Genomic DNA, 71,800 nt, shown 5'->3' with positions numbered 1-71,800 from the left:
GGCTATCTGTGCAGCTGCACCTTGACACAAATATATCTGCACCCGAGATGAAGCAATTCCCCCAGAAATTACAGCAGGGGGATTGCATCTGAGGAGGGGGCCCTGGGGAGGGGCGGGGGCTTCGAGGGAGGGTGGGGGGAGGGAGGAAGGGGAGAAGAGTAGGCTTGAGCAGGCAGGGAGGAGCAGAGGGGGGCGGCTGGGAGGTTGGGTGCGGGGAGGAAGAGGTCAAGAGGACCGCGCCAGGGAGGGGCTTGGAGCATCTCCATATAAAATTTATACATTTTTTTTTCCATCTAAGCAGCTTTCAGGGAAATATTCTTTTCCTCCTGCATCATCTTCTTGACAGGGCAACACTCACCACCACTGGCACCCCCCATCCATCCCCCTCCCCTGCTGCCCTTACCATATTCTCCTCTGCCCGTAGAATTAAAAATAAAATATGTGGACAATAAAATAGATTTTACAATTAGTCGCCTAAATGGAGGAGTCTCCGCTGCCTTAAATTTTTTTCTTCTCAGATTGGGAGTGGGGGTGGTAGTGTGACTTAAATAAATAAATATGTAAGTAAATAAAAAAATTTTTGAAAAGTTGGAGTGTGCAGAGCTCCGACTGGGCACTTACTTGAAACACTTTTCCAACTTGTCACATAGCCCTGTGTGTGTGTGTGTATGTGTGCACACGCGCACACGCATGTGTATATACAAAAATGTGGGCGAATATGCCTGTGTGTTTGGGTGTGTTCTCACGTGTGTAGCACACACACACACACACACACACACACACACCCTGTTCTTTTCCCTTAGTCTGACAATACCATGGGCTCTCCCACTCTTCCATCCATGTCTGCCCAGCTCTGTGAGCTTGTGTATCTGGCCTCCCCACCTTTCCAGTTGGAAGAATTGGAGCCTCCAGCTTCTTAGGAGGTCTCCAGGAAGCCCCCGATCCCAGCCAGAGAAGCTTAAAGGAGAGACATCCCATTAAGCACAAGGTCCCATCTCCCGCCAGACACCTCCCCCCTCCTCCGAGCTCCTCCTTGGCTGGGCAAAGGTCCCCAAGGGCGCTGGCAGCGGGCTTGGCAGGAGGAGTCCACGGTGGGGGGAGGCCGTGAGGGCTGGGGGTCCTGCCCCCAAAGTGCTGGGTCTCAGGGGCACAGGGTGGGCTTGTTGGGGCAGGAGGGGCAACGGGAGGCCTTGCCTGTGTGTGCGTGTGAGGTGGGGGGTGTGGGGCTGTGAGAGGAGGAAGTGGGATGTGAGCACTTGCAGCCGTGCTCCCCTCCCTCCACAAACTGGCACCTGCCTGGAGTCTGACTGTTGAGCAGCTGCGAGACACAAGAGTCAGCCGACAGATGCCTTGGCCAGCCTTTGTCTGAGCAGAAGAGTCACTCCCTCCCCTTAAGCCCCTGCGGTGGCTGAGGCTGTGTGGCTTACCCATCTCACCCTCCAACTACATCTCCAACCTTGGAGAGCAACAGGGAACTTCATCCTGTCCCCCAGCTCCTAGGGGTTAGAGGAGTGATGGGGAAGATGCAGGAAAGTGAAGGTTTGGGGGAGCTATGCTTTCAACCCCCTTTCCTAAACTGTATGATTAACTCCCAGAATACACCTAAGTGGGGGCAGAGGGTGTGGGTGTTGACAATGGGTGGGGGGGCCTCGGTCATGTCAACCTCATGTGACTGGAAAAGGGTTGGGCTGGCAGACAGGATATCATGCTTCTCGTCTATCTCTGCCACTTCTCTGAGGCCAGTCAGTTTGCTCCTCTGGGCCGCGCTTTTCCCTTCTGTTAAATGGGGGGAGGCAATCGTTTAGATGACAGGTGTAATGTTAAATAACACGATGACTGATTTTTGGATGTGTATCAGTCCAATGGGGCTTCCAAGGTGGCGCTAGTGGTAAAGAACCTGCCTGCCAATGCAGGAGATGTAAGAGACGTGGGTTCAGTCCCGGAGTCGGGAAGATCCCCTGGAAGAGGGCACGGCAACCCACTCTAGTATTCTTGCCTGGAGAATCCCCTTGGACAGAGGAGCCTGGTAGGCTACAGTCCATAGGGTTGCAAAGAGTCAGACATGACTGAAGCTACTTAGCACACACTCATGCACCAGTCCAATGAGGCAAGAACCAACTGGTTGTGGCTGTATGTTACCTACTATTGATTTGTGCTGAGCCTTGGACAGCCCAAGGTCTGGTCTCCCTGCAGGAAATATTCTCTGTGAAGTAGGAAGCCTCTCCCAGGCTGGTGGGTTTCTCTGCACACACTTGCAAGCTGGCTCTGGAGACAGACGAGAGAATGGGAGCCTTCCAAGGGGAACTGCTGTGGATAACGAGGCTGGACCATGTTGCAGGCAGAACACTGATCCCATTCTCAATTTTTCTTCCATGGAAGACTGAGCCAGAGGGTCAAAAGGGCCAGGGAGCCTGGGAACTGCCCCTTTAAAGCAAATAAGAGAAGGAAAAACCCCCTAGGGAAGTAGAAGTCATGGATAGCTATTCTATTGTTCTCCATATTGGCAAGCTGATGTCTATACTGGGACATGAACCTCCGTCCACCCCTAAAGTGGAACTTTGGCCATCGTGGATCTCATATGGGGACGTGCACTGTCATGCTCATCTTTGTATAACACTGACTGCCATTGATCCTGATATTGGGGCATTGATTCTTCTTAACTGACGGAATCGGGGCATCGATCTCTACGTTGGGATGTTGCTTCCCTTACCCATCCCTATGGTGGGATATTGATTCTCCTCAACCAACTCTGTATTGGGACATTGATCCCCACATGGGACACTGATTACCTCAACCGAATCTTCATTGGAGTATTGATCCCTCCATTGGAATGTCAACTCCCTTTCCTACCCAATTCTGGATGGGGACATTGATCCCACACTGGGGCTGTTGGTTTATTCTTTTCATGCAGTATCTTGACATTGTCCATCACCCAATATTGAATGAAGACACAGATTTTAAAGTTTGCTTTTCTTTAAATGTATTTATTTGGTTTTGGCTGTGGCAGGTCCTTGTTGCTGTGCAGGGTTTTCTCTAGTTGTGGCAAGCGGGGGCTACACTAGTTGTGTTGTGGGAGCTTCTCATTGTGGTGGCTTCTCTTGCTGCAGACCAAGGCTCTAGGACATGCAGGCTTTAGTAGCTGCACCTCGAGGGCTCTTGAGCACAGGCTCAATAGTTGTGGCACACAGGCTCGATTGCTCAAGGCGTGTGGGGTCTTTCCAGACCAGGGATCAAACCCAAGTCTCCTGCATGGGCAGGTGGATTCTTTACCACTGAAGTCACCAGGGAAGCCCTGACACTGATGTTTCTTTTAGGGCTTTGGTCCATTCATTCCATCAACTATTCATTTGTTATATCTACTGTGCGTCAGTTTCTGTGCTAATAGCTGGGGTCTGTGTCTTTCTCTTTTCCTACCACCAGTTCCCAACATGAAGACCCTGATTGCCCTTCAAATCTTCATGGTTGAACGTTGGCCTATTTTCCCGCATCCATCACCCCTTCCTTCCGCAATGACTTCAGCTAAGGTCACTGGTCCGATGAAGACAGCCTAATGCGGTTGGGGGCCATATGTAGCATTTTGAAAAGAGCGTAGACTCTGGAGACATGAGTTGGAATCTTGGGCTTCACCATTTACCAGCCTCGGTTTCCTCATCTTTCAAGTGGGGATAAAGATGCAATCTTCTCGGGCTTCCTGTGCTGATGAAAAGAGAGAATGTGCATGGGAGCACTGGGTGGGACCTGCAGCATAGTCAGCACAGTGATTTTTAGTAAAGCTTTCCCTTCCCTGCCTTCCTTTCCCCTGGCCCAGGGAGGTGGTTCTTCAGTTGACAGACACGTCTATGTACCCCCTCCTCACATACTGGTGTTGAGGTTGAGACACTTCCTCTTCCCAAATCCATCACCAGCAGCATCTCTGATAAAATGTGCGTGTGCTCAGTCAGCCGTGTCCGACTCTTTTCTAACCCATGGACTAGAGCCCTCGGGGCTCCTCTGTTCATGCGATTTTTCCAGCAAGAATACTGGAGTGGGTTACCGTCGCCTCCTCCAGGTGATCTTCCCGACCCAGGGATCGAACCCCTGTCTCCTGTGTCTCCTGTATTGGCAGGTGGATTCTTGGAAGGAAGCCCCCTTCATAATACAGGCCCTCACAAAATTCCAGATGGAGTCTCATTTTGAAAAACCCATATTATATAGATGGGGAAGAGGAGCAACGTTGCCACCCCGAGTCTGTGTGTAATTACATATTTTGCCCGCGTGCTGGGCCTGGGATAAATCTGTATGGTAATGCAGGCCAGGGGCTTACCATGTAGGCACACATGCTAATTTTTAAACCACAAAATCACGGCTGTTTTCATTTTCATTTCTGACAACGCTGGAGGAGATTAGGTCCTATTAAGCACCATGGGGCCTGTCCTCCCCCTGGCCACCTGCGGGGTTCCTCATGGCTTTCATGGGCTGGTCGGGCCCGGTGCTGAGGCAAACACAGCCTTCCTAATTGTAGGGCACTGCTCTGCCCAGGGGGAGGGGGCCAGGTTGGCAGACTGAGGCTGTCTGTGCCCCTCACCCCGACGGGGGTTGGGGGCTAGGTCTCACTCTGCCTGGGGAGGGAGGACTCGGAGCTCACAGCCCCCATGGAGATGGAAATTCCAGGCTTCTCCTCGTGGGAAAGAGGGTCGGCCACTCTCCCCAAAGGCCCAGATTGTCCTCAGGACCCCGAAAGAGCAAGGGTGTGGGTCACTGAGCCCGTCAGTCCTAGCCCAGCCCCAACTTGATGTGTGACCTTGTACGAGTCACTTCCCTTCTACGGGCCTCATTTTCCATCTCTCCAACCTGTAAGAGTTGGAGAAGGCAATGGCACCCCACTCCAGTACTCTTGCCTGGAAAATCCCAAGGATGGAGGAGCCTGGTAGGCTGCAGTCCATGGGGTCGCTAAGAGTCGGACACGACTGAGAGACTTCACTGTCACTTTTCACTTTCATGCATTGGTGAAGGAAATGGCAACCCACTCCAGTGTTCTTGCATGGAGAATCCCAGGGATGGGGGAGCCTGGTGGGCTGCCGTCTATGGGATTGCATACAGTCGGACACGACTGAAGCGACTTAGCAGCAGCAGCAGCCCATAAGAATGCAATCAAGGTGGTTCCGGCTCTTCCTTCTGGTTCTGATGCTTTGTATTTGAACTTCCAGTTCCCCACTGAAGGGAAGCCAGCAGCTCTGGGTTGCCTACGGACCATGGGTTAAGCGATAAATGCTCATGGTCTCATTTTTAAAAAACACTTATTTTTATTTGGCTGCACTGGTCTTTGTTGTGGTGAGTGGGCTTCTCCAGGCACACAGGCTTCTCTGTAGTTGGGGCACACGGGCTTAGTTGTCCCACAGCATGAGAGATCTTCGTTCCCTGACCAGAGAGCAAACCCACGTCCCCTGCATTGCAAGTGAAAGTGAAAGTGCTAGTGGCTCAGTCGTGTCCGACTCTTTGAGACCCCGTGGACTGTAGCCCGCAGGCTCCTCTGTCTGTGGAATTCTCCAGGCAAGAATACTGGAGTGGGTTGCCATGCCCTTCCCCAGGGGATCTTCCCAACTCACAGATAGAACCTGGATCTCCCTCACTGCAAGCAGATTCTTTACTGTCCAAGCTAACAGGGAAGCCCCCTGCATTGCAAGGGGGACTGTTAACCACTGGACCACCAGGGAAGGCCTTATCATCTCATTTCCCTTTCCCTTTCCCTTGACTCCGTGAAGTAGCAGAATGTTCAATAGCAAATCCCATATTCACCACTCACTGGCCAGATGATTTCTCATTTTTGTAACAGAAGTGTAACTGGTAAAATTACCACCTGATAAGGTATTTATTTTTGAGGTCAAACGAGTTGCCAGAGTATACAAGACTTTTAAAACAATGCCAGACATGTGATCAAATATATGGTCATATATGTGCTGGATGTTAGTATTATGTTACAGATAAGGAGGGGGCTTCCCAGGTGGCTCAGTGGTAAAGAATCCACCTGCTGCTACAGGAGATGCAGGAGATGGGGGCTCAATCCCTGAGTCTGGAGGATCCCCTAGAGTAGGAAATGGCACACCATTCCGATAGTCTTGCCAGGAGAATTCCACGGACAGAGGAACCTGGCAGACCACAGTCCATGGGGTCTCAAAGAATTGGACACAACTGAGCACGTTAGAAAAAGATGACCTGTTCACTGGCGGCCACAGTGTTGGAACACAAACTGGAACCCAGGTCCCCTTAGCTCCCCAGTAGATGTTCTGTTTCATTCACTTCTTTCCCACCCAGAAGAGGGGACAGATTCTCTGTCTCCCGAAAGTTCCCATCCTGGGCAACTGGCAGCAGAGAGATGCTGAGAGAAGCAAGAAGGTCTGAATGGGGCTCCTGCTCGGCCGCTACCCCCAACCTTGACTCCCAGGGGTCCTTGGGCACAAGGGAAGCAGCCCAGGCTCGGCAGACGCTGGGGTCTGGCAGACCCTCTGCCTGTCTGCAGGGAGAGGAGGGCGGGGAGGGGTCTGGGGGGAGGAGCCGGCCCAGCCCCCTTCCATTCTCCCTCCATCTGCACCCAGAAGCAGCCGAGCGTGGCGCCTGGCCACCCCGCCCACCCCCGCCCCCTCTGCATTCTCCCTGCCTGGGCGAGGGCTGCCCTGTCTCTAGGGGGGGACCTTATCTGTGCTCAATTTCATGCCACTTAATTCCCAAGCCTGCCCGTGAAAATGGCAACAAATCGGCCCCAACTGCCCAAATGTCCCGTCCCATCTCGGACGTCTCTCCTGTATCCCCCTCCTCCATCTGACAGCCCCTCACCCATCAGGCTGGAGAGGGAGCATCCAGACACCAGCGAGCTGAGTGAGCCTCACTGCTGACTCAGATTCACCAGGGCTCTCCTCCCCAGGCCCCCACACACATCCCTTCTCCACCAGGGTCAAGCTCTAGACCCAGAAGCGACCCATCTCATGCCCCCTCAAGTGCATGATCAACGTCTGGGCATGGTTTTATTTCGAATTTTAGTGTTGCTGCATAATGCTTATTCTTTTCCTTATGTGTATGTTCTAAGAACAACGTGGTTTATTTATGAACAGGGTACACATTCACATGATTCAGGTTTCAAAGAGCGTATAAGGGAGTGTGAAATGGCCCCCTCCTATCCCCCAGGGCTCCCCCATCCCTAGTTTCCACCCCAAAGGCAACCAACATCCCCAATTCTTGGGTATCTTTTCAGAGATCTGTTATACAAAAATGAGCAGATACACATTCATAGTCTTTCCCACCTTGTCACCAATGGTGGTGTGTTGTTTACACCGGTCGGTACCCCATTGTCTCCTATACGTGATGACCAGAGTCTTCTTTCCTACCTTTAGCCCTCCACAAACGGGGCTATTTGAAGTTCTCCTCCTCTCTATCCACCTGCCCATCATAAATGTTTTGAAGCCATAGAGATCAGCATTCGATTCTACTTGTGCCAAATACTCTCTAGGTGACTTTGAGAACTTAATTTTTCCTTTGGGCCTCAATCTTCAAATCAGTAAAAGGGGAATATTAATATACACCCACCTCCCAAAATAATTGCAGTGGATGTGTAATTAATAAAGAAGTTAACGGACGCCATGTACCAGGAGATGAGGCATAATGCCCATTCCTTTCCCCTTTCTTTTCCATCCTCCCATCAGATGAATGCCGAGCTGTCCTTCAAGTGCTGGATCAGTGCCACCTCCTCTTGGGCGCATGCCCCAAAATGGATCAGGCCATCTCTTTGCACATGTTGGGTGCTGGACCTATCCCACAGAAAGTGTCACTGTGTATGGTATAACCATTTAAATTCATCTTCCCCCTGCAAGGCTGTGAGACATTTGAAGGCTTCTGATGAGCAGGAAACAAAATGTTATGGTGTACTTTACCTTTAAACCACTTACTGTCCACCCCCCACATTCCCACGTCTGAGCTGATCAGATGATAGGCACATCTATAAAGTTCCCACCCCAAAAACAGCATAAAGTTATTAGCAGTAAAAGCTGGATCAGACTAGAATCAATGCAGTTGGCATGTGGTGGAGGGAAAAAAGAGTAGAACTGAAATTTTAGAAGAGACAAAGGAAAAAAGGGGTGTGAGATACAGCGACCTACAAGACTTTGGGGAAAGACAGACCTAAAAAAGGATTTTTGAGAGAGTTTTGCTGTATGTTGTATGTGATGTGATTTTCTTCTCCACTTTGCTGCTTGTCCAAAAGGGTTTGGTAAAGACTTCATTGCCAATCAGTGCTTTTGGAAGCTCTTAGGGCTCCTTTTGGGTATCATCAAGACTGAGACTGACCTAAGATTTATCTGGGTTGCATTGGACATCCTGGGCCTGGCTCAGTAGAAATGTTGATTAGCAGAAAGATGAGAAGGGCAGAAGGAGGGATAGGAGGCAGAGTGCACACAGGCTGTGGTTCCTCAGTTCCTCCTCTGGGCAAACCACCTGATGGACAATGCTCACATGTGCATGGCAATATATTTCCCAGGAGCCCCAAGATTTTGATGAGCCACCTCTCCACCCCCAATTTCCCAAATTTATAGATCAACAAGGCCCTAAAATTTGTAATTGGCATAACTACTAAGGACATATCAGAAACATTCCCTCCCAGTCATGGTGCAGATAGGAGGGGATGCTTGTTAGGTGAGATTCTCTACCAGCCTTTCTCTTTCCACCTCCAAACAAAGTTATGAGAAAGTAGGTGAGCTAGATGCCTCAAGATAAATATTATCTCATTTTATCCCTTCTAGCAGCCTTGTGAGATGGGATTAATGTCCCCATTTTAATTTCAATTTCTAATTGTTTATTGTTAGCATGTCAAATACACTTGGTTTTGTATATTGGCCTTGTATCCTTCAACTTTGCTAAATTCATTAGCTCCAGTAGCTTTTTTTTTTTTTTCTGGTGGAGAGAGTTGATTCCTTAGAGTTTTCTGTGAAGATGATCATGTCTGTGAATAAAGATGGTTTTCCTTTTTTCTTTTCCAATCTGTGTGTCTTTTTTTCTTTTTCTTGTCTTATTGCACTGTCTATGGTCTCCAGTAAAGTGTAAAATGGGGGTGATAAGAGCAGATATTTTTGCATTGTTCTTGATATTTTGGGAGAAATGTTCCCATTTTATGGTTGAGAAAATTGAGTCACAGATATTCTGTAACAAGCCCAGGGGCCACCAGATAGTCAATGACAGTGCTAAAATCAGAACCCAGATCTTCCTGGCTCCAAAGTCTGTTCCTTTTCTATTATTCGTAGCTTTGCAAAGAGTAAAAGTAAAAATTTTAGTTGCATCAACTTTTTGTGACCCCCATGGACTGTAGCCCGCCAAGCCTGCAAGGCTCCTCTGTCCACGTAATTTTTCAGGCAAGAACGCTGGAGTGGGTAGCCATTTCCTTCTCCAGGGCTTCTTCCTGACCCAGGGATCAAACCCAGGTCTCCTGCACTACAGGCAGATTCTTTACCACCTGCACCACCAAGGAAGCTGAAAGGCTGTACAGAAATATAGTTATAGTAATTTCCTCTTTGTAAGCCCTCCTGTCCTCCCCACGGTTCCCTGCCTAGGTACAGAGCAGCTGCTTGGTGACAGCTTGCTGTCTGACTGGAAGCGGGGCCCACGCCGAAGAGTGGCGTGGGGTGATCTCCTACCTTGGTGTGGAGTGATCTCCTACCTTGGTGTGGGGTGATCTCCTACCTTGGTGTGGGGTGATCTCCCACCTTGGTGCGGGGTGATCTCCCACCTTGGCGTGGGGTGATCTCCCACCTTGGCCTGGGGTGATCTCCCACCTTGGTGCGGGGTGATCTCCCACCTTGGTGCGGGGTGATCTCCCACCTTGGCGTGGGGTGATCTCCCACCTTGGCGTGGGGTGATCTCCCACCTTGGTGTGGGGTGATCTCCCACCTTGGTGTGGGGTGATCTCCCACCTTGGTGCAGGGTGATCTCCCACCTTGATGTGGGGATGCACGGTAGGTTTGGGGATAGGGACATTTCCATCCCACTCTGGAGGCTCGTTTCAGGGGGAATGTGCCCTTGGTTGGGTAAAGAGGTATGTTGCTTGGAGGCAAATGAAGGATTTGGTGTAGAAGACTGAGGAACAAAAGAGAGGGTGGGAGCGTAGCTGGATCTTTAAGAAGAGCAAGTGGTGGATTAAAGTGAAGACTCTGAAGACAGACTTTCTTGAAGCCCAGTTCTACCACCTGCCACCCATGTGACTTTGGGCAAGTTACTCAGCCTCTCTGCACCTTAGTCTTCTCATCCATAAACAGGGTACTTGCCTTTCTACCTCACAAACTCAGGATGAGGGTTATAGGAGTTAATACACAGTAAACGGCCCATGGTAAGTGCTATACAAGAGTGAACAACTAGTTTTTTAATTAATTTATTTATTATAGTGGGTTTTTTTTTTTTTTTTTTGGCTGTACTGGGTCCTTGTTGTGGAGTGAAGGCTCTTCTAGTTCACCTTCGTTGCCCAGTGGCATGTGGGATCTTAGTGCCCCAACCAAGCATTGAATCTGTGTCTTCTGCATTGGAAAGTGTATCCTTAACCACTGGACTACCAGGGGACTCCTTGATCATTATTTTTATTGAGTCACAGGACTGTTGGGTGGGGGCCCTACAGAAGCCACCCGGAACTATTTTCCTTCCTCTTTGAAAACACACACACACACACACACACCTGGCTTCAGACCCTACAACTGTATATAGAGAGAGAGCTGTGTCTCAAGTGATCAGGTTTCACGTCTCTGAGTCTCAGTTTTTCCAGATGTAGAATGGGATAACCAGCCCTGTCTCATACCGTGATGCTAAGGCACGATAAAGTGCTGTAAACATTGATAACAACAAAAATAGTCACGACTCCCAAACACCTCCTCTGTGCCTAATCTGTGTGTTCTCCCTTATCCCTGTGAGTTAGATGGTCATCCCGTTTTCTACATGAGGAAACCGCGCCTCAGAGGACAGATGACAGAAGGACTTTCAGCCAGGCTTGAACCCAGGGAGGCCAATCTCCAGGGTTTCCCGGGTGGCTCAGTGGTAAAGAATCTGCCTTGCCAACACAGGAGACACAGGTTCAACACCTGGGTCAGGAAGATCCCCTGGAGAAGGAAATGGCCTCTCCAGTATTCTTGCTGGGAAATCCCACGGACAGAGGAGCCTGGTGGGCTACAGTCCATGGGCTCACAAAGGGTCGGATATGACTTAGCCACTAAACAACCACAACAGGCCAATCTCCAAAGTTTAGATCCTTTTTATTTTCGCACAGCTCCCCTTCTGGGACCAAGGGGCCAGAGCCACAGCATCTGGGCATAGGTGCCCCCTCCCGCAGGCATCCCCTCCCACACCCTCCTCTGGGTGGGGGCTGCCCTTCCGTCGCTCCCTTGTCCAGCCAAATGTGAACGGGCGGCGGGCGGCTTTGGCACACAAGGCAGATGGGACCTTCACAAAAGCCCCCTCACCTCACCAAGCTGGTCCCCCCCACACGCCTGATTACCCCCCAATACCCAAGTTACCATTGATACAGTGGTGCCGGGTGATTCAATTAGTGCAGCCGGCATGAAGGCAACAGCACAAAGAGCTGGGGTAGTTAGAAACTCATTTTCTTTTGATTATTATAGCATCTCACACGTGGAAGCAGAAAATTATAGGCTCATGTGTCTTTGCTTAATATCCTCTGGGGCCAGATTTGTCGTCATGTTGAAGTTAGCTGTCAGGATTGACAAAATCATGTGGAGTTGATGGATTTACGGTGCCTGGGCCCAGCCAAGCTGGAGAGGTGCAGACCCACAAGATACGCAGATCTAGAGACACGTACGCAGTCAGTCACACACGCTGATATGCCCCATTCAGACACGAAGATAAACACCCTTTACTTTCCAGAAATGGATACTCAGACACTTCCACAGTGATTCATGCACAGATACACACACGACCACACACGGCAACACACTCATTCAGACCCACACATGAGCATATGAGATATGCTGTTACCCAAGGGCACACACACACACTCCATACAGTGCTGCACCCACACAGACACACACAGATATGCATGTCCCACACTCTGCTATACAGCAACTCAGTCTCACATAGGATATAGAGCCCCTCCATACTGATACACCCCACTCACACACACACACACACTCATACCCTACACCATGTATATGGATAAGCAGATACACATGGTGATGTGTGGGCAAACTCAGGAACCCTCCAAGACACACATTCAGATATTCACACCCTACCACACACAGATACACGCCCACCTAGACACATAGATAGTGTGTACACACTGATGCACACCCACACCGATGCCTACAAAGAGATATGCACACACAGACACTGATGCACCCCAGCCAGACGCTCATCCTCTACACTAATCTACTCTCACTGGACACACACTCAGATCCTCAGAGCCACCGTGATGTGCACCCACACAGACATGCAGACTCACACCCACACATACTGACACACACTTGCTCAAACACACTTGTGTGCACACACATCACAATACACTCCCATTCAGACACACACATTCACAGAGCAACCCAACCAACACACATATCCAGACCCACACACACACCAGGAACAGAGATACGTAGACACACAGAGCAAGAGACACACAGAGATCTACGACATGCTCAGGCATGAAGCCACTGTGATGCACTCACACGCACGCACGGCTGCCCAGACAAGCACCCAGCACACACGGAGAGAGGCAGTACAGGGCAGTGGGCACAGGAGACAGAGACCCAAGAGCACGCCGACAGCTTCCAAGTCCCCCTCTGTGGCCCCTTTCCTTCCCTTTCTTCTCCTTCTCTCCTCGCCCACATCTCCACTTGTCCTGGCTGCCAGGGGAGATCCTGGGTAGCCATGTGAAGATTGAAACAGAATGGGGACTGGGGCCCCCACTGACGGCGATCCAGGGCATCCCCAACTCCAGATTGCTGTTTGTTAGAAGGGCTGGGGGCCAGGGTACTGGGTGGGGTTGGCAGTGAGGGGAGGTTGTAGGGACACAAAACCAGAGGGAGGTGGGCAGGGGGTGAACCTTTGTGCAGCGCCATTAAAGCTCCATTTTACAGACCAGGAGACTGAGGCTCACTGATGTTAAGTTCTTCCCCAGTGATGCACAGGGTGTTTCTGTGACAATTAGCAAGAGAAGCACAGGTTGGTGAGCCAATCAGAGGCTGGATTCCTGCCCTACTCTGCCCTTGGTGTAAATACAACCCTACTCAGCGGCCATGGACGTGGGATGCTTCTTTGAGGCAAATTCCTGGGAAAGGAAGGGAAGCCGTCTGGTGCTGGAAGGTTCCCAAGCCCAGTGCCTCTTTTTACAGGGAGGAACTCAAGGGTTCCTCCACCCCTGCTTACCAACAGGTAATAGCACAACTGATTTGGGGAAGATGCTGGGGGCTGCACCCCAAGTTTCCCTGGGGAGGCAGAGGAGACCTGCCCTGGTGGGCTCCTGGGCAGAAGGTCCAGTCACAGCCATCTGTATCTTGCGGACAGTGCTTACCAGACCAGACACAACTCAGCCAGGCCTCATCGGGCCCTGAAACATCACTTGGGAGGCACTGGGCCCCTGTCCGTGTTGGAGGAGGGGCTTGTGGTCACTGGGCCAAGGCTCTGGCTCTAGAGCTTCTGAGGGTGGGAGTGAAGAGCCACGAGTTCTAGAAACTTCGAGGCTTGGCTCAACCAGCTTCCATTCTATTCTGTCTCCATGTGTCTACTCCACACCATCCCATCTGGCCAAGGAGGAGCCTGTCTGTCACTCAGAAAAGGTAATGACTCCCTAACGGTCACACAGCTATAAGAGAAGGATTTGAACCCAGGGCTGTTGACTTCCAAGTCCTTACTTACTCCCCTTCGCCACATGAGGACAGCCGACTTCAGGCACAGCAGGCAGAGGGGGGATGCCTCCTTCACCGGCTCGGTCAGGCTTTACGGACCGGGGATCAGCTACTAACTTCCTTGGGTAAGGTGATCCAGGGAGTGGGAGGCATGGCTAGAATGGAAAGAGTGTGGGCCTTGGGGATCAGAATTAGACAGGCTCGAGTCCTGACTCTACAATCCTGGGAAACTCGCTTTGCCTCTCTGAGCCTAATTTCCTTCTCTGTCAAATGGAATGATAATATCTCCACTCAAGGGCTGGAGAGAACACATGTGTATATACACAAGAGTATATGTAGTAGAGAATATACGTGTTGTATTGAGTAGGTATAGTACTTAGTACACAAAGGCTGGTTTGGGTAGTTACCATCAAGGCTCTCCAGCGGGCCCAGGGCAGTGTCCTCAGCCCCACTCCGGGTTACTCACCTCCTCTTCCACGGCCCCACCCACATCTGTGGCTTCTGAGAGTCTGGGAGCATGATGGTCCCTGGAGATTCGGAATAGATCCATGACCTTCTTACAATCCTAGTCTTCATTTAGGCCAGAGGTTCCCTACCCCGACTGCACATTAGAATCATCTTTTAAAAAACACCAGTGCCCAGGCTCTTCTCCAGGAGATTCTTATTTAATTGGTCTGCTGTGGACCCTAGGCATTGGCCAGTTTTTCAAATGCTCCCCAAGTGACCCTGACATGCCACCAGGGTGAACACCACTAAGCTGGACCCTCTAAAGGTGTGGTCTGTGGAGCAGCAGTATTGGCGTCACCTGGGGGGTGGTTAGAAACACAGACGCTGGGACTTCTCTGCTGGTCCAGTGGCTAAGACTCCACACTCCCAAAGCAGGGGCACTGGGTTCGATCCCCGGTCAGGGACCTTAAGATCCCACATGCCACAACTAAGAATTCGAATGCCAGAACTAGAGATCCTGCATATAGCAATGAGGATGGAAGACCCTGAATGCCCCAACTATGCCGTGGCTCAGCCAAATAAATAAATAAAATAATAAATATTAAAAAAATCATATATTTTTTTAAAAAGAAATGCAGGCCCTCACTCCAGACCCACTGGATCAGAGGCTGCATCTCTAGGTGATCTGCACTCATTCTAAAGTTCAAAAAGACCTGCTCTAGAATGCTCTTTTCTTTCAAGAGCAAGCTGAGGTCCAAAGAGTTTCAAAGGACACTGCGGGGTCAAAGCTCTCATTAAGGTCTTCCCTGACAGAAGCTGAGGGTCTTCTTTTCCAGAAAAGGATGTTAGGGAGCTGACAGCGTTGACCAACTTCTCTTAGTGGGATTCTGGTCAGTGCAATGCCCATCTCTGGATCCTCGCCTCCCCCATCCCGGTCTGGTCTTGAAGATATGCTAATCAGGGTGGGAGTCCAGCCTTTCCCGGAATTATCATATATGAGATGCGCCTCATCTCAGGATAATTTTCTCATCTGCATAATCGTATTTGACTTCCTCACGGATGTAAAACCCCCCTCCCTTACCTTCGGTGAGTTAATCTTCATTGATTGAATATCAAATTCATTCGAATGTGGGAGAAGAGGCTTTTCTCTCTCGGCAGCAGGATGCTGGAGCCTGAAAGCCTAGCTCAGCTGGGGGCCAAGGCAGGTGGCTTTGTCCCTGTCCTTGCCCATCTGCTTGAGGGACCCTTCTCTTTGACCCACTTTTTCTCTGGCAGCATCTTTCCAGCTTTGGCTACTTCTCTCTTTTTAGCCCTTTCTCTGTTTCGTCTCCATCTTTCTTTCTATGTTTTGTCCGTCGGTTTCTTGGTGCTCTGGTTCTGGTCTTTTTGTTTGGTTCTGCTGTTTCATCTCATGTCTTTCCTTCTTGGTATCTCTCTTTTTCTTCTCTTCTCTCTCCTCCCCTCCCACGTTTTTCTCTTAAAATTCAGAATCTTCCGTTACCTGAAACCCCAAATGTCTCTGCTATGTCCCCACCCACAACTTGGTGGAAGAAAATAAAATCCAGCAGATACTCCCTTGCAGAAGTGGCTGAGCTTCCGGGGGTGGGGAGGGACAGAGGGCCCCACAAGGGGTGAAGGTGGGGGCCGAGGAGGGAGGAGGATAGGATGCTTTGGGACCTGTGATAGATACGTTGGCTGCGAGGCCCATTCTCAGGCTAGAAAATGTTAATCCTACCTAATAAGGAATGTTCCAGATGTTCACCACCATCCTGTGAGTTGGGTAGTATTTTCCCACTTTATAGATCCTCATTGAACCCAGGCCTCCTAACCCTGTGGGCTGCTCATGATTTTGCAGGAAGAGACTGAGGCCAGGCCTTCTACTCCCAGTAAGCCTGGAAGCAGGTGAATGAAGCAGCTTAATGAGTCTAAACTTGTCACTCCTCCTCAATGTTATGAAGTCATTTTGAGAGTTCAGCAGACGGTTGTCTGGTACACAGAAAGAACTCAACATATGCAAGGCAGTGATCAGCATCATTGTTATTGTTATCCTAGACAGGCCAGGGCTCAATGCTCACTCGGGTGCATGAAATCTGTGTGACCTTAGACACCCGAGCTCTCTGAGCCTTGGTTGACTCATCCATTCATATATATATTCATGATATATATTTGTATGTATAAGTATGCACCTATATATATATGCATATATAAATATATACAGGAATATACTATATATAATGAAATATTACTCAGCCATAAAGAAGAAAAATAATGAAATAATGCTGTTTGCAGCAACATGGATGGGCCTTATCATACTAAGACAGGCAAGTCAGAAAGAAAAAGACAAGCATCATATGGTATCACTTACATGTGGACTAAAATGACACAGATGAATATGTCTACAAAACAGAAAGAGACTCACAAACATTGAGGACAGACTTGCGGTTGCCAAGGGGGAGGGTGGGTGGGGGAGGGAAGGATGGGGAGTTTGGGGTTAGCAAATGCAAACTCTTACATATAGGATGAATAAACAAGATCCTATAGCACAGGGGGCTATATTCGATACCCCGTGATAAACCATAATGGAAAAGAACATGAGAAACAATATGCATATATATGTACAACTGAACCACTTTGCTATATAGCAGAAATTAACACAACAGTGTAAATCAACTATACTTCAATAAATTAAAAAAAAAAATAATAGAATCATCTTGTAGGACTACGGTGAGGATTGGAGCTCTGCCTACAAAACAGCTAGCTCAGTGCTGAGTCCATAGCAGGAGCTCAGGAAATGCCAGCACCTATCACATTATTACAGTCATTATGTTTCTGTTATCATTGATGCTAGTCTCGTGACATCACTATTGTCTCTGAGCGCCCAGCACCAAGTAGGTGCTTGGTAAATACCAAATCAGTGAATAAGTGACCTTCACACCTTCATTACAGTTCCTGGCTCCCTGACTTCCGGAGAAGGCATTTCTCCTTTATGCTTTGTAGAATCTGCTTTGTGGCAGGCCAGGGTCATGGTGAAGTGCTGGGCTCTAGAGTGAATAAGGTAAGGTTGTGCATCCCAGCTCCGCCAGGTGGCTAGCCATGAGCCTCTCTGAGTCTCAGTGTCCCCATCTATAGAATGGGATGATGGGGACATACCCCATCAGGTAGTGGAAGATGGAGCTGAGCCTGGAGATAGGGGGAAGGGGAAAGAAAGAGCAGAGATTTCTTACAAAAGCAGAGACAGAAGGAGGAAGCAGACTGTGAAGGCCTTGAACGCCAGGCCAGGTGGTCCTAACTGGGCCCCGGTCTGAGGGCTCCGCCTGCAGACCCTTTGAGACAAAGCCAGGCTACTGGCCTGCGGCAGGGCAGAGACTTGTCTTCACTGGACTCCTCTGTCTCCAGCTGGAGCTGGAGTCTGAGTGGTGGGAAAGGGAAGGCCATTTGCAATTCAGATCCAGGCCAGATGGGAGGACTTTGTTGGAGGAGGTGGGGGAGGCGGACTCAAGTGGAGTCAGCTGCCTCATTTCTCATGGCCATCCCAACCCCAGACTAGACCTTCTCGGCTGCCGCCCGTCAGAACACCAACCAGACGCTGACCTGTACTCAACACTGCTCTAAGTGCTTTACCTAAGCTGACTGATAATCATACGACAGAGATATCATTATTATCCCATTTTACAGGTAAGGGAAGTGAGGCGAAGTAACTTACCCAAGGTCACACAGTATGTAGTCAGTGGCAGAGCATTCAAACCAGGTTGCCTGACTGCAGAACCCACACTCTGATTCATGTATCACACCATCTAAAACTTCCTCCCAATGGCAACCCCTCCACCTTTTGCCCCAAAGCCCCGAAAGGATGTTGTATGTAAGTAAGTAAGTAAGTGTTAGTCTCTCAGCCGTGCCTGACTCTTTGCAACCCCGTGGACTGCAGCCCACCAGGCTCCTGGGTCCATGAGATTTTCCAGGCAAGGATACTGGATTGGGTTGCCATTTCCTTCTCCAGGGGATCTTCCCAACCCAGGGATGGAACCTGGGTCTCCTGTACTGCAGACAGATTCTTTACCGACTGAGCTACAAGGGAAGCGCATAGATGCTCAAAATGCTTTCCTGAGTTTCTGCTGTGAAGCAGACCAAGCGGGCATCTCCCATCTTCTTCACAGTCCACATGGCTTGCTGGGGCCATAAGGCCGTTTTAGCAGACAGGTCGGGGGACCCAGGCCCCTCTTACTCTCTGGGCCTCGTCGGACTTCTGGACCATCAGAGGGGACACTGGGATGCAGCAAGCGACCAGGCAGGTGGGTGCAGGGACTCACAGACAGGTGACTCCCACACATATGGTTAATTGATCTGGGATAAAGCAGCTTAAACCGCTGGGGGCTACTGGTTCCCTCTCCCTTTCCACAAACAGAGAGGAAGTACCAGGTGTGAAGCGCCTTCTCACACATTCTCATCATCCCCTCTCCAGCCACCCCATGGACCTGGGACACAGGCACTATTAGCTCCATATTACAGAAAAGAAAGTAGCTATTCCAAGAAGGCCTCAGTCTGTCTCTGCTCTTTGATGGGAAAAAAGGTCCACCCTCCATCCTTTTTCCTCCTTGTCTGCTTCTGTCCCCCGGTGGAGAATGCACCCCCACCTGGATGGTCCTTCCCGTCTAGGACCTTCTGTTCAGATGAAGTCCTTCATTCATCCAGGTGGGAGGTGATGTGGTGCGTGACAGGGAAGAGCTGGTGATGGCACTGGACAGACCCTCTCTGATGAATCTGCTTTGTGGCAGGCCAGGGTCAAGGTGAAGTGCTGGGCTCTGGAGTGAACAGGATACAGCTGTGTATCCCAGCTCTGCCAGGTGGCTAGCCATGAGCCTCTCTGAGTCTCAGTGTCCCCATCTGTAGAATGGAATGATCAGCAGGACATACCTCATCAGGTAGTGGAAGATGGCCCTCACTAGCTGTCTGACCTTGTTTAAGCGATGCCCAAAGTTCAGCTTCTCTGTACATTGGTGCTGAATCAAATCTCAGAGACAGAGTTTTAGGTGAAGTAGAAAAGGAAAGCTCTATTGCTTTACCAGGCAAAGGGGCCACAGGGACTAATGCCTTCAAAACTGTGTGTCCCAACTTGTAGAAGACAGTGACAAGTTTTCTAGTAATTGTTCAAAGAAGCCATGATCAGCTCATGGACATTCTTCTGATGAGTTGATGGTGAGGTAAGTAGGCATCTGCATCACCAACCTTCAGGACCATCAGCTCTGGAGTCTACATGCTTGTGGGCAGCATGCCATATTTCTCCCTCCTGGAGGGGGTTTCAGTATCTACAAAATATCTAAAGATATTGTTGTGTCTATCTGTTGACAGGGAACCAGGACCTTGTCTCAAGGATGCTCTTGGCTGTTTCCCCTGGTCTTGCATCCCCTCCCTTCCCTAATTAACAACTGCTTGAACCTATCCATTGGAACTCAGAGAAGGCAGAATGAAGGCTATTTCCTATAATCAAAGAAATGGGGGACACAGAAAGACCTGTGCCCAGGGGCCCTGCTCCGTATCCTAAGCCCCTTTCTCTCTACCACCACTACTGGCTCATCCATGAAATGGGCAGCAGAGTCCCTTCTTCCAGGATTGAGAATTCAATCAGTTATCACCTGGACAGGCCCCATACCCTTGGTGCCTCATGAACGAATGCACACACCACTCCCTCTGCACGTCCTTGCTCCCTAGTGGATGGAGGCTGTCCTCCTCCCTCTGTGACCTCCGAACCCTCCCCCTCCTCCCCACCATTCCTGCTCAGCAGGGGCTTGTGAGTCCCTTCCCCCAACCAGGCCCAGGGGGCCCAGGGAAATTAGACCGAATCAAAGCAGAAAATGAGTTTTCATTCATCTTGGAATGATGCGAGAGGTTACGGGCAAGACAAATAGCAGCCTCCCCCTCTTCCTTTATCACTGTCACCGCAATTAATAGGCTGTGGCCTTCGTCATCCAGGCCTCTGCTAAGGAGAGAGCAGGCCCCCCGGGCAACGCTAACGAGGGAGAGGAAGCAGACCGGTCTCCAACCAAGTTCGGTCACCAGGCCATATGCTCACCTGGCCCCATAGACTCGCTGCCCAGGATCCGATGAGCCAGGAGGGTGTGAGCACGTGGGGCAGCCAAATAGGACCAAATGTCAGCTGAGGCCAGAGGGAGACAACAGTCCTCTGACACCCCTGGGAGCACCCGATGGTCTGTTTTGGGTTTTTTAACATTTATTTATTTATCTTGGCTATGCTAGGTCTTAGTTGCTGGCATGCGAACTCTTAGTTGCAACATGTGGGCTCTAGTTCCCTGGCCAGGGATTGAACCCGGGCTGCCCACATTGGGAGCACGGAGTCTTAGCCACTGGACCACCAGGGAAGTCCCCAGTCTGTGGTTTGATGATCACGACAGCTGCCGTGCCTCTTGAGGGTACCCAAAGTGTCACCGTGATGAGGCACGTGCTATTTCTGCTTTATCCAGCCACCTATGAGCAAGGCATCTGTATTCAGAGAAGTACAGCTGCCTGTGTGAGGTCACCCAGGTTTGGAAGAGGTGCCACCAGGCTTTGGCCACAGGACTGCTTCAGACCAAAGCTTGGGGTCCTCTTGACCATGTTCTACCACCAAACAATGTAGAGGGAGCTGGAACTGGGGGGTGGCTTCCTGAAAGTCTCTGGTTCCGGAGTTGTAGCAGGAAAAGAGCTATGGGAATGAGTTGAGTCAGTGGTAGCTCCCAGCCCAGGCCCAGTCCTGGGGGCCTCAGACCCTTGAGGTCATTGCAGTCTTGGGTCTGACCACGCATTTGTCATGTATCAAAAGGAAGGCCCTTTATTCAAGTGTGAATAGATACTACTAAGATCATTTTTTTTTTGGCTGCGCTGGGTCTTCTTCATTGCTGCTTTGGGGCTTTCTCTAGCTGTTGGGGCTACGCCTTGTTACGGGACATGGGTTTTTCATTGCAGTGACTTCTCTTGTTGCAGAGCATGGGCTCTGGAGCACTGGCTCAGTAGTTGTGGTGTATGGGCTTAGGTGCCCCTTGGCATGTGGAATCTTTCCAGACTAGGGATCCAACCCGTGTCCCCTGCATTGGCAGGCAGATTCTCAACCACTGGACCATCAGGAAAGTCCACTATTAAGATAATTTTAAAAGCGTTAGTCGCTTAGTCATGTCTGACTCTTTGTGATCCCATGGACTGTAGCCTGCCAGGCCCTTCTGTTCTTGGAATACTCCAGGCAAGAACACTGGAGTGGATAGCCATTCTCTTCTCCAGGGCATCTTCCCAGCCCAGGGATCAAACCTGTTTCCTGCATTTCAGGCAGATTCTTTACCATCTGAGCCACCAGAGAAGCAATTTTAAAGGAGGATTCCTTCAAAGGGTTTCTGAAAGCCTAAGAGGTTTGGCTCATTAGGTATTTGCTCAATTAATGAATACCATATTACTTATCTTTTGCTATGAACTAATTATACCCCCACAATTAGTAGCTTAAAATAATAACAAATACTTATTAGCTTTCACAGTTACCATGGGTCAGGGATTCAGGAGTGACTTGGCCAGCAATTCTGGTTTAGGATCTCTCATGAAGTTAAATCATATGTTAGCCTGGGCTACAGCCCTCCGCAGGCTACGCCGGAGCTGGAAGATCTGCTTCCCACGTGACACACTCATATGACTGGCGTTGGTGCTGGCTGTGGGTGGGAGGCCTCTGTTCCTCTTCAAGGGGAGCTCTCCACAAGATCGCCATAACACAGGAGCTAGCTTCCTCGGAGCTGGTGATTCAATAGAGCAAGGCAGAGCCACAGTGCACTTTATAACCTGGCCCAGAAGCCAAACACTGTCACTTCTGCCATACTCTATTGATCATTAAGACCACCTGCTTCGATGCTGGAGGGAACTATTCAGGGTGTGAATACCAGCAAGCTGGTAAGCATCATTGGGGGTTATCTCAGAGGCTGGATACCATAGGTACTGAAATCAAAAGTGTTTTGTAAGGTTAAGAAGGGATCCTTGTGACGAGAGGAAGGGATAGATAGGGAATTTGGAATGAATATGGACACTCTGCTGTACTTAAAATGAATTCCCGACAAGGACCTCCTGTATAGCACAGGGAACTCTGCTCAACGTTATGTGGCAGCCTGGATGGGAGGGGAGTTTGGGAGAGAATGGATACATGTTTATGTATGCCTGAGTCCTTTTGCTGTCCACCTGAAACTATCACAACATTGTTAATCAGCTATATTCTAATACAAAATAAAAAGTCTTTACCAGCTGAACTACAAGGGAAGCAGCACATACTCCAAAAGGTTTTTTAAAAAGGAGATTCATGAGTTGTTCAAAAATAGGCAAAACTTAATCTATAGGGTTATCTTCGCAGGAGAATCTTTGCCTTTGAGGGAGATAGGAACTGGGAAGGGCCCCAAGGAGGCTGCTGGGGAGCTGATAATGTTTACCACTTGATCAGGGTGTTGGTCACATGAACATGTTTACTTTGTGAAATATCATTATCATCACATACGATGTGTGTATTTTTCTGTATGTACATGATGCTTCAATAAAAATATTTTGAAGCGGATCCTCATACTTGAAAATATTTGGTGCAATTCATGTGTTCAAATCTCCTCATTTTATGGGAGAGAAAACACTAGAGCTCTGAGAGAGAAGGTGACCTGCTCAAGGTCCCTTGGCAGGTCGGGGTGGGGTCTTTTTTCCCCTCATGTTATGATTTTATTTTGCGGGGATTTTTTTTGAGATACAGTTGATTTACAATGTTGGGTTAGTTGCAAGTGTGCAGCAAAGTGACTCAGTTATATATTTATACATATATGGTGGCGGTTTAGTCACTAAGGCATGTCCTGCGTTGCAGGCAGATTCTTTACTGACTGAGCCACCAGGGAAGTAGGGAAATGGAACTCCTGGGCCCACAGTGCCTGCAAAGGTCTGTTCCCAGGGCCCAGGAGGCTCGAATGTCAGTCCAAGATCCCACCCCTGAGAAAGGATAAATTCGGAGTTTGGGATTAACATATACACATTAATATATATAAAATAGACAACCAACAAGGACCTACTACATAGCTCAGGGAACTCTACTCAATATCTTGCAATAATCTATGATGAAAAAGAATCTAAAAAAGAATGTCTATATTTAATATATGTATTTTAAATAAATAGGAATATATTGAAATATATAGGAACACATTTAGATATTTAAATAAATAATATATATGTATAAATGTAAGTTTATAAATATTCAGTTCAGTTCAGTCACTCAGTTGTGTCCGACTCTTTGTGACCCCATGAACCACAGCACGCCAGGCCTCCCTATCCATCACCAACTCCCAGAGTTCACCCAAACCTGTGTCCATTGAGTCGGTGATGCCATCCAACCATCTTATCCTCCATTGTCCCCTTCTCCTCCTGCCCTCAATCTTTTCCAGCATCAGGGTCTTTTCAAATGAGTCAGCTCTTTGCATCAGGTGGCCAAAGTATTGGAGTTTCAGCTTCAGCATCACTCTTTCCAATGAATACTCAGGACTGATTTCCTTTAGGACGGACTGGTTGGATCTCCTTGCAGTCCAAGGGACTCTCAAGAGTTTTCTGCAACACCACAGTCCAAAAGCATCAAATATGACTGTAAATATAAAAATATTGAAATTATAAATACATAAATATATCTACACATTTATAAATATATATTTATGTATATAGAATAAATAGGAATACATTTGAATAAATAGGAATATATTTATATATTTAAATAAATATGCACATTCTTTTTTAAGATTCTTTTTAATCATAGATTTTTACAAGATATTGAGTATGGCTCTCTGGGCTGTACGGCAGGTCCTTGGTTATCTATTTTAGACATATTAGTATGTATCTGTTAATCCCAACCTCCTAATTAGCCCCTTCACAAGGGTGGGGTCTTGGATTGGTATTCGAGCCACCTAGGAACAGACCTTTGCAGGCTCTGTGGTCGGGGAGCTCCATTTCCTCTATTTGTTCCCCCAGGTCCCCCAGCGAGGCTCCAGAACAGAGAGATACAGAGCCAGGGATGCGCCAGGGCCCGGCTCACACAGCGCCTCCCAGTGTGCCCACCCTGGGCCAACCGGAGTGCTGTCTGCCTGCAGCCCTCACCTGGGCGTTCCAAGAGGTGCAGCGTCAGGAGAGGGCCCTGTCCTGAGGCGGGAGGGCGAGTGCGGGCCGTGTGGCTCCTTCTCTGCGCGTGCCTCTACTAGACACCCCTCACTCTGCAGCCAAAGGTGGAGAAACTCTGTACAGTCAGCAAAAACAAGACCGGGAGCTGACTGTGGCTCAGACCATGAGCTCCTTATTGCCAAATTCAGACTTAAATTGAAGAATGCAGGGAAAACCACTAGACCATTCAGGTATGACCTGAATCAAATTCCTTACGATTATACGGTGGAAGTGAGAAATAGATTCAAGGGATTAGATCTGATAGACTCCAATACTCTTGCCTAGAAAATCCCATGGATGGAGGAGCCTGGTAGGCTGCAGTCCATGGGGTCGCTAAGAATCAGACAAGACTGAAGTGACTTAGCAGTAGCAGTAGCAGAGTGCATGAAGAACTATGGACAGAGGTTCATGACGTTGTACAGGAGGCAGAGATCGAGACCATCTCCTAGAAAAAGAAATGCAAAAAGGCAAAATGGTTATCTGAGGAGTCCTTACAAATAGCTGTGAAAAGAGACGGGAAAGGTAAAGGAGAAAACGAAAGACATACCCATTTGAATGCAAAGTTCCAAAGAATAGCAAGGAAAGATAAGAAAACTTTCCTCAGCAATCAGTGCAAAGAAATAGAGGAAAACAATAGAATGGGAAAGACTAGAGATCTCTTCAAGAAAGTTAGAGACACCAAGGGAACATTTCATGCAAAGATGGGCTAGATAAAGGACAGAAATTGTATGGACCTAACAGAAGCAGAAGATATTAAGAAGAGGTGGCAAAAATACACAGAAGAAGTATACAAAAAAGATCTTCATGACCCAGATAACCACCTAGGGCCAGACATCCTGGAGTGCGAAGTCAAGTGGGCCTTAGGAAGCATCATTATGAACAAAGCTAGTGGAGATGATGGAATTCCAGTTGAGTTATTTGATGATGCTGTGAAAGTGCTGCACTCAATATGCCAGCAAATTTGGAAAACTCAGCAGTGGCCACAGGACTGGAAAAGGTCACTTTTCATTCCAATCCCAAAGAGAGGTAATGCCAAAGAATTCTCAAACTACTACACAATTGCACTCATCTCACATGCTACCAAAATAATGGTTAAAATTCTCCGAGCCAGGCTTCAACAGTACGTGAGCCATGAACTTCCAGATGTTCAAGCTGGATTTAGAAAAGGCAGAGGAACCAGAGATCAAATTACCAACATCCATTGGATCATCGAAAAAGCAAGAGAGTTCCAGAAAAACATCTATTTCTGCTTTATTGACTATGCCAAAGCCTTTGACTGTGTGGATCACAACAAACTGTGGAAAATTCTGAGAGATGTGGATACCAGACCACCTGACCTGCCTCCTGAGAAATCTGTGCGCAGGTCAGGAAGCAACAGTTAGAACTGGACATGGAACAACTGACTGGTTCCAAATCGGGAAAGGAGTCCGTCAAGGCTGTATATTGTCACCCAGCTTATTTAACTTATATGCAGAGTACATCATGAGAAATGCTGGACTGGATGAAGCACAAGCTGGAATCAAGATGGCTGGGATAAATATCAATAACCTCAGATATGCAGATGATACCACACTTAGGGCAGAAAGGAAAGAAGAACTAAAGAGCCTCTTGATGAAAGTGAAAGAGGAGAGTGAAAAAGTTGGCTTAAAATTGAACATTCAGAAATCTAAGATCATGGCATCTGGTCCCATCACTTCATGGCAAATAGATGGGGAAACAATGGAAACAGTGACAGACTTTATCTTTTTGGGCTCCACAATCACTTCAGGTGGTGACTGCAGCCATGAAGTTAAAAGATGCTTGCTCCTTGGAAGAAAATTTATGACCAACGTAGATAGCATATTAAAAAGCAGAGACATTACTCTGTCAACAAATGTTTGTCTAGTCAAAGCTATGGTTTTTCCAGTAGTCATGTATGGATGTGAGAGTTGGACTATAAAGAAAACTGAGCACTGAAGAATTGATGCTTTTGAACTGTGGTGTTGAAGGAGACTCTTGAGAGTCCCTTAGACAGCAAAGGGATCCAACCAGTCCATCCTAAAGGAAATCAGTCCTGAATATTCATTGGAAGGAGTGATGCTAAAATTGAAGCTCCAACACTTTGGCCACCTGATGCAAGGAGCTGATTCATTTGAAAAGACCCTGATGCTGGGAAAGCTTGATGGCAGGGGACAACAGAAGATAAGATGATTGGATGGCATCATCGACTCAATGGACGTGAGTTTGAGTAAACTCTGGGAGTTGGTGATGGACAGGGAAGCCTGGCATGCTGCAGTACATAGGGTCGCAAAGAGTCAGACACGACTGAGCAACTGAACTGAACTCACTCAGGAAACAGTCCCTCTCCATTGGCTGGACTTCAAGGACTTTCAGGGCTGGGACTCAGCCTTACTCAGCTTTGGATCTCTTCCATCCATCTGCACATCCACCCAACCATCCACCTAAACAAGAGTCTCCTGAGCACCTATTATAGGCACTAGAGGTATAAGAACAAACAGAATCAGCAAAATTCCTGTCCGAAGGAACTAACATGCTAGTCAGGTAGACACAACAGGTAAGATGCAGAGGATGGTGGGAGGGCATAAGAGTGTGTGTGTGTGTGTGTGTGTGTGTGTGTGCACTTGTATCAGGGAAGATCTTATTGAGAAGAAGACATTTGAGCAAAGACTCGAGGGAGGTGAGCGGGTGAGCCTAAAGTTTTCTGCAGGAAGAGTATTCCGGGCCAAGGGAACAGCATGGACAAGGCTCAGAGGCAAGTGCCTGTCCGGCATGCCAAGGAGGCCAGTGAGGTCTGAGTGGGGTGAGCGAGAGGAGGCAGAATTGTGCAGTGGAGACCCCATGGCTTGGGTGCCCGTCAGATCTGGCCTTGAACCTCGGTCCTGCTGTTCTTCAACTAGGTGACCCAAGGGCTCTTGGCTGTGCAGTCTGGATGATACCAACCTTTTGAGGCTTAAACTCAATCTCATCTTAATGACAAGTCCACAAAGTTTGAACAAGACAGATGGTCCCGTTCCCCTCACTTCCCCTGGAATATAAGCTCCACGAAGGAGCTCCACGATCCAGAGATCGTGTGTGTTTTGTTCACCACTAAATCCTCAAACTCAGAATCACAGACCTTAGAGTGAAATAAGCAATGACAATACACTGTGATGGTACATGGCTTGCAGGGGGAAGCCAAAGGGGCTCTTGGTGGGGAAGCCAAAGGGGCTCTTGGTAGGGAAGCCTAAGGCGCACTAGGAGAACAGCCTGGAGGGCTTCCTGGAGGAAGTTACAGCTGGGACCGGCAGAAGAGTAGGAGTCAACCAAGGTGTATTCCAGGCAGAGGGAACAGCGTGCACAAAAGCTCAGAGGCTGGAAAGAGCAACTTATTTGGAAGCACTTCGATACACTAGAACAGAGCATTAGGAGGGATAAAGGGGCTGCATGCATGGGGTCGTGGGGCAAGGGGGACGGGAGTAAGGGATCACTAGAAATTAGATGAGTGGAGTCTTCCTGTGTCCTAAGAGCCATGGAAGACCCTGGTACCCGTGTTGGATGTAACACAGTCCTTGGCACATAAAAGTAAATGGAGGAAGAGAGAGGGAGTTGGGAAAGAAGAAAGGAAGGAAATTAAATCAGAGCCCACCACAGCCTTGCCTCTCGCCAGTTTTCAACAGCAGCTGCGGTTCAGCGGGACTCCTGAGAAATCCAGCCCAAGACCGCCTCTGCCATCTCACAAGTGTCACAAACTGAAAGTCCCTCAGTCGTGTCTAACTCTGCGACTCCATGAACTATACAGTCCATGGAAATCTCCAGGCCAGGATACTGGAGTGCGTAGCCGTTCCCTTCTCCAGGGATCTTCCCAACCCAGGGATCCAACCCAGGTCTCCCACATTGCAGGCAGATTCTTTACCAGCTGAGCCACCAGGGAAGCCCCCTTTGCCAGCTCAATGGTCCCTAGGGCCTCCCAAGACTGAGCGGGTCCTGCTCCCTCCCTCTCTGTGCTCCTGGCCAGGGAGGGCGGGTGGGACACACAGGCCCCAGGGTCCCAGCAGTGGACAGTGTTCTGGTGCAGTGGAAGGACCTTAAACTCCCAGACAAGGACACAGCAGTAAAGGATGATGTGGCCGAACCCCCGGGTCCACGGCGAGCGGACCCCAGGTGTGTGATCGGGAGCAGTTAAATTTCATCATTACCCTTTCTCCAATGGTGTTTTTTATAGTCTTTTTTACTACTGGCACTAAAGGTTTTGGACTCATCCTGGCGGAGTGGAGGACATCACTCGTAGGGCTGACTGCTCTCCGTGATATAAAAAAATGACAAGTCCCGGCTTAATCTTTCTGATAACTGTGTTCCGCGCCCCCATCCATCTCCACCAAGGGGTTTGGGCGAAGCTGGAAGACAAGAGCATCTCAGCGTTTAAGAATGAAAAATTAAGTGCCCTTTTTAAGCCCAGCATGGAGCTCTTTGGCTTGGCACTGTTCTGGAGGTGGGGGGTCTGGCAGGAGTGGGGTGGGGGGGTGAGACAGGAGGATAGAGTGAGAACAAGTCAGCAGTGTCACCTCCAGGTCCTGGGGCAGGGAGGTGGACAGTGGGTCCCACACAGTGTCGTGAGAGTGTCAGCCTGAGCGTGCATACTTGGAAATGTGGGTGAGTCTTGGTTTCACCTGGGTGGCCCCTTACTTGTGCATCTGAGTCTCCGTCCAGGAGAGCCTGTAGCTGTGCTTTCGTGTAAGCGTCTGTACCTGGTCATGCATGACTAACATGGGAGAGTGAAGACAGCCTTGCGCTGCAGATTGATTCGATTCCCAGCTCTGTTTTAATTACCTATGGAGCCTTTTGTAAGTCATTCCCCCTCTTGGCGCCTCAGTTTCCTCATCTGTAAAATCAGTGAGTGGGGATGACAGGAAGCTAAAATCTGCTAATGAAGCACTCACTCACCGGATCACCTTGGGCACATCACGCCCCATCTCTTTGCCCCCCTTTCGCCATCTGTCCCACCAGACCCTTGCTCTACTGGACCTCCAAGGCTACTTCTGCCCTGGCATGTGAAGACCTGAGAGTCAGGCAGCCAGCGAGGCTCCACGAGGCCCAGGTTCTAGCCTGGCACTGCAGCACTGGCCCAAAGCCAGCTTCCAGTCGTGGCTCAGACTTTTTTGCTTGTGCCCAGGAGACCGGCTGCCTTTCTGGGCCCCAGAAACAGCCAGTTTCAGGGCAGACTCTGGGCACAGGGTGCAGAGGGCAAGGGTTTGGTGTCTTCAGCCCTGGGCTTCAGTTCCAGATTTATTTCCAGTTGTGTCTGTGACCTAAGCCTCAGTTGTTTTACTGGCGAAATGGAAACAAAAGAAGACAGTAATCCTTTCCATTGGATCTGATGAGCTCTACTTCTTCCATGCGTGCGTGCTAAGTCGCTTCAGTCGTGTCCAACTCTCTGCGACCCCATGGACTGTAGCCCACTGCCAGGCTCCTCTGTCCATGGGATTCTCCAGGCAAGAATACTGGCATGGGTTGCCATGCCCTCCTCCAGGGGAGCTTCCCGACCCAGGGATCGAACCCACGTCTCTTATGTCTCCTGCCTCGCCAGGCAGGTTCTTTACCACCTGGGAAGCCCACCTCATCCATAGTAAGTGCTATCAGAGGACATCCCACGTGTGCAGACCCCTAAACAAAACTCGTTCACCGGTCACTGTCTAATCTCATCTTCAACGCCTTCATCTGTGGAAAGAGGGGACAAAAGGTCCTTTTGCAAAGATGTGAGCAGGGAGGGGAAGCTGAACCGGGAGACTTTGGCAGCCAGAGGTCTGGTCTGTCCTGGAAGGAGCCAAACATTTGTTGTTAATAAGAGTAGGAGGGAAAAAAACCGCTGTGAGAAGCTCCCTCCTGGGCCCGGGCAGGTGCGGTCCTGCACAATCCCTTTATCACCAGCAGCGAGGTTTGGAGAACAAGATGAGAGGCTGATAGGCCCTGGTTATCTGGGGCGGCAGCGTTTATCTGGGAAGTTTCCACAGGGTCCCCATTGGCTTGTGTGTTATCTGGGCCCGAGCTGCTGGGGACTTGGGGCCCCCTCCCCCACCAAGCAGGATGGCAAAACAGGGGCTGACGATGACCTCTTGTGTGGTCGGGGAGGCGTGTGGTGAAGAATGGCCAGGGCCCTGGGCCATCTGGGGCCCCACGTGAGCTTGTCCCAGAGATTTGGTGCCATCATGACAGTGGGTACCAATTCTGGGTCCCTTCCCTGACTTGGATGGTGATCTCATTCACCCGGGATGCAGGAGCATCCATTGCGTCTTACAGACACCAAGGCCTGGACAGGTTATGTCCCTTCCCAAAAGGTGCCCAGCCAGAAAAATAGCAGAACCAGGATTTGAACTCTGGTCTGCTTGATTCTATTTTTATTATTTTATTTTTATTTTCTTATTACTATTTTGGGCCATTCCCCCCAAATAGGTGGAATCCTAGTTCCCCAACCAGGGATTAAACCCCCTGCTTTGGAAGTGTGGAGTCCCAACTCCACACTTGGATCACCAGGGAAGTGAGTCCCTGGTCTGCTTGATCCTAAAAGCACTGGCTTCCAGAACAAACCCTATGACCAGGGCAGAGTGGACCTCAGCCCCCTAACATTGCCAGAGATGGTTTGGGTCCACTAACCAAATGATGACCCACTCCAGTATTGTTGACTGGAGAATCCTCTGGACAGAGGTCACTGGCAGGCTACAATCCATAGGGTCGAAAAGAGTCGGAGATGACTTAGTGACTGAACAACAACGAAACAATAACCCTGTTGATCTCACACTGCCTAGGGAATAGAAAGCTTGATCTTTGTATCTTGTTGCCATTTTATAGTTGAGCAAACAGAGGCCCAGACAGATACATCCCTTTAGCCAAAGTCATCCAGGTTAGAGACGTTGAATTCACTCCCCTGGCTTGGAGTCGCCCGGCAGCTCTGCCCCTCTGCATCCCCGAACCCCTATCCTGGAGGGCTTCCCCTCCTCTCTGAGCCGTGGAGGCCGTTCCATCTGCACCACTCGCGTGGCCCTTAATCATTTACTGCCCTTGCAGACAGCCTCGGTCAAAAGCAGTCAAGTTCTGACTCGGACCAGACCTGTGTTGCCACCATCTGTGCACGTGGCCCAGCTCCCCTGCTGACTGGAAGGGCCTGGAGGGCAAGAGCCAGGTGGCTGGCTATTTCTGTGTTTTCCCTACCTGCTGACGTGCTGAGCATGCTGGGCAAGCCAGTGCTCAGATTCGGACCTGGTGCTTGGAGCACAGGGCAAGGAGGAACCACTGGGGATAACTGCAGGGCACAGGGACAATGGGAGGGGCTGGCACCTCACCCTCTCCAGGACCAAAAGTGAAAGTCGCTCAGTCGTGTCCGACTCTTTGCAACCCCAGGGACTATAGAGTCCATGGAATTCTCCAGGCCAGAATGCTGGAGTGGGGTACCCTTTCCCCTCTCCGGGGGATCTTCCCAACCCAGGGATGGAACCCAGGTCTCCCGCATTGCAGGTGGATTCTTTACCAGCTGAGCCACAAGGGAAGTTGAACCCAGATTCTGCTCCATTCCTATCAGCCAGCCCTGCTCATACCCTGCTGTCCCATATTTGGTGACCGAAACCACAGCCATAACTGGGCCTAGCAGATACCTGAACCTTCCCCTTGGCACCTCCTATTCTCCCACCACACCAGCCAGTCATTGCCAGGTCCCACCAGTTCTGTGTCTTACACATCTCTTTTAGATCCAGCCCATCTTGAACTACTGCAACAGCCTCCTTCCTGGCCTCCCTGCCTCCAGTCTGCTCTCCAGTTGCAGTCACAGTGTTCTTCTTCAAACGTAAACTGGAGCTTGTCCTTCCTCCGTTTAAACCCTTCAGGGCCTCCAAGGCCTTCATATGAAGTTCAAACATCTTAACGCTCCAAGAGCTGGCTCTGGCCCACTGTTCTTGTATCTCCAGCCATTCCAGGCCACGCTGGACTCTAGGTTCCTCGGAATGCCCCCCTCACCCTGCCCTGGGCCTTAGCTCATACTCTTCTGTGTTAGGAACACCCCTTTCTGCCCTGATTCCTTTTATGGCACACTCCTCATCCTCCAGGTCTCAATCTGGGGTCACTTTCTCCAGGAAGCCTCTTCGGACCCCTGCCAGTTAGGTGCCTGCTTTTCCACACGAGCGTTTGCATGCGTTTATCGTAGCCCTCAAAACATGGACTGGGGGCTTCCCTGGTGGCTCAGTGGTAAAGAATCTGCCTGCCAGTACAGGAGACAGGGGTCTGATCCTTGATCTCTGAAGATCCCATATGCCACGGAACAATAAATTCACGCACCACAACTGAGCCTGTGCTCTAGAGCCTGGGAGCCACAGCTCTTGAAGGCTTCACACCCTGGAGTCTGTGCTCAGCAGCAAGAGAAGCCACCTCAGTGAAAAGTCTGAGTGCAACAATTAGAGAGTAGCCCCTGCTCACTGCAACTAGAGAAAGTTGCAGCACCAAAGACCCAGCACAGCCAAACAAATGAATAAGTAAATAAAAATTATTTTAAAAAAATATGGACTGGGAATTGCCTGTGAACTTGATTTCTGTCTGTCTCCTCCAGTAGACTCTGAGCTCCCTTCAGTGGAGGCCGTACTTGCGAAGGAACAAGTGTTTGACAGCTTCTCTGCTCTTCCCGGTTCCCTTGAACTCCTCAGAGGGACTTAAAGGGATCGTGGAGCGCCCCCCCCCGCCGGGTTTTTCTTATTTTTTTCACTTTGTTAATTGTTCTTTAATGTTTTGATAGTTTTGATATATGGTTTAAACCTTTAACTTTCATTTTTAAAGTGAAGTACACTGTTTGTACAAAAGAACATGTAAATAACATACATATGCTGTTTGAATGATGGTAATAATAATAAAAGAGTCACCCTGTACTCACTCACATCCCAGTTTAAGAAGAGTTCATTTCCAAAGCTTTCAAAGCTTGTTGAGTTCCCATCACATCACGCTGGGCTAGACTGAAGGCAAAAGGAGAAGGGGGCGGCAGAGGAGGAGATGGTTAGAGAGTACCACTGACTCAGTGGACATGAATTTGAGCCAACTCTGGGAAATACTGAAGGACAGAGGAGCCTGGTGTGCTACAATCCATGGGGTCGCAAAGAGACACACACAGCTTGGTGACTGAACAACAGCAACATCCCACATGAAGCTTCCTCTCCAGAGGCAACCAGTGTTTAAACTTTTGTTTGTGTTTTCTTTCTAGTTTTATCACATATGGACAATTCCTAAATAACATATGATATAATTTTGTATATTTTTGAACCAGACTTTATGGATTCTTTTGTGACTTCCTTTTAAAAAAACAAAACTAAACATTATCTATGGAGAATCACCCACGTTGGGTCATTCTCCATGCATGCATGGTTGCTGCTGCTGCTAAGTCACTTCAGTTGTGTCCAACTCTGTGTGACCCCATAGACGGCAGCCCACCAGACTCCCCCATCCCTGGGATTCTCCAGGCAAGAATACTGGAGTGGGATGCCATTTCCTTCTCCAATGCAATGCATGCATGGTATCTTATGCCATTTCACAATTTATACGTTAATTCTTCTGTTGTTTCCAGATGTTTGCTGTTACAGCCTGGGTTGTTCTTAATGATTACCTTTCCCATTCATTCTTGGGACCTGTCTCGTGAACTCCTGTCTCTCTCCTGCTGCCTCAGCCCACTCCCCAGTGAGGCAGAGTAGGGACAAGTTTCCCAATCAGGGCCACCTCTACAGAACCCACGAGCCAGGGTGGGGTTGCCTGAGTCCTGGGGGCCTCCTGGAGGACACCTGGGGCTCTAGGGCTGGCTGAGCGCTCCTCTGGCTTCCCGTTCCCCTTTCCACCTCTCCCCCTGAGCCTCAAAAGCAGCCACACTGCCCTCCCCAGCAGCTGCCCAGATCCAGGCTCTCCCCCTGCCCTCCAACAGCCCAGCCTGGCAGAGGGCGTGGGACCGAGCGTCCCGGTGTGTGTATCCAGCTGTTGCTTGCCACAGCTGGCTGCACGGGGTTCTGCAGAGCCAGGAGGGCAGGCTCCGCCCTCCCCCTCCTCCCCTGCCATTTAATGCCTGAGACTGGGTGAGGGCGAAGAGAACCTGGGAATGTTCCTGGCTGGGGACAAGACCTAGGACACATCTGTTCAGTCCCAGGCCTGGACTGATGGGCATCCCCTCCTCCCCTCCTTCTTGCATTCCTGGCTCTCCTGGTGGCCTTCACTCAGGACTGTGAGAGGGGGTACCATCCCCCCTGGTGGAGCCTCTGTTTTCTCTTCTTTTTATTTATTTATTTTAAATTGTGAAATAATTTGTTTTTTTTAATTGAAGGATAATTGCTTTACAGAATTATGTTTTTTAAAAAAATTTTTTTAATTTTACTTTTGACCACACCGGGTCTTCGCTGCTGTGTGTGAGCTTTAGTTGCAGTGAGCTGGGGCTACTCCTCGTTGCGGTATGAGGGCTTCTCGCTGTGGTGGCTTCTCTTGTTGCGGGGCACAGACTCCAGAGCGCAGAGGTTCAATAGCTTTGGGCTTAGATGGCCCACGGCACGTGGCATCTTCCCGGACTAGGGATTGAACCTGTGTCCCCTGCATTGGCCGGCAGATTCTTAACCATTGAACTATCAGGGAAGTCCTGTTTTCTCTTCTGTACAATTTGAGTATAACCGGCTTTGAGAAGCCCCTCATCTCATGGGGAAGGGCCTTGACAGGCCAGAGAGCAGGAGTGGAGCCATGCTTGGAGATTATGCCTGTATCGGAGAGGGGAGCAGTCAGAGGCAGGGAGGCTGCAGGGAGGAGGCTGCGGGAAGAGTCTAGAAGGGAGGGCAGCACAGAGCACCAGGGCCAAGGCTGCAGTGGGGAAGACCCGCTCACCAGGGCAGAGTAGGGTGGGGCTTTCTATGGGGCTGCAAATGACACCATCCCCAGTGAGCCAGGAGGACCGGGGGCCGCAGAGGCTGGGCTGGGAATGCTGTCCTGAGAGCTGTCCACTCTGGCAGGCCGGGCCCCACACAGCCACTCATCTGGCCAACAAACCAACAAGCACTGAATGGCTGCCTGCCTGCCGTGTGCCAGGGTAGGGGCGGGCCAACAGGAAGCCCAGAATAGGACTAACAGAAACTGCTACGGGGCAGGAGCAATCGAGTGGCCCAGATGGGTGGACCGCCTGTGGGTTATGCCCTGTTTCCTGGACTTCACAGGCATTAACTCTTTGTTCTTTGTTTTTTTAGCAATCTTTTAGAGAAGTTTTTGAGTTATAATTTACATACCATACAACTTACTTTTTACTTACACGACTCAATGATTTTTGGTGTATTCACAGAGTTGTGTAACTATTATCACAGGCATAGAGTTTTGTTTGTTTTTGGCCACAGGATATGTGGGGTCTTAGTTCCCCAAGAGATTGAACCCTTGCCTCCTTCATTGGAAGCCTGAAGTCTTAACTGCTGGACTGCCATGGAAGTCCCAATATTAACTCATTTTTAACCCTGATGACACACCTCTGAGGCAGGTACTCTCATCGTCATCCCCATTTTACAGATAAGGAAAGTGAGGTTCAATAAGTCCCCTACATACGAACCTTCAAGTTGCGAACTTTCAAAGATGCAGACGTGTGCTCGCTTGTCCAATCACGTGTTAGTTCACGTGCCTGGCATACACTGTCACATACGTGTGTCCTTTACAAGTGCTCGTGCTTCTGTGTGCTTTACAGAACGTGTGGAGTACAGTAGCGCAGTGCCTTTATCTCAAGCCCGGAAACAAGAGTAAAAGCAGCGTGATGTACAGTACAGTGCTGTATAACCAATCGTGTGAATTGGGTACCAGGGTGACGGGTTTCTTCAGGAGGGGCAAATTTTCTCCGGACAAATGTTCCTCAGCCAGCTGAACCGAGGTTACCAGAAACACCTAGAACATACCTGTGCATGAGTGTATGCATGGCATGGGCATCAGTCAGCCAGCAACAGGGAACCTCGTTTAAGGGGTAAATGGCACCCCACTCCAGTACTGTTGCCTGGAAAATCCCATGGATGGAGGAGCCTAGTAGGCTGCAGTCCATGGGGTCGCTAACAGTCAGACACGACTGAGTGACTTCACTTTCACTTTCCACTTTCATGCATTGGAGAAGGAAATGGCAACCCACTCCAGTGTTCTTGCCTGGAGAATCCCAGGGACGGAGGAGCCTAGTGGGCTGCCGTCTATGGGGTCGCACAGAGTCAGACACGACTGAAACGACTTAGCAGTAGCAGGATTAGATAAGGGCTTCCCCCATGGCTCAGCGCTAAAAAATCTGCATGCAATGCAGAAGACACAGGAGACGTGGGTTCGATCGCTTGGTCAAGAAGATCCCCTGGAGGAGCGCGTGGCAACCCGTTCCAGTATTCTTGCCTGGAGAATCCCATGGACGGAGGAGTCAGGCGGGCTATAGTCCGTGGGGCTGCAAAGAGTCGGACGTGACTGAAGCGACTGAACACACACGGGATTAGATACAGGGCACTGGACACAGGGACTGGAAATGCCACCAGCCTGCCACTTACCTGGTGATGGGATCTTGGGTGAGGGTCTCCACCCCTCTCAGTTTTGTCATCTGAAAAGCGGAGCAAAATGGCACGTACCTGGCAGGGCACAAAGTAAGGGTTCAATCCTGTTTTATTTAACCCTCACAACAACCACCGTCTATCACTAGCCCATTTAGAGACGGCAAAGGAGACGCAGAGAGGTTAAGTCCCTTGCCCAGGGTCACACAGCTGCAAAGCGGCAGAGTCAGAATTTGAACTCAGGCTGTCTGACCCCCAAGTTCACAATTTTAACCTCTGCCCTACTGTGAAGCAATAGCAGTCGTAATACAGACACAGAGGACTTCTTGGGCTCCAGGTTTCGGGTTAACCATTTCACCTGAGTAATCAGATAAATCACCTCGGTGACTTCTTGTCTCCGAGATGAGGAACAGACTCAAAGAAGAAAAGGGACCCACCTGGGGACTCCCAACTCCCATCTCTCACTCTTCTGGCCACATCCTGGGGAAATCTTGAAGCCCAGCTTTGTCAGGAGCAGGGGGCTGCTGCAACCTGCCCCCAGCATCCTGCGCTGGGGACAGACACAACCATCTGTCCTAAGACCTGGGTGCCCTAGCCTACAGCCTGGCCTAACCCTGTCGCCCACCCCCAGGCTCCAGCCTTGCCTGGTGCCATCTGGCGAGTGGCAGGGTGCCTGCTGCCAGGGTGTGGGTGCCAGGGGCCAAGAGGGGAGCAGCTGGAAGGCTGAGCTGACCCCACGAGCAGCAGCCCAGCCCCAGGGCTCCGTCTGGGAAGCTGCAGCCAGGTCATTTCCCTCCCCAACCCCTGGGAGATAGGATCTTCCCCTACCTTGTCAGCCAGGCCAGCTAGCTGTGAACCAGCTCCAACTTTCTGCCTTTGGGAATTCCTATCTCTGGGGACTCGTCCTCACTCTACAATTCCCTCCAGTGAAGGAACATGGGGTTCCAAGTCTTCCCAAACATGCTAGCCAGAGTACTGAGCTGCCCATACTGCCACGGGCTGTTGAGTAAGAGCTCACACATCTGGGCTCTTGCCATGTGCCACGCTCTGTTCTAATCCCTGTATAACCATTAACTTTTAAACCTTTGCACAACTCTATAAGGCAGTTGTGATGGTTATTCCCATTTCGCAGATGGGGAAACTGAGCTACAACGTGGTTAGATAACTTGCCCACTGCTGGCACATGGGAGAGCTGGGATTAGAACCCAAGCAGTCTAGATTCCTAACATTGATTCTGTGCTTCCTACAAGCCAGGCATTGTTCTGAGGGGTTTGGGGTATGGATTTGTTCATCTAATCCTCAGAATGCTGTTATCATCACTCCCGTTTTACAGATGAGGAAGCTGGAGGCTCCGAGAGGTTCTGCAGCTTGCCTCAGTGAGTCACAGTCTTGTCTGATTATTTGCGACCCCATAGACTTTAGTCTGCCAGGCTCCTCTGTCCATGGATTCCCCGGGCGAGAATACCGGAGCAGGTTGTCTTTTCCTTCTTTTTTTTTTTTCATTGCCTCTTTGTTCAAGCTTTTCTTTATTCAAAATCAGCTGTCCCAAAGGATTCGGCATTTACGGAATAAACAAATTTAAGTTTAAGCAGCAGCCTTCTTTTCCTCTGAGGTGGGTTTCTTTCCTGTGGGCTTCTTTTCAGCTGCTGGTTTCTTGGTCCCTGCAGCATTTTTTCCCACCACAGGCTTCTTCAGCTTCTTATTGCCAACAGCCTTCTTTTCTTTGTTTCCCACCACAGGTTTCTTGCCCTGAACCCCTTTCTGATCTGATTTGGCTTCTACTGCTGCTGCTGCCTTATCCATGCGGATTTTGTGATTCCTGGCCTGTCGAAGAATGGTGTTCCTGCGCATGGTCTTTGCATATGGATTAAGCTTCAACATGAGTCTCAGGTTTTTCAGTGGATTCTTCTTCAGGACTCTGCGATGAATCTTCTTGCGTGATGCTCGGAGTGCTCTTTGGATTTCTGGGCTTTTCAAGATTCTGCTAAGGTCTGTATTGAGCATCTTGTGCATGGGGTGGTTGTAGTTACTCTTGAGGGAGGCTGCTTTACACCAAGTGCCATACAGCTCATCTAACTTTCGGAAAGCACTTTCAGTCCAAATGCAGAAACGTCCCACATAACCACCAGGAGCAAGTTTCAAAATGTTCAGCTTGCTTACATTAAGCAGAGTAATTCCAGGGATGCTTCTGAAGGCCTTGATGATACCATTGTCCTCATTATAGATGATGCAGGGTCCCCTGCGCTGGATACGGTGACGGTTTCTCATCTTGCCTTTGCCAGCTCTCATTCGCTGAGAGGCATAGACCTTTTTGATATCATTCCAGGCCTTAAGTTTCTTCAGAAGCAACACAGCCTCCTTGGTCTTCTTGTAGCCTTCAACTTTATCTTCCACCACCAAAGGAAGTTCAGGAACTTCCTCTATACGATGACCTTTAGACATGACCAGCGCCGGTAAGGCTGAGGCAGCCAGTGCAGAGCAGATGGCGTATCGCTTCTGCGTTGTATTCACTCTGTGGTGCCAACGTTGCCAGGTCTTGGTTGGCGCAAACATGCGGCCCCCACGACACATATTTCCAAAAGCGCCCTGACCGGAACGGTGAGTCCTGCCACCTCGAACCCTGGGAATTCGAGCCACAGCTCTGCCGGTACCCCAAGACTCAGCACTGGTTTGATGACCTGCTAATTCACTGACAGCATAGGGCTGTCTGTTGTTTTTGCGCAAGTTGGTGTGAACAAAGTTAACAATGTCGGGTCGAATGGGAGCCTTGAACACAGCAGGCAAAGTGACATTTTTGCCAGAGGACTCCCCCTTTTTGGAGTACACTGATATCAGTGGACGAGCACACGCCATGGCGGGGAGAGGAGAAGGCCACGCTCCTCTCAACCCGGCGGCTCCCACAGGAAAAGCTGTCTTTTCCTTCTGCAGGGGATCTTCCAGACCTAGGGATTGAACTCAGATCTTCTGCTTTGCAGGCAGATTCTTTACTGTCTGAGCCACCATGGAAGCCCCTCAGGGCACAGAGCAAAGAAGAGGAGGTGGGAGGATTTGAATTCAGGCAGCCTGGCTGATCAGGATCTCGGGGGGCTGTGGGAGAGCAAAAGGACTTGGGAAAGTGTTAGACGAGCTGCTAGAGGTGGGCTCCTTCCTGCCTTCTCCAGTCCAGCGGTCTCCTTTGGCCTCCCCTCTTCCTCAATCCCCCTTTTCCCCAATGTCCCATCCTCAGTGGTCACAGCCAGGAGCAACCAGGCGCAGAGAGCAGAGAGCATGTGTGAACCAGCCAGGCGCGCGGGTGCAGGCAGAGCCTGCACGTGCTCCAGACGTCTCTTCTGTGGCCAATTAAACAAATTGCAGCAAAACAGCATTTTATTAGTATTTGCCCATAGCAGTCTGGGGCGGCAATAAATTTCCTCCCGGCTGCAGCTCTGGAGAGGCAGGTGGAGGGGGGGTGTGTGTGTCGGTCGAGGTGGGGAGAGATCAGTGCCATCGATGGGGGCGTGGGGAGCGGAGTGTGGGAGAGAGAGCTGGCGTGTTAAGCAGGGGATGGTGGAGGAGAAATCTCAGCATCGGCCCTAGGGGCTGGTGGGTGTCAGAGTGGCTGTCTTCCCAAACAACCGCTCCGCTTCATCATAAACACATTGAGTTATGAGGCGGTGTTGTACGCTGCACACCAGCCTCGGTGCCTACGGAGCTGCCTGCCTGGGTAGGGGTGGGGGTGGGCGAGTGGGGGAGGACTCGGAAGCCTGGTGCCTGGCTGTGGGTCCCCCTCCAGTGGCCTGGCACCTGCTCTGAGTCCAAACCTCTCCATGGGATACGTGGGTGCTGAGTTGATGTCCTCGTGGGTCCCTTTTCCTCCAAACTCCATTCATCCCTCCATCCATTCATTCATTCATTCAAGAAGTGTTTACTAAAGGCCTGCCATTTGCCAAGCGCTGGACTGAACTGTCTGTAAAGCATGTCATTCTTCTGTTTAAAAAATCATTATTGCTTCTCTGCTGGCTTCTGTCCCGAGCTTCTGAGCCTTGTGTTCAAGATGCTTCACAAGCAGGCTCTGCTTCCCATCTTACTCTTTCGCATGGCCACCCCCCTCCACCTCCCTAACAAAAATGACAGCACGAGTAGCTCACAGGTGCAGAACGTGAAGTGCCAAAGCTGTGGGTGCCGTGCTTTACCTGTCCTAGCTCACGGCAGCCCGGTCATGACCCTCAGTCAGCACGGGCCACGTTACGCAGGGGGGACAAACGCCTCCCGAGTGTCAGTGACTCCAATAACCAAGGTTGTCTGGTTAAGTACGTGTCCAGTGTGCGTGGCCAGCGTCTGCTCATCGGAGAGACTTAGAGACTCAGGCCATTTGGTCGGTCGCATCTCTAACGTCTTTGGGCGCTGCATCATGCCAGAAAGCAAACTCCAGAGCTCTAGAGACCCTCCCGCTGACCATGAAACATCCGGGCCTGGGAACGGTACTCCTGGGACTTCCCCGGTGCTCCAATGGCTAAGACTCTGAGCTCCCAATTCAGGGGAACCTGGGTTTGATCCCTGGTCAGGGAACTAAGAGTTCCCATGTTGAAACTAAGAAGTTCACGTGTGGCAGTGAAGATGGAAGACCCCTCGTGCTACATCTAAGACCTGGCACAGCCAGTTCTAACCACAGCGTGGCCAGGAACGGATAACCCCTACCTGTGCCTGGAAAGGGAGATGGTCAAGAGTGGTAAATAGTATTACAGGCAACCATAGCTGTTATCAGCACCCGTTAACAGATGAGGACATGGAGATACACGGAGGTCAAGCAAACCACCCAATGGCACACAGCTAGAAAGTGGAGCTGGACTTCAAACACGGGCATTTGGCTCCACTCCTACAGCGCAGCCTCTGTTTCTCAAGCCCAGCTTCCCTCACCCCTGCTTGCTTTGCCTCTGCCAAGGTTCCTTCCCACAACCTCTCTGCCTGGCAAACTCCTATTCAACCATCAAGACCCTGCTGGATTGCCCTCTTCCTTCTGGCTCCAGGCAGAGGGAACTGTTCCCATCTCTGAACTTGTACAGTGCCCATGGATGTCGCCACTGTGGCCCTGTCCACATCATCTCGAGCAGTTTCTGTGCTCTGTTGAGGTCACAGTGGACGGGCCCTGCTCCATTGTCCTGGCATCTTCAGTACCTCTCGCTGGCACTGAACAGGCCTGGGGCTGCCTGGCAGGGGTCGAGGGCAGTAGGCACAGAGGCTGAGCTGCTGCATGCAGTGAATGCTCACCACCCCTCCCCTGCAGGAAGTTTCTGCACCTAGGCCCTTTCTTTTTTGACACCCCAGAGTAATGAGACTCGAGGCTGGAGGAAGAGAGACTCAGTGGAGCTCAGGAGGCTGGCCAGGGTAGGGGTGGAGTGGTGGGAGCAGCAGTGCCCCCTTCCCCTGCCCAAAACCTTCCTGAGGGCATCAAAGGGTCACCAGATCTCAGGACCTGCCTGTTGCCCTACCTCCTGGCTTTGGGCCCAGCTGTCGGGCTGTTCCAGTTGAGAACCCTCAGTCACAAAGGTGTTTTGTTTTTTTTTTAAAAAAAAACCTAAATTACATTCCCTCCTATCTCCAGGCCTTAAAGGGGTCAACTCAGATCAAATCCCTCCCTCCCTACCCCAGCATCATTGGGTTTCTGGAGCTAGGTGCCAAGGGGCCCCCTGACCAGTCCTCTTCCCACTGCCTCACTGCCAGGGTGGAGGGTGGGAGCTGGGTTAGGGAGCCTCAGGCCAGGCCCCCCTCCTCTCACTGTCAACCGCAGCACCTGACTTCACTGCTGAACACCCCTGGAAACAGCCAGCCCCCCACCTGCCTCTCTGCACTCCCCACCTCCACTCACATTCATTCTCCTCCAAGAAAATGTGCTGATTTTTAACAGCCAGGGAGGCTACACATGATAGGGATGGAGGGCTTGCTGAGTGCATGAATGAATGAAAAAATCCCATTCAAGGGAAACAATAGGATTTCCCTGGGGGTCCAGTGGTTAAGAATCTGCCTGCGAATGCAAAGGATAAGGGTTCCATCCTGGGTCAAGGGAGATCCCACAAGCTGCCAGGCAACTAAGCCAGTGTACCGCAACTCTTGAGCCAGGGTTCTAGAGCTGATGCTCTGCAACAAGAGAAGTCACCACAGTGAGAAGCCTGAGCACCACAACGAAGATCCATAGCAGCCAAAAATAAATAAATAAATAAATAGAAATAAAAAATAAACTTGCAATTAAAAAAAAGGAGTGGGGGAGACAACATATCTCTTGCACGTCCCCTTAGAGAAGCAGGGCCTGAAAATCCCCATCTTCAACCCATCATTAGAAGGACCATTATTTTACTGATCCTGAGTCATTCCATCCCACATCTTCATTCCTGAACCCCTAATGGCATCTCAATCCTGCTGGCCCCCCAAGAGCAAGGCGATTATGGCCCTCTTGGGGCTTCCCTGATAGCTCAGTTGGTAAAGAATCCTCCTGCAATGCAGGAGACTCCAGTTTGTTCCGGGGTCAGGAAGATCTGCTGGAGAAGGGATAGGGTACCCACTACAGTATTCTTGGGCTTCCCTTGTGGCTTAGCTGATAAAGAATCTGCCTGCAGTGTGGGAGACCTGGGTTCGATCCCTGGATTGGGAAGACCCCTTGGAGAAGGGAAAGGCTACCCACTCCAGTATTCTGGCCTGGAGAATTCCACGGACTGTATAGTCCATGGGGTCACAAAGAGTTAGACACGGCTGAGGGACTTTCACTTTCACTTGCTCTCAACAAGGTTATATCAAAGGCTGAGAAAATATGCCTTCAGTTGGTCAGCTGACAATTCCTGAGCACCTACTGTGTGCAGGGCATGGTTGTCTTGGGGGGGCACCCCAACTTGGAGTGTGGGACCTGGAGCCTAAAACTCTCATACAGAAAGGCCCTGGGTGGGATGGGGTGGGGTGGGAGTGTCAATAGGGTTGGGGGGACCCCCATGACTGGCTGGAAGGAGAAGGGGACACACAAGTCTGTGTGACTTCGTGTGCAGCCCACTAGGTGAGCAAAGCACTTTCACCCTCCTAAGGACTTGCCGGGCTTCCCAGGTGGCTCAGTGGGTAAAGAATCTGCCTGTAATCCAAGAGATGCAGGTTCGAAGATCCCCTGGAGGAGGGCATGGCAACCCACTCCAGTATTCTTGCCTGGAGAATCCCCATGGACAGAGGAGCCTGGAGGGTGACAGTCCATAGGGTCTCAAAGGGTTGGACACGGCTGAGTGACTTAACACACTCACAGCAAGGACTTGCCCCCTGCAGCCCAGTGACATGTTATTTCCATTTCACGGATGAGAATCCTGAGCCTCATTAGCCAGAGATCATAGCAGCGAGGAGATGAATCTTAACCCAAGTCTTCTGACTACAGAGTACCGTTTTTTTATGATACCAATTTGTCTGACAGTTCTGGTTCTCGGAAGGAGACAAAGAAACAGTCTAAGACGGCTTCCAAGGCCCCTCCCTAAACGACTGTGGGAGGAGAGCAGGGTGGTCCCCTTCACTTCGGGGGTCCTACCCACCGCTCCCAGGCTCTCCCCGAAACACTGACTCACAGCCCTGAATAGTGGTGGCTCTTTGGGGCCCCCATGATGCTCTCCTAGGCTTCTTGTCCAATTCTGAGAGGCACATGGCTGGTAAGACGGTCCTGCTTGAAGAAGCTGAAACTCAGAGAGGTGAAGTGATTGGCCCAAGGTCACACAGCAGCTAAAGGTCTGAGCCACGACTCAGACTGAGGGTGTGACTCAGAGCCCCTTGCTCTCTAGGTTCCCATCCATTTTCCCATCTTCCTTTCAATCTCTTCCCAAGGTCCTGGAGTTGGCAGTTTTGGGGTATCGGACTGTGTCACTTTCCTCTAAGATAGCTGGGCCATTATACAGAATTCCCAGCCCTTTCCTCAGAGAGAAACTCCCAGAGTCTGGCCCATGCCCCACGTAGCAAGGCTCTGGCTAGAAGTTTGAACCAGCAGTGGCAGGTTTCTCTAAAGACCCAGCTGGGTGGGTCCTCCCTCTGGGGCCCCCAATCTCACCTCTCTCCTGGTTGGAATAGCCAGCGGGATCTTGTCTTGGGCCCATGAATGGACCCATCCCCTCGCTGGGGTGCGCCAAGTGGAGGAGACAATGAGGCGGGTGCCGGGCAGGGGTGAGTGACAGTAACAGCCCCAGCGGCGGACGATGAAGATAACTGCTCTTGACAGATGAAGACGCAGCTGAGGCAAAAGCTACATCCTATTTGGCTTTTAATTTGGAGGCCCCAAGAGTGGGTTCTGAAGCTCCCTGCTCTCGTCCTCACGTGCAAAGTGGAACTGACTTTCAGGAAATGACCTGAAGTGAAACCGCATTACTCATCAGCATGTCTCTGGGATGCATCGGCTTCACGCTCCCGCCCCCCCATGCCTAACAGGATCGGGTCCCCTCACACACACCTCTGTCTTATCGAGCGGCAGTGAGCAGGGCCCAGGTCCCTGGGAGACTCAGGGACTGGCTGGGTGGACAGCAGTGTTCCACTCTAAGCTTGGACGTTGACCGACGGTATCATAGACATCAGGAATCTGCAAATGACAGCCCATTGGTGAAATCCTGTCAGCCCAACCCTGTTTTTGTAGGGCCACAAGCTGAGAACGACTTTTTTTAAAGGTTAAAAAAAATCAGAAGAAGAAATTTCATGACATGTAAAAATTATATGAAATTCAAATTTCAGCATCCCTAAATAAGGTACAATTGGAACATGGCCATGTCCGTTCACTTATGTATGGTTTGTGGCTGCTTCTGAGCTGTCAGGGCAGAGTAGTTGTGACCGGGACAGAACAGCTGGTGTAGCTCAAAGTAATTACTGTCTGGTCCTTTACAGAGCTTCCCTGGTGGGTCAGTCGGTAAAGAATCCATCTGCAATGCAGGAGACCCGGGTTTGATCCCTGGGTCTGGAAGACCCCTGGAAGAAGGAAATGGCAACCCACTCCAGTATTCTGGCCTGGAGAATCCCACGAGCAGAGGAGCCTGACGGGTTATATAGTCCATGGGGTCGCAAGAGTTGGACACAACTTAGCAACTAAACCACCACCACCCTTTACAGACCCGAACTCTCACTTCCCCCAACTGAAAACATTTAAAAGTCAATCGGGGGATTTCTCTTGTGGTCCAGTGGTTAAGAATCTGCCTGCCTAGGCAGGGGACACGAGTTCAATCCCTGGGTCTGGGAAGATTCCACAAGCTGCAGGACAACCAACTCCCTGAGCCACAACTACTGAGCCCACACTCGAAAGCCTGTGCACGGCAACTAGAGAGTGGCCCCTGCTCGCCACAACTAGGAAAAGCCCAAGCACAGCAACCAAGACCCAGAGCAGCCCCACATAAATAACTATTAAGAAAAGAAAAATGTCTGTATAAGTAAAGAAATAAAAGTCACTGGGTGATGGGGGTGATGGTGGGATCAGAGGAGCGGTTGTCCTGAAGCCCTCACGCCCTCCAATCATAGCCAAGGTGAGGGTGTGTCTGCTAAGTCTTCCCACATCCCCACACCTCCAAGGGGAGAAATTGACCATCATTCAGTCAACACACAGGTGTCGCTTTGTCGGGCACTAATCCGCCGCTGCGACAGGGAGCAGAGATAGAAAGATGATGAAGTCCTGCTTCCGGGTTCCAGCCGTCTGGGCTGGGTTTACACTGCCTGCCACGTGCAGGATGAAGAAGCCCCAGGGGACAATGGTGAGTGGCCCCTGCCCCGACAATCAGATGCTCACAGTCTGGGGTGGGGGGTCTAGACAGACAAGTAAACAGAGAACCACCATTTGGTGGGTGTGGCCCGTGAAGATATGCCCGAGGGAGCGGAGGAAACAGAGCGGGTGGGCGCTTAACCCAGCCTGGGATCCTGAGTGAAAGCTCCTTGGACAAGCATCTCTTTTTCTCTCTCTTTTTTTTTTCAGGCCACACCTCGAAGCCAACTTGACCTTAGTTCCTGACCGGGGATCAAAGTCACTCCCTCTCCATTAGAAGCGCAGTCTTAATTATTGGGCCACCAGGGAAGTCTGGACAAGCATCTCTTAACTGTGGTGGCATTTGAGACTCACCACGAGGGTTTTGAAAACCGTACCAATACCTGAGCCCCCCCCACCTCCCACCAAAGCAGAGATTCTGGTTTCATCTGTCTCAAGTCCATTCTGGCCTTGGCTAAGTTTTCAGTATCTTCCAGGTGACCTAAAGCTTCAACCAGGGCTGTGAACCCTAAACCAGGATGAGTAGGAATCAGCTTGGGTGGGCAGAAGGCAGTCCAAACAGGGCAGGGGACAGACACAGACAAAGGCAGGGTTGCCCTGCACTGCTGCAGGAGCTGCCTGTGCCCGCGGGCCACGGGGTGCCCCTCCCCACAGCACGTCCCCTCACCCATCTCAGGTCCTCACGAAGCTCTTCTCCCTGAGGAAGTATCCGCCCCCCATCCCGATAACCCCCTTATCTTTTCAGGAAAAGTGCTGATCCAATCAGACTCGTTCACAACCGGAGCCAATTCTCTGAGCTCAGGAAAAAGAATGTTCCTCAGTGTTAAGATAAGGGAGGAAATGATCATCATTAGGTCCAAAGCCCCCAGCCCCCAGCCCCTCGTACCCTCAAACGTGCTGTGCTTTAATCCCGGGGGCGGAGCCCTCTCCAGGCCCAGGTGAAAAGAGGTTTTGAGCTTTCATTTCCCCTTCTCCCTGGGTCAGTGGAATTCCCTCGAGGAGTGAGGCCTGAAGGAAGAGGGGTGCTGGGCGGGGGCGGGGGAGGGTGCGGGGCGGCGCTGGGAGTGGCTCAGGGGCTGCTGGTCTGGGCCTCCCTTCTCTGGCTGGTCCAGCCTCTCTCTTTGATCGCTCAGGTGATGGCCTGGCTTGCGCCCGGCGGAGGCAGGGAATAGAGTTAGCACCCACGCTTGGGGAGCCCTGACAGCCCGTTTAACAAGGTGTCCAACACCCCATTTCCTCTGCACTTCCTCTCGCCTTAATCCTTTTATGCGAAACTCGCTCAGGAGCAAGCCCTGTGAAATTGAGGCCTCTCTGTACACATTGCCTGGCCGCTCCCTGCTCCTCCCAGGGCCCGGCCCCCTCCCATCCCAGGGCGCCTGGAAAAAGCAGGGCTGGGCACGGCAAGAGGACCTGGGTGCCCTTAGAGGGTCACCCCCAAGCTCTGGAGGGTGGGTACCTTAGAGGTGGCTTAGAGTCCCTCACCCAGGGGCGGGGCTTCTGGAGCTGCCTCCTGGGCCTGACACCCAGGCCACCCTTTGCACATCCCCCTTCGCCCTCTTCCCCAGGTCACAGACCCTCCTGGATTGGGGGCCCGGAGCCCAGAGTCAGAACTGGAAGAAGAAAGCTCCTGGTGGTTCAAAGTAAACCCCTGACCCCAGGCCCTATCCCTTCCAAAAAAGAAAACCAAATCATTAACATTTTAGCATTAACACCAGGGGTGGGAGATGAGAGGGCTGCAGGCCATCAGCCAGGGTGCAGATAAAAGCCAGGTTATCTTGGATGCGGGTGACGGGAACGTAAAACGGTATCACTCCAGGAGAGGCAAGTGGAAAAAGGCAGTGGTCCAGGCCGCCACCTTCCCCGCTTCTGGCCTTCCAGCCAGCACCCTTCGTGCCATGTTGGATTTGGCCTGGGTTCCCCTCGATCACCATGTGACACTGGCATACACCTCAGTGTTCCCCGGGGAAACATGGAGCTGAGAGTCCTCCACTCAGGTGGGGATGTTGCAGGAAGGGGACCCCTTCCAGGGCCCAAGAGTGGGCTCTTGTCTAACACTCAGAAACGAATCGTCCGAGGAGACACACTCTTGCTGACAAAGCAAGAGACTTTATTGGGAAGGGGCGCCCGGACGGACAGCAGGAGGGCAAGGGAATCCAGGAGAACTGCTCTGGCATGTGGCTCACAGTCTCAGGTTTTATGGGGATGAGATTAGTTTCCGGGTTGTCTCTGGCCAATCATTGTGACTCAGGGTCCTTCCCGGAGGCACACGCATCGCTCAGCCAAGATGGACGCCAGCAAGGAGGATTCTGGGAGGAGGTCGGACACGTGGTGCCTCCCTTGGACCTTTCCCGAACTCTTCCGGTTGGCGGTGGGTTGGCGGTGGCTTGTTAGTTTCGTGTTCCCTACCAGGACCTCCTGTAGTGAAATAGCTCAGGCAAATGGTTACCATGCCACCTGGGCAGGGTGGGCGGGGTTTCAGTCAGTGTGCTTCCCCTAACAGGGAGATCCCGGGTCAACACTCCACCCAGGTGGTGCTCCCAGCGAGAGGCTCCCCCTCCCCTTGTCAGACACTCTCTGCTCTACCAAGCCGTATTCAGGCTCCCGAAACTTCTCCGAGGTCCATCTGCGCACTTCTTTGTAAAGCCCACTTTTAGCAAGAACCCACTCCAGTATTCTTGCCTGAAAAAGTCCATGGACAAAGGAGCCTGGAGGCTACAGTCCATGGGGTCGCAGAGTTAGACATGACAGAGCACGCGTGCGCGCGCGAACACACACACACACACACACACACACACACACACACACATGGTTAAGTCAGTTTGTCAAGAGTCCCCCTTCCCCCCTCCCCATATCTGATTGGGTCCTCATCCCTCTACCTTCCTCAGGGGGTGTCGGATTGCCCTGGTCTGTCTGCAGCATGAATGCAGCATGAATCCTAGTGAGTTGATAACCCCTCCTTATCCCTGACGTTTCCTCTTAGTAGTTTTCTGTCCACTGACCCCCCACCCCGCACCTGGCTTCTTGGTTACAAAGTCCCACTTGCTGATGCTGTATCTGGAGCTGAGCCCCAAATCCTCACAAAATCCCACACAGCAGTCCCTCTGCTGACTGTGATGGTCCTGAATCCAGTCCACCTTACCATCTTTATCGAGTGTTAGGAGTATTTTTTCTTTAACTCCTTCCACGCCAGCTCCTGCTATCCCCCCCTCCAAGGCCTGCTGGTGGGGCCAAGGGGTGGAGGGTGTCAGGACCACATCCCTTCTTTCTTCTCAAACCTGCCTTTGCTGTGGACACAGGGTGGGTTAGAGTCACATCTGGACAACTGGCCATGATGAGAAAAATAGCTTTGACTTGGGAGGGAGGAGGGGGTATGTGGCAGGGGCCAGGGCCCCCATGGCACCCAGGCTGTCCCCCCATTTCCTCCTGGGGACTCAGGGCCCCTAGCCTGGCCTGAGTGCATCTTCCCCAGGAAAGAGGCCTGTCGCCCTCGGCCCCCACCTCACTGTCTGAAGTGTAACTTGAACAGGGGTTTGTGGCTGTGCCCTTGGCGCACCCACCATTTCTAGGTTTGAAATGTCCTGGTGGGTTGTGCTGGGTCAAACACCAGGTGGGCTGAGAGCATCAGCCAAGTGGGGCCACCTAAATATGATTTTGGAAAGAAAATACTCCTTAGAAAGCCCATAGTAATATGGGAGAATCAGACATTCGTTGGCCTTCCTTATACCTATTTATCATTGAGTTGGTGGGTTTTTAAATTACATTTGGGGAGGCCCACCTAAAGTTTCTTTCTTTCTTTTTTTTAATGTTTTGGTCACACTGCCCAGCCTGTGGGATCTTAGTTCCCCCACCAGGCATTGAACCCATGACCCCTGCATTGACAGCACAGGGGTCTTAACCACTGGAGCACCAGGGAAGTCCCCTAAAGGTCTTAATGTAGCCCTGATGAGCGCCCCCCATCCCCACCCCCATCACAGGCGCAGCCTCTCCCTTCCCCTCCCTTGGTGAGGTCTGGGTGTCAGTCAGCACACACCTGTAGGCCTCTGGGAAGGCCCCCATCCCAGCACCTGGTTTGATAAACGAAGGTAAAGACCCCCTGAGGTGTCCCCTTCCTGGACCGCCCCAAGTCTTTCCCCACCTGGAGGACTGTCACTCCCACCACCCACTACTTCAGTTTTCTTCGGGGTCACGGCATCCGCCCCTGTCCATTTATAGAGGAGGAAACAGACGTCCAGAGAGCGCCCCTGACTTGCCCAAAGGAGACCCACGGCCTTGGCCCTAGGCTCTGCCCGAGGCCCTCTGGGCCCCAGGGCCCCCTTGAGCGTCTGAGGAGGGCCTGCCCTGCTGTCAGCCAGCTGCCTGGCCAGCACAGAGAGATGGCGAGGGTCTCAGGAGCAGGGAAAAGCACAGACAGAGACAGACAGCGGCAGAAAAAAGGGGACGTGAGCTGCGCCAGGAGACTGAGCGAGCTGGCCAAGGAGGGTAAGACGCAGAGACGGAGAGAGAGGAAGACGGAGAGGCCTCTGAGGAATCCTGATCTTTAGAGCTGACTGATAAAAAGCTTGTTCCGAAGACAAATTCTTTCAGACCAACAGCTCCAGTGAGACTTTCCGTCATTCCCCCTATCACAGCCCGACCCTTCCCTCCAGGAAGAAGATGAAAGAACGTCTTCATCGCCTTCCCTGCCTCCTGGCCTCCCCACCCCCCCTCTCCCGATTCTTTCTCCTCTCCTCCCAGGCAGGCTCACTGGCCTCCACCCGTTCTGTATCCCCGTTTCCCCTGCTGTCCCAGCTCCCATTTCCCGCTCCCTCCCCCTAATTTCCTGTTTCTCTGGATCCAGAGCACCTCCAGCACCCAAACGTATTCTCTTTGCTCTCTCCTCCCCTCTCCTGCTTTTTGTCCCCTGTCTCCACTGACCCTTCATCCCCAAAGATGGCTCATGAGCAAGGGCCCCAGACTTTATCCCCTGTGGTTTTTCTTCTTCTTTTTTTAGATAATCTATTTATTTATTTTTGGCTGTGTGGGATCTTAGTTTCGGCACAGAGGCTCTGTAGTTGTGTTCATGTGGGCTTAGTTGCTTCATGGCATGTGGGATCTTCATTTCCTGATCAGAAATCAAACCCATGCCTGCAGCCTTGGGAGGTGGCAGGGAAGTCCCAGCCCTTCCTTATTCTTCAAGGCCCTTCTTCACTGCCACCTCCTCTGGGAAGCCCTCTGGACTCACCCAGCTGCCCCTTCCGAGCTCATCTTGCCCTGTAACAACTTGTACACAGGTCTGCCTCTGCTGAGACTGTGATTCCCTTGAAAGCATCAAATTCATCATTTCATTTAGCAAACATCTGTTGAGCACCTACTGTGCATCTGGGAATAGAATGATGATAAGACAATCTTTCTCTCTGCCCCTGGAACTCCCACTCCGTATGGCATCTGGACCCATGAAAGGGTTATCACAGAGCGTGGTTAGCAGTGTGGTGGAGGGAAGTGATGGGAAGGGTGCACCTCATCTAGCATGGGGAGCTGGGAAGGCTTCCTGGAAGAGGTGAATGAGACTTATTCTAGAAACGAATAGGAGAGAAGAGGTCCTGGACCCAGGGCATTGAAAGCAAGAGAGAGCATCACTCAGATGGGGACCTGAAGAGGTAGTTAGATGGGAGCTCTGGTGAGAGTGGCAGGTGGATAGAGGTGAGGGACCAGGCCTCAGTCATCTTTCTCCAGGGCCTTGGGCCAAGTCCATAGCCCAGAGTTGGTGCCAGATACATTTTCTTTTTTTTTGGCCACACCACACCTCGTATGGGATCTTGGTTCCTCCACCAGAGATTGAACACATGCCCTTGGCAGTGAACATGCAATGTTTTAACCACTGGGCTACCCGGGAATCCCCCAGGTAAAATGTTCAACATTGAATGAATGGGCAGTCCAGCTCATACACACCAATCAAGTGTCTACCATGTTCAGGGCCCTAGGTCTTGGGATAGACAAAATTTACAAGGAAAACAATAATAAACAATAGCTGATATGTTTTAAGTTGCTCACCGACTGCATGCTTGGGACCCTGTGTTTTATAGCTGTCGTCTTATGCATTCCCCATGCCAGCCCTAGAGGGGATAGTTATGCTGATCTCCACAGCCTAAGAGGTATACTCAGGCTTGGAGAGGTGAAGTGAATTTTGCAAAGTCACATTGGAGCCATATTGGAAGATTGGCCTAACTGCAATGCAGTAGCCTCTCCCAAGACAAAGAAGGGATTGGTCCTGCCAGGCTTGCTGTCTGCCATCTTGCAGAAACCCTGCCCTGACCCCCACCCCCAGTCCTCTGAACTGCAACCTTTCCTCCCTGGGACCAGCCTTTCCAAGAAACCCATTGCATCCTTCCCTCCTCTTCTTTCTTTCCTCTGCCCCCACAGTCTGGGTACTTCCATTCCTCCCTGGCTGGTCCCCTCCCCACAAAGAGAGAAAAAATTGGAGTGAAAATGGATCTTTAAAGATACATGTATCCATCACCATTATTTACATTCTAATGTGCCTCAGTGGCTCCGCTCAGAGGGGGAAATGTAAATCAGGTGGACACCGCTCCCGAAAGCCCTAAAGAGCTTGGCTCCCCCAAATTAGAATAGAAAATGCTCTTTTAAAATGCACCTTTAATATGTAAAAGCCTGCCGACCTGGGCTCTAAATAAACCAAACTTGAACCAGATGCCAAATAGAGTAGATGAAGGACAGGTGCGCAGAGGGTCCTGGGCTGGGGAATGAGGCCTAAACAGCTATTTATATTAATGCAAAGAAAGTTCAACATTCTTCCCCTTGATATATGCTGCAGTAGGAGGTGGTTTTTGTCCCACCAGTGAGAATAAAACGTACAGCTCATGATGGGCAGGGTCACATGTGCTAGATAAAAAGCTCTGGGTGTAATATATGTCCCTGCCGAGTATTCTCGGCAGACTCAGAGTTAGATCTGCAGATGACAACGAGAAAACACTTACTCAAGGTTAGACTCTGCTCGCCAGGCTCCCCATCCTGAGGGAATGCAGCTGCCTGGAAATGGGCCCAGCAGAGCCCTGGGCTCTGGGTTCCTGGGACACCCCACCTGCCTTGGTATTGAGCTAGCCAGTGGGCCCTGCTTGGGGCAGGAAGTCTGGAAAGTCTCAGAGGCTGCTGGCTCGGGTCAGGAAATGCCTGCGTGTGACCACTGTAGGGGGCTGGGGGTGGAGAATTCATGTCCTTCCCCTTGGGGACACCCCTGCCCATCCCAGACTCCCTGGCTTAAAGGTGCCCAGGTAGGAAGGGTCCACTGTGCAGTGACTGCTTTGTACCCTTTAGGGTACTAGGTTTCCTTCTGAAAGTGAAAGTCACTGTCATGTCCGACTCTTTGTGACCCCCATGGACTATAAAGTCCATGGAATTCTCCAGGTGAGAATACTGAAAAGGGTAGCTTTTCCCTTCTCCAGGGTATCTTTCCAACCCAGGGATCGAACCTAGGTCTCCTGAATTGCAGGTGAATTCTTTACCAGCTGAACCACGAGGGAAGCCCAAGAATACTGGAGTGAGTAGCCTATCCCTTCTCCAGGGGATCTTCCCAACCCAGGAATCAAACCAGGGTCTCCTGCATTGCAGATTGATTCTTTACCAATTGAGCTATCAGGGAAGGTCCACGGTGAAGTGACTGCTTTGAACCCTTTAGGGTACAAGGTTTCCTTCTGGGGTTCTGAAAAATGTTTGGGGCCTGGATAGAGCTGATGTATGACTGTACCAAATCCTCTGAATTGTTCGCTTTGAAGTGGTTCAACTTTGTTATGTGAAGTTTAGAAATTCAGTTAAAGAAAATCCCAGGGAAAAAAACAACCAAACACCCCAGACCAGTGCACAGCAACCTGGGCAGTTTTTAAAGCAGGCACATATGACTCGGGGAAGAGGTGGGCTTTCATGGATGTGTTCCATGAAGACCTGCCCTCTGTATGTGTAAGTCAGAATTCACCTATTCATTCATTCATTCATTTCATTATTCATTGGACAGAGTATGACTGAGAAACTGCGGGACCCTCAGGGGAAATGTAGGCTTCTCAGGTGGCTCAGTGGTAAAGAATCCACCTGTCAATGCAGGAGACTTGGATTTGATCCCTGAGTCTGGAAGATCCCCTGGAGGGGGAAATGGGAAACCACTCCGGTATTCCTGCCTGGAAAATCCCATGAGCAGAGGAGCCTGGTGGGCTACAGTTGCAAAGAGTCAGACATGACTGAGTGTGCACACAGGGTGACACACGAGGGGAGGCGTGGGATGGAGAGGTTCTGGAGGATGCATTGAAGTACTGAAGTACTGAAGATGATAACAGCTGGGTATGGTGTGTAGAGGGTGCGGGACAGTGGTAGGCCATCAAGAAATGCTGGCTTCGTTGAGCTGGTTGTTGGCAGTAATGTGTGGGAGGGAGCGGAGGCCTGAGGTGCTAGGAGGGCCTTACTGTCCAGGGAGGACCGGGCACATGGACTTATAAGCAAATGAGTAGAAGTCCACGTGAGCAGTCTACGACAGAAGATGTGCAGAGTGCCATGAAGGGTACGGATTGCGAATAACCACAGAAGACTTCAAAGAAGCTCTAAGCCTTGACCTGGGACTCTAAATATCAGTAGAGGATTTCCCTGGTCGTCCTGGGGGTTAAGAATCCACCTTGCAATGCAGGGGACACAGGTTCAGTCCCTGGTCGGGGAACTAAGATCCCACATGCCACGGGGCAACTAAGCCAGCCCGCCCCAACTACTGAGCCTGAGAGCTGCAATAAAACATCCCGTGTGATGCAAGTGAGACTTGATGCAGCCAAATAAATAAATAGATGATAGGTAGATATATAAAAGATAAAAATCATAATCTCCTCAGGAGGAGGTGTGAATGGAAAAGCATTTTAGGCAAAGGAAACAGCAAGTACAAAGAGCTTGCTTCATATACTGAGGGAAGAAGGAGATACTCAGTGTCTCTGGGCCTGAGATGTGGAGCAGGGCTGGGAGTGGCAGGAAATGTGGCTGGATGGTGGGCAGGGGTCAGCCCACTGACAGCCTTGCTAATAAGTTACATGCTTATTTTGTTGAGTATGAGTAACATAAATTGAAGAACTGTTTTCCTCGATTGAGGCAAGGTATGCATTTGACCCAAAGACAGCTAATCTCCCCACTAGACCTTAGGTCTGGTCCTAGCTGGACCTGCCAGAGGCTCTTTATTGGCGAATTTGTCAGGACTGGCTCAGTTACACTGTGGTAACAGATATCACCTGAATCTCAGGGGATTAACATGACAAAGATCTACTTTTTGCTCATGTGAATTCTTTGCTGGGTCGGGGCAGTTCTCCGGAGCAGCTGCCGCCAGATGTGGATTGAGCATTTCAAGCCAGTGCCACCAGGGCACCTCCATATCAGCAAGTGCTTCCGTGGGGGACCAGGGAAGAAGACACGCAGAATTAAAGATCAGCTCCGAAATGCTTCTACCCAGAAGGGACACATATGGTCTTCCCTCGTGGCTCAGATGGTAAAGAATCGCCCTGCAATGCAGGAGACCTGGGTTCAGTCCCTAGGTCAGGAAGATCCCCTGGAGGAGGAAATGGCAACCCACTCCAGTATTCCTGCCTGGAGAATTCCATGGACAGAGGAGCCTGGCGGGCTACAGTCCATGGGATCGCAAAGAGTTGGACACAACTGAGCAACTAACACACACACACACACAGAAGGGACACCTACTCCTTCTGCTCACATTGCATTGGCCCATGTAAGTTTCACAGCCTTGCTTAACCTCACTGGGGCCAGGAATACAATCTCATCCAGAAGGCAAGCAGAACCCAATACCATCGAGCACTAGTAATGTCCATCACACTGGAGAAATGCGGTAAGAAAAATCTAGTTCTGGGGGACTTCCCTGGCAGTCCAGTGGTTGAAACTCTGTGCTTCCACTGGGGGAGTGCAGGTTCCATCCCTGGTTGCGGAACTGGGATTCTGCATGCCACACAGCACTATAAAACAAAACAAAACAGAGCTAGGTTACAGTGAGAGCAGAAGCTGACAAGAGATTGAGATGCAGAGGAGCCACTGACCCCATGGAAGCCGTGAACCAGAGATGCTCGCGGTGGTTGACTGCTGAGCGAGCAGGTCTCTTGTCCCCAGTCCCTTGCTCGGTGTGGTCCTCACTTGCTCTTTCGTAATATTCCCCCTAATTGTAAACCTTAAGGATTCCAAGTTACCCCAGAAGCCTGTGATCTCCAGGAGTTGGGAGAGGATGCTGATAGTATGGAGGCAGGAGGAGGGAGCCCAGCCAGATGTCAGTCCTTCTCTCCCCAGATTTCAGCAAACCTTGGAGAAGGCTTGGACTGTGCCAGTGGACCTGGGGAGTTGCTAACCAGGCCCCACATTATCTTCTGGTGGATGTTGATTATAACTTAGAAACCTCTAGTTGGCAGAAAAGGAAGGTTTGGGTAGAGGATGTATGAGCAAGGCTGGGTTTAGAAGCCCTGAACCCAGAGACCTAATTCCCCTAAGTCCTGGAGCTGATGGATATAAGCTTGGGAGGGTAACGATCTGAGGGGCAGGGAACTCTGGGTGGTGCAGGGCTGGGGAGCAGTGCTCTCCAACTCCGTCGGGTGACAGGGTTCCTGGCAGAGGAGTGAAAAGCCAGTGGAGACCCTCTCAGGGGCATTTGCCAGCAAGGCCAGACGCCACGGCCCTCTGCTAGGCCTCCCACTTTCCTTGCCTTCGGAGGAGGAAGGGTGTTGGGAGTGGGGTCATAACCCCTGCCCCTCATTCCTCCAACACCTCTGGGTTACTTCGGTGTTTGGCTCCCAAGGAGTGTAACCGATGCCACAAATCAGATCAGAGGTGGCAGGTCAGGCTAGATGTGGCCTCTGAGGGTCCTTTACAAGGTGGATGGGAATGGGGTGGAGGTGCCTGGGGCTGGGGTGGGGGCTGGAAGCTGGAGCAGGGAAGAAGAGATGCAGGAGAGAGAAGAAAGCTATGAAGGAGGAGGCGCAGGAGGGAAAGAGGTCAAAAGGAAGAGAGGAAAGGGAGGAAAGGTGCGGAGGGCGGGATGCAGGAGAATCAAAGGGGTGTGGGGAAGAAGAGGGGAAGAAAGTGGAGTCTCACAGCACTCCAGGGCTCGGGAACGAAGTTGGGGCACCCCGGCTGCCTGGAGGGGAGCCCCCGGCAGACCGGCCCTCCTGCAATAAAGGAGCGCACAGGAGGCCGCTTGGAAGATCTATTGGGCCCCGCAGTGCCATTGTCTTCAGAAGGAATTAAAAACAAATTGCTAAGGGCCAGCACATAATTTAAAGACTCACGGCAATTTTATGACTTGCTAATGTTCCTAATTACATGCCCGTGAAAGGCTTAATTAATTGGGGGATGTAGCAAAAAGTGGAGCCCGTGTTTGTTATCATGGTTCCACTGCATTGATTTTAGTGCCTATGGAGAATTTAGGGACTCTTTATTTGCACAAAGAAAATGCAAGTCTCTCGAAAAAACGCACATTAAGATCAACCCCTCGCTGCTATCTAATATACTTTCCTCTACTTAACCAAAGCGCTTGTAATCATATTTTGTAAATGTTGGTGCCGTTAATTGCATTGTGAGGGAAAATAGGTTCCGCTTGGCTGCTTGTGGAGAATTTTATAAAGTTCGTTCCCGGCACCCCATTCCAGGGGACTCTTCCTGGGGAACTTGTGAAGAAGTTGGGAGGCCCAGCCCCGGAAGTTGGTATGGCTGCCCTGAGTTTCTTTGCTCCCGGCAGCAACTCAGCTCTGCTGTTGCTCCCTTTGCTGCTGGGGCCTGGATGGGGAGCAGAGGGCGCTGGAGCGGGAGTGAGAGCAGTGGGCATGGAGGAAGGCCACAGGAGAGTGCTGGAACAGAAGGCTGACTTCTGGTGTGGGCAAAGGCACACACCTTCCCTGTGAGGCCTTGGAGCATCCGAGCCTCAGTTTCCTCATCTGAGAAATGGGGTAATGACCCGAGCCCCACCGATATCATCAAGCAAGGTGTCTTGCTGATCCTGTTCGCGATGCCAATTGTCTCGCTGTGTCTCGCTGTGAGCATTGTTCGTTGTTAGCCCAGGGTAGGCAAGGCGAAAGCTAAGAAGCTAGAAGGAGACTCAAGGAGCTGTAGAAACTGCAGACACGTTTATTCTCTCCTGGCTGACACAGCCCTGGCTGCAGCTGGAATATCACACAGCATAGCCTGCTAGGGCTTTCCAGGGGAAGCTTATATATGCTTACAGAACAGCAGTAGCCCGTGGCCGAGCGAGTACTTCGTGACGCACACACGCAGTGGTGTCAGTGCCCCCAGCTGTTACACAACCATTATTCACAAAGCGTGGGGCAAGAGCAAGAGGCCGTGGGGTGAGAGAGCCTGACCACACCATCTTGGCTAATTTGCTCTTTCCCTGCACCAGGGAATGGAGGTGAAGGAGGCCTGGATCTGAGGCTTGTGGTTCCTCTCATTAGCTGCTGTCTTCCCTCTTCCTTCCACAGTGAATGACAGGCAAGTTCTCCTTCAGCTGGGCACTGCCTGTGGGAGAGGGACAAGCACCCCCTCTCTTTTAGAGGGAGTGTGCAGAAAGGTTCAACCAGAGATGCAGCAGGTCCTGGGAGATGGAAGGGAGGAGCAGCTCCGGTCAACCCCTCTAAGGAATTAGTCTTGACACTGTTCCTCCCTGAGAACAGACACTCTCCTCCCTCTGGGCTCCCAGAGACTTTTTCCCCAGCCCAGAACCTTTCCCAGGAATTGTCACTGCCTGCTAACTGAAAACTCCCCTGGGAGGGCAGAGACTGGGCCTCCTGGCTCTCCATCCCCAGCAGGGACGATGACTATGGTTAACTCCTGGCACGAAGGAGACACTTGGTAGCATTTTACTGAACAAAAGACTCAGTGGACTAAGTCAGTACTTTGGGCAGGGGTCCTTGGTCAGAGGGGGCTTCCCAGGCTCAGCTCTTTATTTCTCAGCCTCTGTGGCTGAGTTTACAGACCAACAGGCTCCCCCCAAACCCTCCCCACACCTCACACACTTACTCCTCACATCCTCCCCTGAGACCCCTCTCTGAGCAAGGAGAGTCTTCTTTTAGAGACAATTGGGGTTGGAACCTTCGGCTCTAACCTGGACCCTGTCACCTCCTTTCTCCATGTGGTAAACCAAAGTGGTATATATTTTTTTCTTTTGACTGCTCCCTTATGGCTTGTCCTAACCACTGGACCCCCAGAGACTCCCCAGTCTTTTAAATTTATTTTTTATTTATCCCCTGATCTTTTTTATTTTTTTAAATTGCCTTCCAATTTTCTTTAAAAAAATTTTTTTATTGGAGTGTAGATGATTCGCAATACTGTGTAACTCTCTGCTGTATGGCAAAATGAAGAGCCACACGCATACATATGTCCACTCTCTTTTTTCAAATTCTTTTCCCATACAGTTCACCACAGAGTATTGGAGTAGAGTTTCCTACACTATACAGTAGGTCCTAGTCTTTTTTCTTTTGGTCCTAGTTTTTATTTTTCTGGCTGCAGCACAAGGCACGTGGGATCTTAGTTCCCTGACCAGGGATGGAAACCATGCCCCCCTGCAGTGGAAATGAGGAGTCTTCACCAATGGGCCACTAGGACAGTCCCCCAAAGTGGTCTTTTAAAAAAATGCAAATCAGATCATATCTTGCTCCTGTGTGTTAACCCCTGAGCCTTCTGATTGCATTAAAAAAAAAAAACAGACTTCTCCTGGGGACCTGCAGAACCCCTCACTGTGATCCCACCCCTTCCTAGCTCTCTCTCACCTCAACCCATATCACAGTCCCTCAAGGCCATTCCAGCTGCCCATGGCTGCTCCTCAACAGGCCTAGGGCAGTCCTGCCTTGGAGCCTTTACACTTGCTGTTTCCTCTGCCTGGGATGTTCCTCTCCAACAGGAGGCCGGATCCTTCTCATTCAGGTCTCGTCTTTTCCTCCACAAGCTCTTCCTTGATCACCAGTCCGATGTTGCCTTCTTTAGTCACACTTAATCCCCTCTGATATCTCTTTTGACACGTTAAACAGAGACACTTGGGATTCCCTGCTTGAGAACTCCATACGATGACATTCACAAGGACTACACCTGCCGCTCACTGTGTTGGCAGGCTCTCACTCACGGTTGCTGCTTTCCTTGTAGTATGTGTACTGTGTGCTTGGAATGTGGGCTCCAGCCTGAAGAACGTACTTATGACATTCCTGAGAGGCTTGAGTTGGAGGTATGTCCCTCCAAAGATAACCTGTCTTTCCTCAACCCTAAGGCTAATAATAAGGCTTCAGCAATACGTGAACCGTGAACTTCCTGATGTTCAAGCTGGTTTTAGAAAAGGCAGAGGAACCAGAGATCAAATTGCCAACATCTGCTGGATCATCGAAAAAGCAAGAGAGTTCCACAAAAACATCTATTTCTACTTTATTGACTATGCCAAAGCCTTTGACTGTGTGGATCACAATAAACTGTGGAAAATTCTGAAAGAGATGGGAATACCAGACCACCGGACCTGCCTCTTGAGAAACCTATATGCAGGTCCGGAGGCAACAGTTAGAACTGGACATGGAACAACAGACTGGTTCCAAATAGGAAAAGGAGTACGTCAAGGCTGTATACTGTCACCCTGCTTATTTAACTTCTATGCAGAGTACATCATGAGAAACGCTGGGCTGGAAGAAGCACAAGCTGGAATCAAGATTGCTGGGAGAAATATCAGTAACCTCAAATATGCAGATGACACCACCCTTATGGCAGAAAGTAAAGAGGAACTAAAAAGCCTCTTGATGAAAGTGAAAGAGGAGAGTGAAAAAGTTGGCTTAAAGCTCAACATTCAGAAAACAAAGATCATGGCATCTGGTCCCATCACTTTATGGCAAATAGATGGGGAAACAGTGGAAACAGTGTCAGACTTTATTTTTCTGGGCTCCAAAATCACTGCAGATGGTGACTGCAGCCATGAAATTAAAAGACGCTTACTCCTTGGAAGGAAAGTTATGACCAACCTAGATAGCGTATTCAAAAGCAGAGACATTACTTTGCCAACAAAGGTCTGTCTAGTCAAGGCTATGGTTTTTCCTGTGGTCATGTATGGATGTGAGGGTTGGACTGTGAAGAAAGCTGAGCGCCGAAGAATTGATGCTTTTGAACTGTGGTGTTGGAGAAGACTCTTGACAGTCCCTTGGACTGCAAGGAGATCCAACAAGTCTATCCTAAAGGAAATCAGTCCTGAATATTCATTGGAAGGATGGATGCTGAAGCAGAAACTCCAATACTTTGGCCACCCAATGCGAAGAGTTGACTCATTGGAAAAGACCCTGATGCTAGGAGGGATTGGGGGCAGGAGGAAAAGGGGATGACAGAAGATGAGATGGCTGGATGGCATCACCAACTCGATGGATGTGAGTTTGAGTGAACTCTGGGAGTTGGTGATGGACAGGGAGGCCCGGCGTGCTGCTATTCATGGGATCGCAAAGAGTCGGTCATGACTGAGTGACTGAACTGAACTGAACTGAAGTGAAGTGAAGGCTAATAATACCAAGCTTGAAAGTGAAAGTTTTAGTTGCTCAGTCATGCCCAACTCTGCCACCCCGTGGGCTGTAGCCCACTAGTCTCTGTCCATGGGATCTCCCAGGCAAGAATACTAGAGTGGGTTGCCATTCCCTTCTCCAGGGGATCTTCCTGGCTCAGGTCTCCCAAGTAGCAGGCAGATTCTTTACCATCTGAGCCACCAGGGAAGCCCTGCATTTTAATTCACTTATTGCCTTAGGTTTTCCCTCTCTACACGAGTGGTGGACAGTAGACCTATACTCACAGGAACGCACGCCTGTGCTTATGGAATGCTCATCAGAAGCTTTTTCGTTTTCTATGAATCCAAGTAAAGACAGAAACATTAAGTTTTTCTGTTGATTTCCTTTATGTAGGTGGATCCTTACCCCCAATCCACAAATTCACCTTGTTACTGGGGATGTAGCTTTTCAAGGGTCTAGACTTTTGGGGGTGGGGTGTGGGAGATGAATATCTCACTCCCATCTCCCCACCTTGTCTCCTGACCCCTGTAAGCTCTTTACACCTCAAATTTGCCAAAACCAGCAGTAGAAGCTTCAAGTCTCCAGGCTCTTCCCTGGTTTTGACCCCTGATATTTCTCACAACTTTTGCCACCCTGTAATAGGATGTTTGTTATATTTGACTCCACATTTCTAGGTGCTCTGTATTAGAAGTTTGGGGCAGGGTGTCCAGGGCATCATTGAGGAAGGGAAGCCCCTCTGTCAGGGGAACCACTGATTGAAACTGCCCACCCTGGCCATGCGTCATAGTAACCACCTGCATGAATTATCTTAAACAGGAGGTCCTGGTAAGGAACGCAGAACTAACAAGCTACCACCAACAGGAAATGTTCGGGAAAGGTCAAAAGGAGAGAGGAAACTCCAGTCCTTATGTCCTGCTGACCTCCTAGAATCCTCCTCGCTGGAGTCCATCTTGACACATGGGCAGCCATGGCTGCGGGCTGCGTGACGCACGGGCAACCAGGAAGGACAGCGAGTCAGAGTGGTTGGCCAGAGACAACTGGAAACTAACCCTACTGTCATAAAACCTGAAACCTCAAGCTATGGGGCAGAGCAGTCTTCTGGGGTTCTGTTCCTCTCCTGCTCTGCGCCTGGGCACCCCTTTCCCAATAAAGTCTCCTGCTTTGTCCGCACGGGTGTCTCCTCAGACAATTCATTTCCAAGTGTTAGACAAGAGCCCACTCTCGGGCCCTGAAAGGGGTCCTCCTTCCTGCAACACCTTGGGCGCTCTCACTGTGCATTTTGAAGTCTCTCGGGCACTTTGTCATCAATAGCACTTGTCATTACTGATGATCATCATCTGTTTACTCATTTACTGTCTGCCCACTCCACGCAAGATGTGAGCTCCACTAGGGCAGGAAACCCTGCTCACTGCTGTCCTCAGGGCCTAGAAAGGTGCCTGGCTCCTACAAGAAGTATTTGTTGTCAGAGAGCCTAGATTCGGATTCCAGCTTAGCAACCTGGGATAGTCACCTGGTCCCTCTGAACACAGTTTCCTCCTTCAGGCAAGGAGAGTAATAACTCCTTGTGAAGATGAAATGAGATGATGTTTGTCAAGCACTTCCTTGAGTCACTGCCAGACACAGTAAATGCTTAACTGTGACTGATGGCTTCTGGGTGGGTCCCATGTCAGCTGGTCCCACCCACCTCCCGTGAAGCCAGGTCTTCCTACCCCTAGGTTCTGCCCATTGGAAATCCGGGCTCCTGCCTTCACTCCTCTGCACTGGAGCTGGGTGGCCCTCTCTGATCTCACAAATGCAAGGGATGAAATTCGCCTCCGATACACAGCAGGCCCACATGGCCTGCATCACTAGAACCCCTCCTCCCTGCCTGGTGGGAGGTGAGTGGCAGGGGGTGAGAGAAAGGTGCTCATTTGTGTAGACAGGGGTGGGAAGAAAACCTGGGAAGAAGGGCTGGAGCGGGAAGCCAGAAGGACGCAGGGGGTGATGGTACAGAGTGCCTAGCGGCATCCTGGCTCTGCCACTTACATCCTGCTGGTCTTGGGTGAGATACTTAACCACTCTATGCCTCAGTCTCCCCATCTGTAATATGGGATGATAGTGCCTACTTCATAGAGCTCTTTTTTTAATTTTATTTATTTATTTATTTTTTTATTTTTAAACTTTACATAATTGTATTAGTTTTGCCAAATATCAAAATGAATCCACCACAGGTGTACGTAAGTGTAAAGTGCTCAGAAGTGGGTCTGAGATTTATGTGTTAATTTTTATTATGTCTACTTTGTTCACTGTTGACTTTCCAGAATCTTACACGGGACCTGGCACATAATAGGCGCTCAAAATAAATGTTTTGGGGAGTGGACAGATGCATGGATGGATGACTAGACTAGCCTGAGGGGAAGTGTATATAGTGGGCACCTCAGATGTGCCCTATGAATTTAGCTGACAATCCTAACAGAATTTAGAGCCTGCCACATCCTAGACTCCCACAGTGCTGGGACTGGAGGGTTCAGAGAGGTCATCTCGGTCAGCTGTGGGTACCACAATCCCCAGGGGCTTTTCCAAATTCTTGCTTCCCTCGCCTTACGGAGCAAGACTCTGGTCACCTTGGCTGGGTATGGAGGGGCTGAATGTTGATTTTGACAGCTCTGTCTGGTTCACTGTCCCTGATCTAATCTGCCAATCTCACACTGAAGACAGGGAGAGTGAGGCTTGGGAGACACAATGCATGTGTGAGGTCACGCAGGGGATTGTGAAAGAGCTGGGACTCCAGCTCACACCTCCTGAGTCTTGGTCAGGGGTGTCTATTACTGGTCTGCTTCCCTGCATCCCCCGACCCCTGCCTGACCTGCAACACTGAAGCAACACAACTATTTGAAGTTTTGTTTGTTTTAATAGGAAGAGGATCTCCATGATAAAGGTATGGGGAGGACTTAAGGGACCCATGGGCAGGAATGAAGCTGCCCTAGGAAGGGGGAAGGCTGGGACTACAATGCCTAAGAGACATCAGAACCTTCTCCCCAAATTTATCTCCTCTTAAATTATCCTTCACCACTCAGAGCCTCCCGCCTCTATCCTTATTTTTTAAATTATCTTTTTTATTATAAAATATTTCTCACACAGAGAAAACTATAAACAATAATATAATGAACACCCAAGTCTCTTCTACCCAGCTTTGTTAAATCTTAATGTTTTGCCATTTTTGCTTCAGATTTATATTTTCTAAGTAAACAAAACATTATGGATTCCATGTCTCTTCCTCCTGAGGCTCATTCACCTCCCCAGAGGGAACCACCCTCCTGAATTTAGGGTTTATTCTTTTCAAGCAGGTTTTAACTTGAGAGTATCAATACATAAGCACTATACTGCATGTGTCTGTATGTTTCTCAGTTTTATATGAGCTTTATATATTACATCCTGCATGTAAACTCCTACCCCTTGAGTGTTGTGTTCCGCGTGTTTTGGTTTTATCCCTGTTGTTCCATGTCGTTTGTGCCATATTCATTGAATGAAGGTATATGCCTCAGTCTATCCTTTGCTTATGAATAGGCTGTGATAAGCACCCTTGTACAAATCTCCATGTGTACACTTGCAAGGTTTTCTCTGGGCACATAGCTAGGAATGGAATTACTAGATGACAGGTTTATCAATTTTCTGTTCTCGCATCATAAACCACCCCAAAACTTGGTGGCTTCAAGCAATATCCCTTTTATTTGCGCACAATTCTGTGGGTTAGGTAATTTAAGCAGGGAGGACTTCCCTGGTGGTCCAGTGGTTAAGACTCTGTGCTCCCAGTGCAGGGCGTGAGGGTTCAGTGTCTGGTCTGGGAAGATCCCACATGCCACAGAGCAGCTAAGCCCGTGTGCCACAACTACTGAGCCCAACGCCTAGAGCCCACAACAAGAGAAGCTGCCTCATTGAGGAGCCAGCTCAACGAAGATTAACCCCTCCTTGCCGCAATAGAGAAAGCCCATGAGCAGCAATGAAGACCTAATGCAGCCAGAAACAAACGAATGAATTAAAAAAAAAAGGACTCCACACTTCCAATGTAGGGGGCATGGGTTTGATACCTGATTGGGGAATTAAGGTCCCACATGCCATTCCGCAGGACCAAAAAAATTAAAGTAATTCAAGGAGGGTACAGTGGTAAGCTGGTCTCTTTTATGCAGTGCCTGAGATCTCAGTCTGGACCCCTTGAGCACCTGGGAATGTTCAGCTGGGGTCACATGTGTGGGGCCTTGGGTCTGGCTGTCAGAAGTGTTCCTCAGGCTTCTACATGGTCTCTCCTTCTGAGTAGCTTGGGCTTCCTCACAGCATGGCAGTTTCAGGGTTTCAAGCCCCGTTGTGCAAGTGCTTATTAAGCCTCTGCTTGTCTCACTCTTGCTAATAACCTGTTGGCCAAAGCAAGTCACATGGCTAGGCCTAGAGTTCCAAACAAGGGTGGGTGCGGCATACTGGTGCTATAGTTCACGGGGGACCACCGATATGACAGCCTACCATAGAGCACAGCATCACCAATCTTATGAAATATGGCCAAATGGCTCTTCAAAGAGGAAGCATCGATGTATAATCTCCCAACATGTATTTTTACTGTTTTGGCTTGGTGGATCGTCATCACTAAATCTCCTGCCAATGGTGTCTGGGTGTCTACACCAATATGAAGGTATTACTAGACTTTGAATTTGTGGACCATGAGTTCTTAGGTGCACGGGCTTCAGTAGTTGTGGGTCCCAGGCTCTAGGGCACAGGCTCAGTAGTTGTGGTACGAACCCAGCCACATGTGAGATCTTCCCCGGTCGGGGATGGGACCCACGTCTCCTGAATTGGCAAGCAGATTCTTTACCACTGAGCCACCACGGAAGCCCTCATAGTATTGTTTTAGTTGTACTGTCCTGATTACTGGTGGAGATGATTCTTTTTTTTTTTCCCAGCTTTTATTGAGATATAATTGACATTATAAATTTAATTTGTACAAGATGTTAAAGTGTGATTATTCTTTCCTGATAACTGATCATTTATCTGTGCTTCCTATTCCGTGAATTCCCTGTTCCAATCTTTTGTTCCCTTTTTCCCCCTGTCAAGTTCTTTCCCTCTGTCATATTAACTTTCAGCTGTTTATATTGTCTGCATCCCCGATTCTTAAATGCTAAGCCTGACCATGGAAGTCAGGCTCCAGGTCCTCACTCTCAGGACGCTAGATTAGAAGGCTGTTATGGAATAAGCTGGACCAGAAACTTGGATGAGGGGTTTGAGAGGCAAAGTTTCCTTGGTGTGTGACTGTAAATAGTCTCAGCCTCTATCCTGCCCTCCTGGGGTTTCAGCCAGAGCTAGGATGCCGATGGAGAAACCCTGGGCTCCCCAATACTGTTCAGTTCTCACACAGCCCCTGGCCATTTGGCTCCCCGCTTTCTTTCCCATCACTTCAGGTGGCCCTCCTCCAGCACACAAGGCCACCACAGTCTCCCTGGGGAAACTGGACAAGGGTCAGAGCATGACAAGATGAAAGGCACCGCGGCTCAGCAGCGTGGGAAAACTACGTGCCTCCTGGGCACTGGACGCTGACCCTAAGCAGACCCCGAACCGCCCGCCTCTGTATCTTTCCTGCCTCCTTCAATGCGCACTCCATGAAACTCTCCCTCTGGCCCTTCTACCTTCATACTGGATGCAATCCATCCCTCTTCTGATGCTCCCTAGAATCTTATTACACCATTTATCACCGATTTATAGACTCAGATGTGAGTGCCAGACAGGACAACATCATGCAACAGACAGACTTAACAGCTTGGGGTACCTCTAAAACAAAACCCAACCCCCAAAGTTCAACTTTAATGAACTGGACCAGAATTTTGCAAGCCAAAAACCTAGAAAGAAGTGATGTCCAGTTCAACAGCCAGAAGTCACGTGCGACTGTTTCCATGTAAATTTAGATTAAATTCAATTAAAAGTTCACCCGCTCGGCACACTATCCACACTTCAAGTCTCAAGAAGCACAAGCGGCTCCTGGCCACCACAGGGGCACTGCCATCAGTGCCAAAAGTTCTGTTGGTCTGTGCTACATTTTTGGGAAGTCTTATTTATTTTTATTTTATTTTTTTGGCTGTGGTGGATCTTCATTGCTAAGCCCGGGTTTTCTCCAGTTTCAGGGAGTGGGGACCACTCTCTAGCCGTGGGACTCGGGCTTCTCATTGTGCTGGCTTCTCTAGTGACCGAGCTCAGGCTCTAGAGCAAACAGGCTTCCGAAGTTGTGGTGCACAGGCTTAGCTGCCCTGCACCACGTGGAATCTTCCCAGACCTGGGACTGAACCTATTTCCCCCGCATTGGCTGATGGATTCTTAACCACTGGACCCCTCAGGGTAGTCCTAAACAGTGCTGCTGTTTATTCGTTCTGTGTTTCACGGTTTAACACTGTTTCTGTTTTAAAACACCTCCACTGGGGGAGAAACAAAGATCTCTTCATCATGTAGGCTTCCAAAGACCTCACTATTGCCCTGGTCCCAAGCCATGAGTTCGCTATGCGACTTTAAGGAAGTCACCCTCTCTGGACCTCGGCTTACTCGGCTGTGAAATGAAGACACTGATGTAGAAGGCCCTTCCATCTCGGAATCAGTCTGGTTCCACCTCGGGGAAACAGTTATTTGAGACGGGCAGGAAGAGCAGAGGGCGAGCAGGGGAGGGGGGCAGGGGGGGGACATGATTAAGGGCTCCCAGATTCTTGCCTTTGATCAGGTGGTCTGGAGGGAGGTGAGGGGTAGTGGGAGGGAGAGGAAGGAGAGAGCCAGGTGATCGGTCAGGTGCGAGAGGCAGCTGCCCAGCTGGAAAGAGCAGGGTGAGTCTTCCCCTCCAGTCTCTTTCCACTTGGGAAGGAGCGGAGTCCCTACCCAGAGGGCTGGTGGTTCCTCTCATCCCTCCCTTATTCTAAGGGGGAGCTCAGTACACAGACAGAGTACCCCTGCTCACCCCGACACCAGCTCTCCAGTCCTCTCAGCCGCTCAACAAACATAAAGGCAACGTGAGGGCAGAAGGGCTTGCGGGAGACAGAAAATCAGGGTCCATGGTGGAATCCTGAATGCCTGTCCATCCTCCCTGTGCAGGTCTGGGAGGGACGACGGGGCCCGCTGACATTAGCCACTTTGAGATGCGAAAACAGCAGCCTTTTGTGGAGCTGTTGACTTTGGGGACTAAAGCATATACCTGGGTTTATGACCAAGCATTGAAAGTTGTCTTTGGGGTGGGAGTAGGACTTTCCAATAGGGAGAAAGTCCTGGACTGGGGATCAGGTTTCCAGTCCTGATTCCTTGGATAAGCTATTTAACCCTCTCAGAGCCTCCATTTCCCCATCTGTAAAATGGGACACCAGACAAAACACCACCTGTAAGGAAGAAGGGAGACCAACCACGCGCGTAGGTACCCAGTACCTATCCAGGAGCATGCATTTTGGAGCCCTCTGAAATCCAGGCTTGCTCTCCTGCACGGGACCCTCTGTGCACACCTGCCCTCCCACAATTACTCCTCACCCACGGCTCTGACTGCACAGTGGGGAGAAGCCCAGGCCCCTTTGATCTCCCAGTTCCGAAGCACCTCTGGAGGGGTGGCTGGGCAGAGGGCATGAGCGGCCAAGCCTGCTTGGCTCAGACCCAAGAGCCCGGGTTTCAGAGGTGAGCTTCAAAGGCAGGACTGTGTTAATGTGGCTTCTTTTGTACCTGCTCGAGGAAGGAAAACAAGCCAGCGCCCCCTTCCTGCCCCAGGATGGCAGCTCAGATCCAAGAGATGCCCCCCCAACCCCCGCCCCCTACTCATGTCCCACTCCGGTCAGTTTGATCTCTCCATCCTCAGGATTTCTGTCTCACCAGAGCCATGATGAAGGAGCAGATTATGGTGGACCCTGCCCTGGTTCACCTGGGTCCCAGGCTGCCCCCGGGGTGTGTGTGATGGTGACAGGGGTGGGGGCAAGGAGTGTGAGGCGAGGAAGGCCAGGACCCGAAGCTTTCAGGGCAGGGGGAGCAGCGGTAGTGAAGCAGAGCGGGCAGGGAGCGGGCTGAGAACTAGGAAATTGGCTGGGAGTGGGGGCAGAAAGGTGACTGCTGGGGGAAATCTTGGGGAAGGGGGGCCCTGAGAGGGACGTCCTGTCACCCCCTCCATCTCCCCAGCCCTCAGGGGAGGCCGCTGAACTATCACCAGACTGTAAGGCTCCTTTCTGGCTCTTCCTCTGCTGGCCACACCTCACCCTGTGGGACCAGCATGGGAAGGGGGCCCCTGCCTGGCTCCCCCACTCCAGGGACCGTCCGTGCCAGGATCTCTGTGAACCCACAGGTGCCCTGGCTGGGCGCCAGCAAGCAAGAAGGGTGAGGGGAAGGTGAGCATCCAGCCCCTTCTGCAAGGGGGGCCAGAGTCACTCCAGTGGAACCCGGGTGGGGCAGGAGGCAGCTGGAAGATGAATGAAGCGTTTCTTCTTCTGTCAAGTAACCCACACCTTGGCCTGAAATCCTGGGGCCCCTTGAAGAAAAGCCTCCCACTGCCTGGTCCTCTGAGTTGACCCTCCCCAATAGGGGAAGTTTTGATAGTTCTAGAGTCTTGGGATTGGTTTACGGATTTTATTTGATTTCTAAGTACAGCCCCCCATGCCCGTTCAAGGAAACAGTTCAAGTGTTCATCCATCCATCCTTCCTTCCTTCCTTCCTTCCTTTCTTCATCCATTCACACAGCAATATTTCTTTGAGCACCTACCTGTATCAGGCATTCTTGCCATGAGTCTATCATTTAGACATGATTATCCCCATTCTAAAGAACTAAGAAATAAGAACTAAAGAGCCTCTTGATGAAAGTGAAAGTGGAGAGTGAAAAAAGTTGGCTTAAAACTCAACATTCAGAAAACGAAGATCATGGCATCTGGTCCCATCACTTCATGGCAAACAGATAGGGAAACAGTGGAAACAGTGACAGACTTTATTTTGGGGGGGCTCCAAAATCACTGCAGATGGTGACTGCAGCCATGAAATTAAGACACTTGCTCCTTGGAAGAAAAGTTATGACCAACCTAGACAACATATTAAAAAACAGAGACATTACTTTGCCAACAAAGGTCCGTCTAGTCAAAGCTACCGTTTTTTCTAGTAGTCAGGTGTGGATGTGAGAGTTGGACTATAAAGAATTGATGCTTTTCAACTGTGGTGTTGGAGAAGACTCTTGAAAGTCCCTTGGACTGCAAGGAGATCCAACCAGTCCATCCTAAAGGAAATCAGTCCTGAATATTCACTGGAAGGATGGATGCTGAAGCAGAAACGCCAATATTTTGGCCACCCGATGCGAAGAAGTGACTCATTGTAAAAGACCCTGATGCTAGGAAAGATTGAAGGCAGGAGGGACGACAGAGGATGAAATGGTTCAATGGCATCACCGACTCGATGGACATGAGTTTGAGTAAACTCTGGGAGTTGGTGATGGACAGGAAAGCCTGGCGTGCTGCAGTCCATGGGGTTGCAAAAAGTCAGACACTACTGAGCAACTGAACTGATCCCCATTCTATGGGCTTCCCAGGTAGCACTGGTGATAAAGAACCTGCCTGC

The 71,800-nt window shown here is 50.5% G+C and overlaps 1 pseudogene; it reads right to left on the bottom strand.

The window, feature by feature from the left end:
• Positions 1–38,554: 38,554 nt before the first annotated feature.
• On the bottom strand, positions 38,555–39,904 carry LOC109574246 (large ribosomal subunit protein uL4 pseudogene; annotated as a pseudogene).
• Between the last annotated feature and the right edge of the window lie 31,896 nt (positions 39,905–71,800).

Source organism: Bos indicus, chromosome 19 (genome assembly GCF_029378745.1).
Source record: "Bos indicus isolate NIAB-ARS_2022 breed Sahiwal x Tharparkar chromosome 19, NIAB-ARS_B.indTharparkar_mat_pri_1.0, whole genome shotgun sequence".
Lineage (NCBI taxonomy): Eukaryota > Metazoa > Chordata > Mammalia > Artiodactyla > Bovidae > Bos > Bos indicus.
Note: the sequence above shows the minus strand (reverse complement) of the source record. Positions and strands in the feature narration are given on the sequence as shown.